Source organism: Dermacentor andersoni, chromosome 2 (assembly GCF_023375885.2).
Source record: "Dermacentor andersoni chromosome 2, qqDerAnde1_hic_scaffold, whole genome shotgun sequence".
In the NCBI taxonomy this organism is placed as follows: Eukaryota; Metazoa; Arthropoda; class Arachnida; order Ixodida; family Ixodidae; genus Dermacentor; species Dermacentor andersoni.
Window position 1 is genome coordinate 149,135,912 of NC_092815.1, and position 72,089 is coordinate 149,208,000.

The 72,089-nt window shown below is 45.8% G+C and overlaps 1 protein-coding gene and 1 pseudogene across 2 annotated transcripts; both read left to right on the plus strand.

Moving 5' to 3' along the window:
* Positions 1-1,996: 1,996 nt before the first annotated feature.
* Positions 1,997-59,541, plus strand: LOC126540944 (uncharacterized). Of its 2 annotated transcripts, XM_055076147.2 has the most exons (7): positions 1,997-4,650; positions 26,445-26,547; positions 28,779-28,881; positions 34,466-34,551; positions 37,666-37,773; positions 54,377-54,430; positions 59,128-59,541. In XM_055076147.2, exons 2-7 carry the CDS (start codon positions 26,476-26,478, stop codon positions 59,368-59,370), a joined length of 666 nt encoding a protein of 221 aa, XP_054932122.1. In that variant the 5' UTR covers positions 1,997-4,650; positions 26,445-26,475; the 3' UTR covers positions 59,371-59,541. The 2 variants fall into 2 exon arrangements, with proteins under 2 accessions (XP_054932122.1, XP_072142378.1); XM_072286277.1 differs by lacking the exon at positions 37,666-37,773.
* LOC126540606 (uncharacterized) lies at positions 17,355-18,114 on the plus strand (annotated as a pseudogene).
* Positions 59,542-72,089: the final 12,548 nt, after the last annotated feature.

The following is a 72,089-nucleotide window of genomic DNA, read 5'->3' on the forward strand; positions in this document are numbered from 1 at the left end:
GGTCTGAGTGCTCTTGCACGCATTTATATGTAATTTATATGCATATGCATTTGCATATGTAATTATATGCATATGCATATGCATTTATATGCATATTTTTATATTTAATGGCTGAAGTCCGACCACATTTGTTTTAAGGTGTCATTTTATTAGAGAACAACGCCGAAGCTGTGAGTCAGTTCTATAGGAACAAAAGTGGCTGGCATACACAACCAGAATGAACATTTTCTGCAAGCGCTGAAGTGTAGCTTTTGTATTCTTTTTTCTTTTTTAATGTTTCTGATGCATTTGAGCAGTTCTTATGAGATCTGCATGCCTAAAGTCTAGTGATACCTTGTAGTCGAAACACTGCATGATATCTGGAATGTTTCAGTTTCGAAATATTCACCAACAAGCATTCCACTACACTTAATCAGTACCACTTAATAAATCTAATGTTGAAAGACCTACGCTTGTACTTCCTAAACATAAAGTGGTACTATTGTTATGTCTTGCTTTAACATAAGACTATCTCCTGTGACAGTTTTGTGCTTGGAATGTTCTTAGCTTGTAACTCTGTTTTCATTTCATTTGTTTTTAAACTTCATCTCATCTTAACTGTTTTTCTTAATCGAATGTATGTCTAAGCATAGTGCAAAGCTGTGTACGTAGCGGTCAGTGTATTTGCTGTTTGTATTTAGGTAGTTATTTATAATCATGTTTGTCATCTTGCCATCTGCTTTGTAAAGGGTGTTTTGGCCCAGTGAAGCTGACTTTAGCGAGCAATCCCTTCCAGAAAGTTTCTTAAAGCTGAGTTTTCTATGCCTCCTTGGACTTTCCCGCCGCCGCTGCTGCTGCTGCTGTCTCGCCAATTAGCTGTTACTGAATGCCTCATACTGATATTAATGTAGGCGTCGAACCATTGTCATCGCAGGTGACTACTGTCTTGCTCAAGTGACCAGTACCGGGCATAGTGCAAATACCAGATATATAATAATGTAACTAAATCGTGGTTTTGGCCTGTAAAATTCTAGTCATCATTTTATGCACAGTGGAAATGTGTCTAACTGGATCGTCTATTCTTTCCTTGGAAATTCTGCTAAGCAGGAACAGCGTTCTCCACAAGCATCGTGAAAGCTTCGCTTAAACCAGTAACCACAGCGCTTGGTATCTGCAGAATAACCGCAAGCAGATAATTAGGTAAGGACACTGCTGAGGAGACAAGAAAACAAGCATTATCAATTACACAGCTGATGTTAGTACTATGGTGCGTCTATTCCTGCAGCATGAGGGGACTGAATGAATCCTTGAGCAAGCGAGGTAAAATTGGAGGGTCTGTGACGCAGCACATATTTGCACACCACTGGCGAGCAACAAAATGACAAAATTAAAGCTGTTAATTGCAGTGCCCAAGACACACGTGAATATAGTAACATTCAATACTCGGCTAAATACTGCCAATTGACTTGCATGCTGCCTTCAAGGATAAGTGCACAGAATCAAAGAAAATTACTTGCATCATTTGTATTTTGTTTTTGTGTGTGCATCATACAAGTCCTTTTCTTTTATTGATCCTGCTAGTTTGTATGTGATATTCTCTGTACTTCTGTCTTGTGCTTTATTACGTTAGGTTTTTATGTGATATTATACTTGTTATTTGTACTTGTATTTCTGGTTTCTCTACTCCCCACAAGCCAAACTGGCTTTGTGGGTACCTAAATAAATAAACATACAAAGTTATCCTTGTAATGCTTACATGTCCCCTGACCGGATCACATTTAACGAAATATGCGATAATCGGAGCAGCGATGCCTCAGAAATCTTTTATCGCCAATGAGACAAAGCTGAATATAATGCATACTGCGCGTCGATTTACTCGTGTAAGCACAACTTTGAGTCGATCCCAATAAATGCGGCGCATTGCCAGCTATAATACAAACATACGGCATCGCCGGTCGACGTGGTAAAGGGAGAGCACTAGGGTCCCGTGTACATTTTTAACACGCCGGCGAAGATAGAAAAATCAAAATCACTTACGTTCTACACTTTATTGTGTAGCGCAGGAACATCATCTGGTCGAAAAACAGCCATATGACGTCGTCCTGAACGTTGTCTGGCACGGCGCGGCTCTTTTCTTTTTGAATCGTCTTCAAAAGGCGCCGAAACTTATACCACAAGCACTTTCATCACTTCTGTAGCGCTGTGGTAACGTCACCTACACAGATGAAACGCGTTTTCGACATCTGCGAGTCGGCTCATAAGAGAGGCAGCTCATACCAGTTGCACACGCTTTCGATCGCGATCGAGCGTGATCAAATTTCTCATTCACGATCGGTTCTACGCAGATTGCACACTACAGGCAATCGTGATCACAAGAACCGATCCCGATCGGGCTCGATCGCGGCTGAAACTGCTCCGGTACGACGCCCGTATAAAATTCCGAGGACTGGCCTATTACGGCAGCGTCGGGCATGATGATTCACGAGCACCTCATCGTGTGCTTGGTCTTGTGGCGCTGGTGTTTCGCCTGCCACCAAAGCACAGGTCGAGCCTCAATGCAGGCGATCAGCGCTTCGTTGTTCATCGCCTCCATAGCCTCTGTGCTCTAGCGACACGAAACCAGCAGCGACTCCCGGCGTCTCCGTACGATTCTGAAACTTAAACAACCTTTCCGAACCGCTGGAAGTGTACATGCGGGCCACGTGACGTCGGCGCACAAGCTCCCACTTTCGTCGCGTACGCTCAAAATGACTCCCGAGCTCAAGACCTCCATGCCGCACGCGAAGCCTGCGCGTCTCCCCTCTCTAGATGCACTGGACAGGCGCGCACGATTAGCCGCGTGTGGTTGGGCCTTAAGTGAAGTTTCGAGTTGTAACCTGGCCAGCGCCTCCTTTGTTTGGATGCCAGCCAGATGCGGCCGATCTGACCGTTTACTACCCTCTCCTATCGTTCTTTCCTACTGTACCCCCTCGGCTAGCATTCGCGCCTGCTTTATGATCGTGGGGGAGAGTACCATCTGTGTGGCGCCTCACGACGGAAGTCAGAAGAAGACTGACAGTTGCGCGATAACCTGACAGACGGAAGAACTACGCGTCTTCCGCTTCTCCACCGGAACAGCAGTGGCACGCGCTCAGACGCATGTATGACGCAACCAGTCGTCCCTAGATGTACCAGAGGCTTTAGTCGTATCATCTTGGTAGCGTCGCATCACGGCAACTCACTGAACTAAGGCGCACCAATGGCTCCCATTGGGGAGGAGCGATTGCACTGGCATTGAAAAAATTGGCTGCGGCTTAGCTCGGCTAACCCTGGATATGCAAAGCGAAACCTTGATTTAGCTTGCTTAACCTTTGATTTAGCTGTAATTATTATACTTAGGTACACATCATTGTTAAGCCAGGTATGACGGCTGTGCCTAGGTCGGTGGCTAGACATGACTGCGATTAGGCTTGGATAAACACGCGTCGTTCAACGGGGCAACGCCTGTTGCGGTATCCGAGGGGTGGTCGGACGGCACTTGGCGACGGTGGCTCAAAGCCTCCCACTCCCTCGCACTGCTCAGAAAAAACGACCCGGCCTCGCTCTCATCTTGTCCAGGCTCGCGAGCGCGGCGATCCTCTTAGCAAGGCGCGCGGCGAGTCACTTGGTCAGGTGGCGACCCAGCTGCGGAGAGCGCATGCGCCAAGCCGGCGGCAAGCTCGGCGCGAGTGACGTGATGCGTTCCGAAGGCTAGGGCGAGCTGTGGTCAAATGAACGTCAAGTTGGTGGCGACGGCGAAACACGCCTCGACGCGGTTAGTAAAGCTGTAGGTTTAAAAATATAGGCGATGACCGGGCCTACTTTCATCTGTCGAGCCTTCTTCACTCTTGTACAGCATCCACCAACCTTCACTTCTGTGCGCCTAATGAGCAATCATATAACATTATTGCAGTAAATAGGGTGCGTCCCTTTAGTACAGAAAGCAGCCGCTTCTTTGCCACCTTTCAACATGGCTGTTTTACGTGCCACAAACGCATCGCCCGCTGTCAAAAGCAGGAACACTGCACAGCCGTCACTGACATGCAAGGTGTTTATAGTGCATAATCTGAAGCACAGCGGTTTCAGTCTGTGATGACGCATTAGCATGAATCCACCGAAGACGCGAAAAATAGCCCCACGTCGTCATTCGTCCGTAGCATCGTGTAGGGCGTTGCATGCACGCTCATTTCACACTTTTTACTTTTTCCAGTCCCACCTGACCACAACAGCTGCGAGAGCAAAACCTTGATAACACAATGGAACAAAACACGGAGGCTAACGCAATCTTGTACACATGAAGCCTTTGTCACGGCGCTAAACCCACGGTTCAACACGTGTGAGAGCACACAACCATAACGAAGCCGCTACTGTGGCCCGAGAACATTGCCGCTACAGCGAAAGTAAGAAAACGAAAAACACGTGACTTACTCCATACTTGTCGTAGCGCGCACAGGCGGTGAGGCCTCTCCTTAGTTCTTTTCCTTCATCCGTGCCTATTCTCCTCTTGCCGCGTACCGCCAAAAATTGTCTAGAACGCGATCACACTCTTTAATGCAGTCTTGCCCAGGCAGCATTCGAGCACCCACTAAAAATATGTATGCGGCACTGATGCGGTGATGTTCAGAGTTCTTCACATCTGCTCAACGTAGAAAGGTCAGGTGTAGCTCGTCAGTAAAATGCCCAATGAAACCATTACACAAAAGCATATTTCGTGGCCCACTGTACATTTGTTGCTCAGCGAACTACATCATTTACTGACTTGCGAGGTACTCGCGACATGCCGCTTTGAGAGCGTTCTTTGAAACACGAAGTTGTAAGCGGCCCTAAGCAACAGACCACATTGTAACAAGGGGATACGCATGTAACAGTGAGGTACTCACGATATGAACCGACGTGGCTCAAAGCACTGCTGCAGTACTCTCCGAACACACAATATGTACTTTGTGATCAACCGGAACGCTTCACCACCACCCACAAAGTCGCAACACATTGGCAACCACGAGGACGCGGGCAGCGTTTCCAGAATAGTCCGTGGAACGAGCGCCTGAACAGTTGAAATAAATGCGCCGCCCATGATCACAGCTAATTACAGTCACTAGCACGATTAAAGCATTCGCGGACACCGGTTCGCGGACACCGAATAGCAAGGACAGGACGAGGGAGCGACAGATCCAGCACGGCGAAGTAACCGCGCATACGAGCCCAGGGTAGACTGGCCTAACCTCTGAGCTTGCAGAAAACGATACAAGCTGCAAACGCGCAATGTGAAGCTCACTAGCGCCGACTGTGTGGCAAAAGACGCAACTATCGCCCACTCCGTCTCATCTTTCCTGTGCGGTGTAGCCGATACTATAAGCATATTAAGCAGCGGAGCGCGAAGCAGGTGCACACAGCAAAGTAGTTGGTCTTTACTTCACATACGCTTAAAATGCATCATTTCACTGCGCATGTGTTCATATTGTTGCACGTTAAGTAAGTAGAAAACTGTTCCCAACAACCCGCTAAACAACGGTGAGGCGCGATGGCACGCTGCTCTGGTTACTTGGTAAGCTACATACGCACTGTTGGGCAAGCGTTGGCCATTTATGCATGGTCAGAGCGTCTGTGCCGCAGTAGCCTCAGCCACGGTGGAAGAATAGACAGGTTGCAGCTACTGTACATAAATGTGGAAAAAACTGGCTAAGGTTTAACTACTGTAAACCTAGTTCTCACGAGCGAAAGGTCTGTTTGGCTTGGTTTTGTAAAGACTAGGCACGCAGTGTTTCAGTAAAGTTAGACGTTGCACACGCTACCGAACGGGTGGTCCATGAAGTCGCGGTGAAACCTGGCTGTCGCAGTCGAGCTTGCCGCTAGCCGAAGGGTGCGGTTCGTCAAACGTTCGTTTGGGTGTCCTTGCTTGTCCCCACGGCTCCGTCTCCTGCTCCTTGTTGTTCGTGTTGGTTGCTATACGACGGCGGCGGTTGCAGGACCTTCTGTTCTTGGTAAGCTTCTCAATAACGTGCTAACCTGGCCTCCCTTAGCTCCAGTGCTTCAGCAGGCAACTTTGCCTTTGCTTGAGATTTTGCTGCCAGCCGTCTAGCTATATCTACTGGATGATTGGAGTCAGTCTGTCGCTTGCGCTGAAGCGCACGCATAGACGGCCCAGCCTAAGCGTCATCCATAGTAAGACTGAGCGACCGAGCGCCGGCGAAGCAGCTGTTCAAGGCGTACTAAGTCCGACGTTATCGGCGCGTGGGCGAGCGTCGGCCGCGTCCGGTTACGTTGGCTGCGCCAGTTCGTCGAACCATTTTTGGAACTGTAGCGCTATTGTTCTTTCCAACGTTACCTAACGCGTATGCGCGCTCAACTACCCTCAACTACCAACAAGCCTTTTAACACCTGATCCCTCAATAAATACATTCTATCATTATCATCAACCCTCGCCAGGTCAAGTACGAAGTACAGCAGCGGCGACGTTCCGAGTGAGCGCCGCTGCGACGCCTCTCCGCAGCGGATCACACGTCGTGACGTCACAAATTCCACATTAGCGCTCCGGCGGCTGACGGTCATCGCGATACTTGGTGTGGTAGAGCTTTCGCTCTAATAATTCAAAGACAGGTGTCTCAACGGCACCATCTGTCTTCTGTACGATTTGACTATGAGTTCGTTCGGTCCTAGCAAGTTTTAAGAGGTAGCTTTAACTCGTGTGCGCCTATCTATATACATGTAAAAGTAGAAATCGTTTTTGTCGGCAACCACTGCACCAAATCTTATGAGGTTTGTTCCATATAAAAGAAAACTGTTATATCTAGTGACTGTTTGTTTCGCATTTCTTTATTTATTTCGTCAATTTTCTTTAAAATTTGGCGAAAATTCACAAGAGTCATACAACATAACTATCAAGCTTACAACTCTCTAACTGAGCCAAAAAAATGTTATCACAATTCTGTTAATTACGCCTGATAGTACATCTAAAGCGGAAAAAATTGATATGTTACAGTTAAATCTGAAAAAAGATGCAGTAATATGCAAGTACAACTATTGCAGAACCCGTGTACACAACGTAACAACGTCACCTAAGATATAAATTGACATATCGAATTTGTCCGCTTTGAATAATCTAATTGATGCCATTTGCAGAACCGCGATATGTGTTCTTCATGCAGGTCTATTCATTTATAAACTTTGGGCGTCTATATATTTTTTTCGAACTTTCCAATTTTTGGAAATTCTTTTCACAAAATTCAGTGCCTCAAACTAAATTCTGCTTCCAACAGTCACTAGAATTTAGCTGTCTCTCTCAAATGCAAGAATTTTCATTAAATTCGGTCTAGGGGCTTTCTCCGAAAAGCGTTCTTGCGTTTTACATGTATTTGAATAGGCTGCGTCGGAGTTGGGCCCGAGCTAAAGCTTCCTCCTAAAGTTAAAGCTCTTTGATTCGGGCTTAATATTCCGCCGGCAGTAGCGCTATAGGGCTGGGGCCATTATTGCCATCACTTTTCATGTCCGCTAGTCGCGCGAAGGGCCGTGCTCATGTATTTCGCTGCAAATGCCCGCTTATCTTGAAGACATTAAATTAAGTCATCCTTGAATAGCTTGAATATTCAAGCTATTATCCTGGGAAGGCTTAGGAGTGAGGATCAGTGGCGTTTATCTCAGCAACTAGCGGTTTGCAGATCACATTGTCCTTTTCAGCAACAGTGAAGACGAATTGAGGACCAGAACCGAGAAAGTGAAATAGTGGGGTTGAATATTAATATGCCGAAGTCAAAGGTAATGTTCATTAGCGTATCACGGAAAAGAGTATTCGATGATCACCAGTCAGCCTCTACAGTCTGTACAGGAGAACATTTATCTAGATCAGTTACTCACAGGGGACCCGGACCATGAGAAGGAAATTACCAGATGGATAAAAATGGGCCGGAGTTCATACGGCAGTAATTACCAAAAACTGCAGAAATTCTGAGAATTCTCTACCAATGCGTAAGCATTGTTTGGGTCCATTATGACTTCGTTTTTGTTTGGTTTTGCTTACTTGATTTCGCCAGCTTTTGCGCGTCTACCCATGGCCTTTTGGGGTGGCAAAGAATGTTTAGGCTGTAATAGATAATTGTTATATTCCCTCGCCGCACCGAGCCCCTTCAATACAATCCTACCAATTAAGCCGGAACCCCGGACACGAGCCCCCCCCCCCCCCCCCCCCTATGGAGCAGAGCGGTCGAAAGAGAACACCTAAATTCCCTACATATTTTCAAGTAGCGCGTGGGACGTTGGGTGAGGGCAGAGATCATCGCCGCGAAGCCGTGTCGCTCTCACTGTCGCTCTCGCAAGCCTGTGTTCTGCGCGCTTTCTTTGCCCACGCAAGCTCTCGCCTGTATTCTGACTGCGCCTCGGTAAGGCCCAATGAAAACGTGCCAGGCGTCTGAACGCGCTCGCTTGCCCGTGATGAGTTCATATCTCGAAAGACGCTCAGCAGCGTTCCATTTGCGATTGGGCCACCCCAAAATCTCCAGTTAGCCCGCACCCAAATTTACAGTTGGCCCATCCCCAAATTTAAGTTGGACCCCCTTTTCAAGTGCTTCTACCCCCATATTTAGGTTGTTCAACCCCCAGATTTCACCTTGGCCCATCCCTAAATTTTACTTGGCCCACGCCCAGATTTTAAGTTGTCTCACCGCCAAATTTCATTTGGGCGATCCCACGATTTAAATTTTGCCCATTCCCAAATTTAATTTGGCCCACGTCTGAATTTCAAGTTCGCCCATCGGGAAATTTTCACTTGCCCCCCCCCCAATTTAATTTGCTCCACCCCACATTTCAACTCGGCCTACGCACAAATTTCAAATTGGCCCAAACCCAAATTTCAGTTAGCCCACCTCCGATTTCTGGTTGACCCACCCCTACTATAAGCTTCTCCATTCATATTCTAAAGAGCGCTTGTATATCTACGGGGATTCTTTTTACTTTATTTTTGTGCATTAAAATTGTCCTTGTCGCTTAAAAGCTACAATCAACGCTATTCTGACGAATAAATATCTTAACTTTGCAAATTACAAATTTTTGTGCGGATGCAAGGGATTAGACATTTCGCGTGACAGGGCTGGGGAGCTTGCCAAAGAATGCTTATGCATTAATACTGAATGGGAGCATACCGCTGTCGCTGAAAAATTTACAATCGTTGCATTGAAAATTTTTCTCATTGGAAACGAAACCGATACTGACTGTAGAAAAGCTACTATATTAAATTATTCACGGCGCTCTGAGGCTTGCAAATTTTCCCAAGGTTTTCTAAAGCTCCCGGACCTTCATTTAAGGTAAAAAAGGATGAAACTGATTGGTCGAAAATATCATGTCGGTACACCTTCAACACAGGTTCTGTGCACTCTAGATGCAGCAAAATCGCTAGGTTGAAATGGTTTTTAAACTATGTCATGCAACAACGTTGTCGTGTCTGATAAATGTTAGCCCTGAATAGGTGGTGTTGCATAGAATTGTGTACGCTTAAAGCATTCTGTGAAAACGTTTAGTTTTGAAGATATTTCTATACTGTGTCTTTGTGTTGGCCATACTATTTTAAATGCGAAGCATTTCTTGGCGAACATTTGCCACTTTAAGAGGCTCTATCCGTCTATCTATCCAGCCGCCTACGTCTTGGTGCTCTCAGGGTCGTTTCATTAACTAACGATCGGTAATGACATGAAGATCCTGGCATGTATGTCACGTAGGTCATGAAACAGCCGCCTACGTCTTTGGGCTCTCATGGTTGTTCCGTTAACTTGGTAGGTACCAAAATTGGCGTAGTATGGCAAGAGTGTATGACGAACATAAATGATAGGTCATGACATGAATATCATGACGTTTGTCATGTAGGTCATGAAACTGTTGCGTAAGTCTTGGCACTCTCGGGGTCGTTTCGTTAACTCAGTATGTAGTAGAATTGGCGTAGTATGACAAGAGTGTATGCGGACACAAATGATAGATCATGACATGAATGTCATGACATCCGTGTCATGCAGCTCATGAAACAGGCACTCAATTGGCAAGCGTACCTGTTCACGCATTCCCCATGTACTGCAAGGAAGCGGCAGCAGGCGTCACCTACGACGTCGACATAAAGATTTCAGACACTGACCTCGCGAAACTACTATGATCGTCGGCGCCTGTGCTCAGCTATCAGAGTTTTGATAGGTGCCGTTTTGTGAAACTAGTCTTTCAGTCGGAAACTTTGCCAGCACACGTAAAGGTTGGATATGAGTCATTCGGTGCGTCCTTACATGCTGAGGCTTTTAAAGTGCTATTAGTGTATGAAACTTGGGCATGTAAGTGAAGTTTGCAAGGGTGATGTAACGTTCAAACGATGTGGTAGACCTCATGGAGATAGCAAACGCTGCTGCATAGTGTTCAAGTTGTTCTGGTGCCCACGACGCAACGTCAAAAGAATGTCCGAAGAATCGGTATTCTCAAGAAGATGTTTGGAGGTCATTCCACACGTAGGGAAGCGGCAAGGGCTATCCTCTGGCGCAGAAGCCGCTCACGACACCGAAGCCGACGGCGCCGCAGCGCTCCTCGCGCAGAAGAATCGACTGCTCAAGTGCAGCCTCCACCACCTCCACGTTTGAGGAATGAAGAAACACGTGCCTCAAAGCCTTTATATTCAACAAAAGTGCAAGGTGACTCGTCATCAGCCCCAAACACATCGGGGGCCCAGTGGCCCTCGTTACCATCAAGGCCTGCGGGAACGCGCTTATGTGCTGCTCCTACACGTAATGAAAAGAGTGAAAAAAAAAACGGGTATTGACGTCAAGAGTATGCTGAATAATTTGGTGCGCTCAATTTGGTGCGCTAAATACCCCGGCTGCCGAGGCTGCCGTGCAGTTACTTGAAGTGTTGGAACCACATCTAGTGTTTCCTCAGTAAGCAAGTACGGCGATGACGTTCGCAGAACGAATGCGGAAATCGCTTGTTATGCAATTGAATGCTCGAGCTCTACGTGGTCGTTCGTCGGATTTCCAGCTGCTGGTATTTAAGTACCAATTTCCAGTTATTGTTATCTCTTAATACAATATGGATTCATCTTTCAGTATTTCTGGATCCGTCCAGGCATAGTCTCGTAATCCAAACCTCAAGCAATGTATTAGCTTGTATACGACACGGTGTGATGTTCTTCAGACGTGACGTCCCATCGAGTACTAATGATCATGTATGCCTTACCATAAAACACAGATGGCGCATGTTCTCAATGATTGGAGGATACCTCTACCCAAGAACGAAGATTGATTGCTCGCACCTGATGTCTGTTCTGGAAGCATCGCAAGGTCGGCATATTGTGATCGGTGTCTTTATCGCATACCATTCCCTCTGGGGTGCACTGTGACAAACTCTCGTGGCAAAAATTTGGCAGATTTTATGTGTGGTCAGGGACTAAATGTACTCAATGATCGATCTCCAACATTTATTCGTGGCCCATCCTACAGCAGTTGTCTTGACCTAACGTGTGTATCAAGGAGCCTTCTGTCCTCAGCAGGCTTCTCGACGGATGTAGAGACTCATGGTAGTGACCATCTCCCAACTTACTTTCAGTTTAGCTGGTTTTGCCGCTCGGCCTCACGTTGTCCCCGACAAACGGACTGGGCTTGATTTAAGACTTCTGTCGATATCGGCTGTCAGAGTATCTCATCTCCATCCCAAATAGAGGCCACTATTGCAACTACCCTGTGGTACAAAACGAGAGAAGTTAGCGCACCGAGGGTAAGATCATTGGTCGACGCATAATATGAGCCGCTTAGTGCAATTCGTCGCCGCGCAGAACCGATATAGAAGAACAAAGTCAGCGTGAGATCTTTTGAACAGTCGCTGAGCTCAGCAATATATTGTTCAACATCTCCACTAGCTTGGCAGACAGCGTTAGAGGACATTCTGTGGATCCCGAGACCCAGGACAACCTCTATGATCTGACAGGTCATAGAATGTCTGCAGGCAGCTCCACAACAAAAATTGGCTGCGGCTTAGCTCAGCTAACCCTGAATATGCAAAGCGAAAGCTTGGTTTAGCTTGGTAAAGTCTTGGTTTCACTTGGTTAGCCTTTGATTTATCTGTAATTATTATGCTTAGGTATACAGTGATCGTTAACCAGGTATGGCGGCTGTGCCCAGGTCCGTGGCTAGACATGACTGTGATTAGGCTTGGGTAGACACCCATCGTTCGACGGTGCGACGCCTGTTGTGCCACAGGGAAAGCGCAAGTGCTAGATGTGGAAAGAGACGCCGCGAACGCGGTAGCTACATTGACCACTACGGTGCGACGTCTGTTGCATCGGACCCTCTCCAGTGAAGCAGCTCGCCGGGTGATATCCACGGGGTGGTCAGACACCGCTTGGCGGCGACGGCGCAAAGCATCCCGCTACCGCGCAATGCTGAGACAAGACGGCCCGGCCTCGCATTCATCCATGGCCAAGCTCGCACTGACAAGGCGAGCGCGGTGCTCCTCTTGAAGCTTTTTGACATGGCGCGATTGGGGCGAAAAAGATCGCTCTGCCGCGCACGCCGTAGAGCAATTTTCGTTGGCAGCTTTCACATGCGACTGCGACAGCGCGATTTCCGTCGCAGTGACGCCTGAGGATTCCGTCTGCTCGCGAAGTATTCCTGCCTGCATCGTTAAATAAAACAGCATGAAAATTAGTCAAATATTAGAATTTTCTTATTGTTATTTCAAAACAGAATAAGCACAAAATTTTTCAACGTTTGAAAGCGTTGAGAATTTACAATGTACAACACCGCAAGTACGAGCGTGCGGCTAGTGCGCCGTCGGTTGGGTGGTTTCGTTTTCTGCTCTCTAGTTTCGTTGTTGCGGTACTATCGAAGCCACAGCTCTTCTCTTGAAGTAGTATTTGCTTCTGCAAAAAAAAAAGAAAAAAAAATAGGAGCTACTATTGAGTCTGGAAGCATCTGGCACAATTTATAGCGAGGAAGTTGACGACGGTGACCATCGACTGGACACGTGCCGAATCTAAAGACGGCGTCTGCTCCCGACCTGGATAGCGTGAAGCTTCCCTTATAAATGGATTGTGTGAGCTGGAGTAAAAGAAATTGTTCTTGAAGCTCCTAAGCCACTGGCACTGATGGTTACGCCATATTTGGGAGAACCGGGAGCAGGATCCGGAATTCTACACAAGGGTGAGTTCGAACTTGTACAGGAAGCTTTTGCTCCGGGGCTTCTATAGATAAACATGGAAAAGGAGAAATCGTTTGTGTAGTGCAGCTGCCCTTGCTGATGCCAGGAGACAAGGAATACTTCTAAAAGTACTACCGAATGTAAACGGCGACCTTTCAAGCCCTGCACTCGCTTGTCGAAGCAGGTTTGATAAGGCATCTCTTCATGCGTGAACCACTGCCCTCCCGTGCACAGCTCGCTATTGCACTCAGGTAAGTATGCTATACGTAAGCAGCATTGATTTCGGTCAGTGCCTGGCACCACTTGCGAGGTAGTAATCTCACCTTAGAATTTTTTTAACCGTTTTTACGCTGTAACTGGTACTATGGATGTTCAGGAAAGAACACTTAAAGCTGATTCTCGTATATCTGTCTAAATATTCTGTTTCATTTCGCCAAGACCTCTTGAAAAGCCGCATAAAATAAAATTTTGCGCTTATATATCTCTTACAGTGTTGCATTTATAGGCAAAGGAAATGCTATTCCTTTTCTGCATGCTGTTAACTTTACATACACCATTCTTGTCTGGTCAAAATAGAACAATGCAGAACACGAAATGTTGCTCAAACCTTCTATCTTTATGTTCTTGTATTTAGTTAACCGCACGTGCGCACTCAAGAAGCTTTGTCTAGAAGATCGGCGATGCTTAGAAAAAGGAATATGAATCCTCGTGTAGCCGAAATGGAGACTAGAGGCGGCCCTTCCTCGACAGAGGCAACCTTTGCCCTCGGTGATTGCGAAGGGCAGGGCGTCGCTCCCGTTGTGTTTACATCTTGGAGCTCGGGTGGAGTTCCGACGATGAGAGGGAACGGATCGTGCACGTGTGCGTGGGCATGTGTGTGTATGACGGAGAGTGACAGACCATTTAGAGACCAGGCAGAGCGGACGTTGTGGCTTATTACGCTGCGATGTTTTCCTTTGTTCTCCTGTACTGTTAAACAGAACATAAGCTTTCTTTAATTTCTCTCTTTAAACCGAGTTCTGTGTTATCCATCTTAGCACCTTGTTCTTCAGGTACCTCGCATCTGGCACGTACATGCAAGATGTTGCTGTTAGCTTCAGCGTTCGCATCTCAACGGTGGCAACCATTGTGAATCACGTATGCAGGCTGCTATGGAGAACACTGCAACCGTTAAACCTAAAGCTACGCATTTAGCCACTACACGAGGAGGCTGTTTATTACCGGCACATACAGTGTGGTTACAATCTTCGACTCCTTCAGCTATTTTTCTGAAGTACCTGTGTGCATGAACTAGCTTGCTTCAGGTATGCTTCTATCGTAAAAATTTTTCTCACACGCTAAGAGCGACTTTTTTTTTGTTTACTAAGGTGCCGACAACTGATGCCTGGCAAAAGGTAGCCCAAGTATTCGAGGAAAAATGGAATTTCCCTCACTCTATTGGTGCTGCTGACGGCAATCACGTTCAGATACTAGCCCCTCCTAAGTTGAGTTGAGTGGTTGTAGGCTACTGGTGGGAAAGCCCCTCCTAATTCAGGGAGTGCGCTCCTACATCTAGTCATGATGACCAGGAAGTCGAAAGCTTTTATGAAGACGTAGAATCGGCGATGGGTAAAGTCAAAACAAAATACACTATACTGATGGGCGACTTCAATGCCAGGGTAGGCAAGAAGCAGGCTGGAGACAAGTCCGTGGGGGAATATGGCATAGGCTCTAGGAATAGCAGAGGAGAATTATTAGTAGAGTTTGCAGAACAGAATAATATGCGTATAATGAATACCTTTTTCCGCAAGCGGGTTAGCCGAAAGTGGACGTGGAGGAGCCCGAATGGTGAGACTAGAAATGAAATCGACTTCATACTCTGCGCGAACCCTGGCATCATTCAAGATGTAGACGTGCTCGGCAAGGTACGCTGCAGTGACCACAGGATGGTAAGAACTCGAATTAGCCTAGACTTGAGGAGGGAACGAAAGAAACTGGTACACAAGAAGCCAATCAATGAGTTAGCGGTAAGAGGGAAACTAGAGGAATTCCGGATCAAACTACAGAACAGGTATTCGGCTTTAAGTCAGGAAGAGGACCTTAGTGTTGAAGCAATGAACGACAATCTCATGGGCATCATCAAGGAGTGCGCAATAGAAATCGGTGGTAACGCCGTTAGACAGGAAACCAGTAAGCTATCGTAGGAGACGAAAGATCTGATCAAGAAACGCCAATGTATGAAAGCCTCTAATCCTACAGCTAGAATAGAACTGGCAGAACTTTCTAAGTTAATCAACAAGCGTAAGACAGCGGACATCAGGAACTATAATATGGATAGAATTGAACAGGCTCTCAGGAAAGGAGGAAGCCTAAAAACAGTGAAGAAGAAACTAGGAATAGGCAAGAATCAGATGTGTGCGTTAAGAGACAAAGCCGGCAATATCGTTACTAATATGGACGAGATAGTTCAAGTGGCTGAGGAGTTCTATAGAGATTTATACAGTACCAGTGGCACCCACGACGATAGTGGAAGAGAGAATAGCCTAGAGGAATTCGAAATCCCACAGGTAACGCCCGAAGAAGTAAAGAAAGCCTTAGGAGCTATGCAAAGGGGGAAGGCAGCTGGGGAGGATCAGGTAACAGCAGATTTGTTGAAGGATGGTGGTCAGATTGTTCTAGAGAAACTGGCCACCCTGTATACGCAATGCCTCATAACCTCGAGCGTACCGGAATCTTGGAAGAACGCTAACATAATCCTAATCCATAAGAAAGGGGACGCCAAAGAATTGAAAAATTATAGACCGATCAGCTTACTGTCCGTTGCCTACAAAGTATTTACTAAGGTAATCGCAAATAGAATCAGGAACACCTTAGACTTCTGTCAACCAAAGGACCAGGCAGGATTCCGTAAAGGCTACTCAACAATAGACCATATTCACACTATCAATCAAGTGATAGAGAAATGTGCAGAATATAACCAACCCTTATATATAGCTTTCATTGATTACGAGAAAGCGTTTGATTCAGTCGAAACCTCAGCAGTCATGGAGGCATTACGGAATCAGGGTGTAGATGAGCCATATGTAAAAATACTGGAAGATATCTATAGCGGCTCCACAGCCACCGTAGTCCTCCACAAAGAAAGCAACAAAATCCCTATAAAGAAAGGCGTCAGACAGGGAGATACGATATCTCCAATGCTATTCACAGCATGTTTACAGGAGGTATTCAGAGGCCTGGAGTGGGAAGAATTGGGGATAAAAGTTGATGGAGAATACCTTAGCAACTTGCGATTCGCTGATGATATTGCCTTGCTTAGTAACTCAGGAGACCAATTGCAATGCATGCTCACTGACCTGGAGAGGCAAAGCAGAAGAGTGGGTCTGAAAATTAATCTACAGAAAACTAAAGTACTGTTTAACAGTCTCGGAAGAGAACAGCAGTTTACGATAGGTAGCGAAACACTGGAAGTGGTAAGGGAATACATCTACTTAGGGCAGGTAGTGACCACGGATCCGGATCATGAGACTGAAATAACCAGAAGAATAAGAATGGGTTGGGGTGCGTTTGGCAGGCATTCTCAAATCATGAACAGTAGGTTGCCACTATCCCTCAAAAGGAAAGTGTACAACAGCTGTGTGTTACCAGTACTCACATATGGGGCAGAAACCTGGAGGCTTACGAAAAGGGTTCTGCTGAAATTGAGAACGACGCAACGAGCTATGGAAAGAAGAATGATGGGTGTAACGTTAAGGGATAAGAAAAGAGCAGATTGGGTGAGGCAACAAACGCGGGTAAACGACATCTTAGTTGAAATCAAGAAAAAGAAATGGGCATGGGCCGGACATGTAATGAGGAGGGAAGATAACCGATGGTCACTAAGAGCTACGGACTGGATTCCAAGAGAAGGGAAGCGTAGCAGGGGGCGGCAGAAAGTTAGGTGGGCAGATGACATTAAGACGTTTGCAGGGACAACATGGTCACAATTAGTACATGACCGGGGCAGTTGGAGAAGTATGGGAGAGGCCTTTGCCCTGCAGTGGGCGTAACTAGGCTGATGATGATGATGATTGGTGCTGCTGACGGCAATCACGTTCAGATACTAGCCCCTCCTAAGTTGAGTTGAGTGGTTGTAGGCTACTGGTGGGAAAGCCCCTCCTAATTCAGGGAGTGTGTATTACAACTGCAAGATAATTAGTGCAGTAGGCCATATTTTCATAACATGTGTTTATAGACTTATTTTATTACAAGGTACATACTCCGTCGTCCTCATGGCTGCTGTTGACAGCAATCCGAAATTCATATGCGTTGATGTTGGGGCGTATGGACGTCAAAGTGATGGTGACACATTGTCTGCTTCTCGCCTTGGAAAATCACTGGAAGAGGGCTTGCTCGGCCTTCCAGCTCCGAAGCAGCTGCCTGGCACAAACAACGTTGCTCCTCACGTTTTCTTCGGAGATGAACCATTTCAACTTCGTCCGGATTTTCTTAGGCCAAGTTCTGCGAGGTGGCAGGATGAAAACAAGCGCATGTTTAATTACCGTCTAACCAGAGCCAGGTAAACAATAGCACTAAATTTGCCTTTGCTTATGTTGAATATTATTTTACTTAAATTGGCATGAGGTGCGTTGAAGATTCTTTTGGAGTGATGGTCTCCTGATTCAGGATCTTTCGGCGTGCCCTCAATCTGCGACCACCAAATGCGCACTACGTTGTCATGGCATGTTGTGTCGTGCACATCTTCTTGCGTGATGACATGATCTACATGACGGCGAACTATGTCGACACTGAAGATGCATATGGCAATATCACCAGCGGCCAGTGGCGCACCAGAACAGCGGCACCTCAGCAATGTTCCGTCTTCGACCTCCAACTGGGTACAATTATACAAGGACGGCAGCTCAAACAAGATATTTTTTCTGCTCATACTTTGTGAGTAGGGAGGGTTCTGTGCCTTGGCCACGCGCATCTGCTAGTCTGCGGCCGTGAAAGACAAATAAGCACCCACCAGGACTTTGCTGGATGTGCGGGTTGCTAGAACATTTTTGTCTGGTGTACGGCACAACGACACTTCGCAGAAGTAATGTAAATAAGAACAGGTATTTATGTTGTTAGCTGTTGAAATGCGAGCACAAAAGGTGAATTTCGTACTTTTTGTACTCCTCCTCTTTGAAGGAATAATGTCACATATTATGTCCCACTTTGCTATCGAATTAAATGTTTAACAGTGCACACCAGTTGTATGTTTTATTCGGCTTTCATGTTAAACTTTTTGGTTCATTAATCTTTTAATACATTGTGTATCTTTATATGTTACGGCCTGATTGCTGCATTTGCTACTTACTGCACCACTCCGTTCCCCCCCCCCCCCCCCGCTTCCCTTTGCGATATGCTCACTTAACAGGCAAAACTGAAACCATCTCTTTCTTTTTTATAAGCCTAATTTGCTTTGTTTTGTTATATTGTCCCAGGACTGCAAACTGACAAAGTGTATTTTTCAATTTTTTTTATTGCTTCAGTGTGGTTACAAGTTTTGACGGATATGAAATACAAAACGAGGTTCCATAGTCAAAGGCTGTATTGTGACCTCCGGTCAAGGTTAGGTGGTGAGAGGAATTACTACACGGCAGCAAATCATGACATTAACATACAGGTCAAAATCATAACAAATATAAGCGAACAAGTTGAGCGGAAATAAGCAAGAAAAGAAGAAAAAACATCAAGTGAAGAAAAGGCATGTGCGAGTATGTAAGAATGCATATCAAATTTATACTACAGACAAATGACAAGCATAACAAAAAACGTGTATGCATTCCAATACAAAGCCACATCAATTAGAAAATAAAAAAAATATCAGCAATATGCATGAAGGTAAGCTAGGGTGCCAATCTAGAAAAATGTCTCAAAACAATGTGATACACAGTGTGAAAGAATAAAAAATAGAGACTGAGCAGGTAGTGAACAGTTTAACATTCTATGTTGTACTTATCTCCACAGTGGAATAAACGAATGTGATCAGCTGGGAAATCTTTTATTTCACTTATTCTTTATTGCACTTACTTGCATTATTCATTATTTTATTGCACTTATTGATACCCATTCGCGACAAGTCACAGAGGATTACATAGCGCCGCGTGGTGTCGTAGGCCTTTTCCGCGTGAAGAGAAATGGATATGAAATTTTTATGGTCAAAAACATCGCGAATATTGGCCTCAACATGCACTAGGTGGTCAGTTGTTGACCAACCATCTCTAAATCCCCAGTGGTACGGATCAAGCATTTCGTTTGGTTCGACGTAATGTAGAAGGCGATGATTGATCATTTTTTCAAACAACTTGCAGAGGCAACTTGTTAGCGCTATAGGACGATAGCTCGTTACTGAAGCTGGATCTTTGCCCAGTTTTAATACTAGGAATGACAAAAGCTTCTTTTTATGAGGATGGAAGATGCCCAGCTGCCCAGAGTGTGTTAAAAAGCCCCTCACCAGGTCTGGCCATTTTGAGCTGACAAGCGCAGAACACTGAACTTTCGCGTAATCACCATTCGCGTTTTGTGCATTGGGCTATTCGTCCATGTTTCATATAAGGTTATATGAAACTCTATTAGCGGCAAGAATTTGGACTGGCGCCCTCTTGAGAGTGACGTCACGGCCAGGACGCCACTCGCTCCGGCTGTCGCGCGCGCTCGTTCCCTTCGTGTATGCTTGGGGTATGAGTGGCTCGAGCCGTATTTGTTGAAAGACATGTCGGGTTCTTTCTGATGCCATGCCTGGACCAGAGTTCTTTCTTCAAAAGCGCGTGAGTCGAGAAAGTTTGCGGCTTGGATATCGCAAGCTATGTAGCGTTCAAGTAGTCTACTGGTTTTGCAATGCATATTTGCGCCGTGTCTGTCCTTAAATTTTGCATAAAAAGAATGTCTGCAAATTCAACACGCAAAGTTGTGTATGATGCTTCGCAAAGCACTTAACAGTTGTTTGGTACTCAGCTATGGGAGACACTGCATTTTACACAAAAGAAAAATCTTGGTATTAGGTGTCAGCATGTTATCCGTGTTAGAAAGACACTGCCTAGCGAAGTTGTCATCATGATTCTAATTTATCTGGTGAATTATTCTAGTCAAATATGGCCACTTTACTAATGCTTAAAAGGAAGAGCCAGGCGAACATTTCGTATGAAAAAAGTTAGCTGCTACTTTCACCGCAATCTGAAGCAGGCCTCCATAAATCTAATGGCTCATGGTTGCTAACACGGCGGCGCGTCATATGTAGAGTATTTACATATATAGTTAATTCACAAATATCATAGTAGCAATCACCTTGAATGAAAAGTTTCGTGGTTAAGATCGAGGGCCGATCAATTGCAAGCGATGAAATGTTTCGCGGTGGCCCTCAGTGGGCTTTATCGACATTATGGCACACCCCTCACGCAACGCTAGCAACTGCTACAATAGCAGCTTGGGCTTGGGCTTGCTGTTACTAGCAGGCTAGCAACTGACCGTCGTCATGGCTAGGCACACATGGTTCGCGAAACCCATAAGTTAACTACAACTTCGAATTGAAGCCATGAAGCAGTCTTTTACAGCGCCAATTGGAATGCCTAAAGTATACTGAGGTACAATAGCGCAGTTTAGGCTGCCTAGAAAAGAAAAATTCAAGCACCTTGCGCCTCACCCTGTATGTCTCTATCCAGCGTTGTTTAATTATACAAACGGAGAACTATTTGCTTCGCCAGTACATAAAAGAGAACCTCGCGAACCTTCATAAGGAAGACACCACAGGCCTCGCATATTTCACTAAAAAAATTGGGCCGAGCATCCTGCGTCAGCTCGCAAAACAGATTTGTCATGTATATTCCTCAAGCAACAAACACCAGCAAATTGCTCAAATCAGTTGAATGTGTAGCACGGAAAAAGGATTATATATTGGTACATTCCTTTTCGTATTCAGCTGTAAGCCTCATTTAGCTTTACTTCAAATTACCGCCACTTAAATAAACTCGTGAACAACTGCCTAATTTTGAGAAGCATTTAAAGGAGCAAGTGGTGCTCGTAGAATCTAAACTGCAGAGTTAGGCAAGTCGTCGTATTACTGGCGAGCGTTTTCGTGAAGAAATGCAAAAATTCGATATTTTATCATCAACTGCTCGTCGTGAGCAAATCTGTTTTAGCGCAATAAAAGCAAGGTAACGGTTCTAGAAGTCATATATAGCTAGTGTTTGTCACATACTTGTCGCACCGCGGCATTTATGGTATCACAACTGGATTCTTAATGCGATGTTTTTGCGGTTGTCCATCCGCTCATGAAAAACCCCTAATGGGCTGGTTTGCACTCCTGAGGCTGGCACTGTAGCGTTGTCTTTGAGAACTGTTTTATCGTCTAAGAAATAAGCTCTTTGAATAAATTTTCGGGAACGAAGACGTCTTAAAAACATATTTGAGACGACCGCCATAAGCATACGCGTGGAGGGAATGAGAGCGAACAAACGAAAACGCTGCAGAAGGTGCCCGGGCACCGCCTGAACAGCAACAGACGACAGCCGCGAGTCCATACCCTGACGTCAGGCGAGCGGCGCTTGCAGCGCCCCTGCAATTCATTCTCGGGCTAATAGGACTAATTCCTAGCCTTTTCCATTTCGCAGAACTTCCGCCAGAACGCTTCCATGGACAGCCTATACTTACTCACCAAACTGGGCTTTACTTTATCATAATTCTCAGCTTCCTCTTTGGTTCAGCCAGCGACTACGTCCGTTGCCTCGCCCGGTAACAGTGCGAGCAGAGGCTGTGGCCATCATCATCATCAAAAAAATTTCTTGATCTCTGCAAGATCTTTTGTTGTCCGTCAGGGTCTTCTTAGACGCTCTTGACTGGGCTTAGCATGGGTGGGGCCCTTTGTCGAGGACTCCAACGGTTTCAGTTGCCCAGCGTGCTCGCTGCACGACCGCTGCATTTGGTCCTCGCAGCGGTCGCTGGGCAGCAGTGCCTCCCATGGCTCCGCACTTGAATTTATGATTTTACGGGCTGCTGTTATAAGTCGACATTTCCATGTGGTGTGATACAAGGTGGGCTTTTGTCCGCACCCCGGGAATTTAGCTGCGTACATTTTACTCAGTTGGTTTAAGTTGGGGAAAGTTTCTGTTTCGAGCTTTCTCCTGCCGGTAGTCGGCGCCCTCGTGAGTGATTTATGCGGGGGAGGATACTGTATCCGGGTTCTCTTGTAGTGTGCCAATAAAGCCGAGTATTCATTTGTAACAGAGGGTAGAGTTTCGAGTGTGGATTCTTCAGGTTCTCGGATTGCAAACCGTTGGGCTACCCTGTCCGCGTCTTCGTTCCCCGCTATTCCTGCTTGTTCGGGCAACCACAGTATGTTGTGTTGGATCGGCTGTGGTTATGTCGTGTGGTGTGTTACGCCGCCTGCCGTTTGGAGGAATACACGGAGTGCGCGGTAGCTGATTCTACTTTTCAGGAAATGCCGGAAGGCGTCTTGAGAATCAGTTAGAATTATTAGAGAGTTGCCAGATCTGAAGGCCTCCGCCGCTGCTAGAGCGACAGCTAGCTCCTTAGCTCCGGTCACGGTGCTTTGGCTTATTGTGCCGCTTGTGATTTCGCGATGGCTTGCGTTGGTGACGGTGGCCACTATTCGCCGGAGAACACTTGTTTTGGCATCGAAGTTCTCCAAAAACAAACCAATGTCCTCTTCGACCTCAAAGAGGCGCATTAGCTCTGTCATCTTTAATGATACACGCTCTCCTGCACTGTTTATGTCGCTCCCCTGCCGTGCTGCGCGAGCGCATTCCATTTCAAGCTCGAGTCGCTTCAATTGAAGTGCGTGTTCCTCTTCCTCCCGCTCCTTCCGTGCTTTACGCTCACGTTCCCTTTCCTGAGGCTTCTTCTCTTTCTGTTCTTTACATTCTCGTTCTTCATGTTCCCTTTGTTCACGCTCTTCTGCCTGACTTTTCGCAGTCTCCCTTTCTCTAATGATTTCCAGGCGTTCTGTAAGCTCATCATCCGCAGCCTCTAGATCAAGAACAGCCTCATTAATAAATGTGAATTTGGGAGTGCGTCAGTGACTTGAAGTTGCAACTCCTTCGCTAGCTCCAACAACTCCGGTTTACGCAATGACTTGAAATTCAAGGCTCTTTGCAGTGCTGCTCTCTCTACTGTAAACAACTATCTTGCTGCAACCTGAACTAAGTAGGGGATAACAATAGCTCGAATTACCCGTTTTGTTCTAACCCCTCAACAAAACCTGGCGAAACTCGGCAAAGAAAGTGCCGCATGCAAACCCCTTGCAGCCAAGAATCCGACGTAGACCATCATGAACGCTGCATTCAGTTGCGACTTGGTAGACGCGGCTGGAAGATCCATATCCTACTGCGGCCACCAGGGTTTGCGGCTGTCACCGATTGGTACGGGGACGGGGTTTCAGTGACCTTCAATAGCGTCCGTTTGGAGCTCCAAATTGACGATTGGAGAGGGTAAGAAAGGGAAGACGAGATCATTAAAAAAATATAAGAGAAGTTTAATACATCGGTACGGGTGAGCGGTACGCTCCAAGACAAAAATAAATACAGAAATGTTTGGCGTGCTTGCTCCTGCACACCAGGGTAGAGATGTGTTCGTTGGGTCTCGCTTCTCAGTATTCCTGTGTGGGCTGACCAGTGTGCTGAGAAGGCGCTCTACCAGGATAGTGTCGCGTATTCTTATACGCGACACTATCCTGGTAGAGCGCCTTCTCAGCACACTGGTCAGCCCACACAGGAATACTGAGAAGAATCACTCTCTCGCAATTCACACAGAGGAATACGGAGAAAAACCGCTCACAGGTGTAGAGGTGGGGAGCTGCGGTCACGTCGGGTCAACACGCTGGTCAACCCACACGCCGGAATTCGGAGAGACACCCTTCCCTGGCGAAGAGGGGTTGCACTTAGGACAAAGGAAAGTAGGAGTTGCGCTGGTGCACAATTTCGTCGCACACACACCCGATTGACAAGCGTGACGATGAGGCACGTCCAGTCGCAGGCGCTTGACATCCGTTCTATTCATCGCCGCACTTAGCGAACTGAGCACCGGCGACAGTGTGTGGGTCTGTACTCAGATACACCGACGAGGACTTAGCGAGAAACTATTACGGTGCTATTTCATACCCTACAAGATCATCCGGCGTATTGGCGCACTGGTATATGAGGTCGTGCCAGACGGCATTTCGCAATCACAGGGACGCCGCGCACGACCTTAAGTCTCCCACGTGGTGCATCTTAAGCCTTTCCCCGTCCGCTGACGAACTTAGAGACTTTTTTGTTTTATTCTGTGTGGTACTTTCTCGAAACCACGCAGGCACCATCGATTACACTAGAACCTTCGACGAGTGATGTATAAGGCCGACGCGCTTTAGTCGCTCATCAGATTTCGAAGATCGCTGACTGTGTTTGCTGCTGTCGTTGTGCTTTGAGTGTAACTTGCTTTTGTAGGCACAGGTTCGCACCGTAAAAAGTTAGTCAAGCTATTCACAGTTTTGCTGCTGCGTTTTTCACTCTCACTACTACACGACAATATTGATTCTAGGCTTTGTATATGTAAAGGAAAATTATTTTCCGCGCTCTACAGTAAGTTTGCACTTGAGTTTCCATTATTCCGCCTGCTTATAACGCAACAGGAGTGGCAAGCAAGATGGCATGAAGACGTCGTGGTCAATATGCACTGGCTTTTCTACAGTTCGCTAGCCAACTCATTTAGAATTCCATTGTAGCTGGATAAAGGGAAAGTACGAGGCGAATGTGGTCATGCGTTGTGGGCGTCGCTTCCTCACTTGCGGAGCACTTGTCACCCGCCTCTCGCGTTTTTTTTTTTTCGAAGCTGGCGCCACCACATCCGAGAAAGGGAACAGCTAATTTAGCACCACAGGGCAGGCGTTTCGGGAAAACAGCCACAATTAAAAATGTTAGCGAGGGTTCGCAAAGGATGCTTCGCTTTAAAAAATGAGTTTAAAGCGAAAAAGGCAAAAGCCATTGGTTCCCAATTTGTAGTAAAACTGTAATGAAAAGTGGGAGGTTCTCTCAAGACCAAATTTCTTATCATGACAGCCAAGCGCACCTTTATGAAAAGATTCTGAAAAAAAAAATCAAAAGGCTGCAACTTTGTCATCATGATTAGTTGGCTCTTATTCCTAGTGGTCGCACTTTTATCAAGATGTCCTTGCGGGACAAAAACACCGTCCCACACGTAAGCCGTGAGACAGAGGGACCATGGCGGTAAAAGCGGAACGTGCCCCGCCAAAATCGGGACGCCTGTTCAATTTAAATCTGTACTTTTACCTCTGAAAAGTATCTGAAAGCTAGGCATTACGTTCCAGCATTCCGCAAATTGCGAGAAATTACTGTTGTTTGTGCCCGCAAAATAGGGCTTGAGGTTGAGCCTGTGGTATCTTATGGTTGGGAAAGCACTGGCACACGCGAGGTAATCATAAGGGGTAGACGAAAAGTTGAATGATTAGGTGTAGTAGTTTTATATCATGATGGTATTTAAGCTCATAGAATGGCGCTAATGAGAGAAAAAGACTGGGATGCTAATATACGGTATACTGACAGACATACCAAGAACTTTATTTACAAGGTCCTGAGAAGCTTTGCCCTAGGGCAGAGCTGCGGGCCGCTCCCACCTGGGGACTGGTAGGCCGAGCCTAACCCCCGCATTGTGGGCTCTCTAGACAGCCGAAGTTAGCCGTGAAAGTTCCGAGCTCTGGATAACAGAGGTCCATTCTTCTTCCGTGATGCGATTCGGTTGTAACGAGGGGCATCGCCAGAGCATTTGTGTGACATTGCTAATAGCCCCACAGTCTGGGCAAGTGGAGCTAAATGCCTCTGGAGTGATGGTATGGAAAAGGGCCAGGTTTGGATAGGACTTAACCTGAAGCATGCGTAAAGTGGACGCCAGAGGTCTAGCCAGTTTGCTATGAGCGGGATGATAAGTCCTCCTACCCGGGTGGTAGTGTGTAGTGATTTCGTTGAAAGTAGTGAGAGTGTCCAGAAACTCGAGAACCCCGGAGTCTGAGCTCGACCGTGCTCCCGCGTGGTGGTTAAGTGCGCGCGCGCTTGGGTGCGGGCGATGTCATTGAGATTGGAAAAGGACTCTCGGTATAACGCAGCCACCAATTTCTTTCCATGTCGTGAAAACGGAGCCTCGTAGATTTTTCCATAGCTTCAACACCGTGGTCGTCAATTTGATATCACAATAAAAGGAGACAATCTTTTCTTCGTTATGTTGCGTAGTAACTTTGCATATCTCCTTGGCCGATTTTTGGCTGATAATATGTGCCATGTCTTTAGCGGGTCAGAGAAGAAGAGGAAGCTGTTCGCAATGGAGTCGGTGTTCGAGTTCGTGGCTCTCAGAAACCAGCCCGGTATTCAAACGATGGCCACCATCTTTTTCGTGAGTATATAGGCGCATTCCTTCTATACAACGCTGCACGAACGTGATGAGTTTTTTTTATGGAACCCGGAGTACACTTATGCTTCAGATCCCACAGACAATCGGTCATATGAATTGAAACATAAGTTTACTGAATGGTTCACGTGCCCATTTTTGTATTAACACATTTAGAAAAATTGCCTGGTCTTTTCGGTTTTATGAGCTACTATCGCCTCTTGCCGCGTATTCTGTCATAAATAACGCGTGCCATGTGGCTGAATACCCTGAAGAAGCATGTTAAATATACTCAGCGTGCCTAGAATGGCTCGAATGTCTTTGTTCAGGAATAGAACTATGCATGTTCAACGTACCTATTGACACCTTCGTGAAGCGGTTAATCAGATGCTATAAGTCTGCCCATATCATTCTGTGTCTTTGCCGTAAAGGAAACTGGCGCCCACGCGCGTCATCATCTATAATAGCTATTTTGTGTTGCCACGGCAGAAGCATACGTGCGATAGTGGCCTTATGTTAGAACACCAGGCTATGTATGACACGCGATCATCTATAATAGCTAGTTGGTGTTGCCACGCCAGAAGTATACGTGCGACAGTGACCTTATGTTAGAACACCACGCTGGGACACGCGGTCATCTATAATAGCTATTTGGTGTTGTCACGCAGATGTATACGTGCGATAGTGGCCTTATGTCGGAACACGAGGCTGTGACACGCGATCATCTATAATAGCTACTGGGTGTTGTCACGACAGAAGTATACGTGCGATAGTGGCCTTATGTTAGAACACCAGGCTGCTGTGTTGGGGCACCGATGTTTGATCGGGCCATTACTTACATTTTTTTAATGTTTCAGTTATTCGGGAAGACAGCAGCAGCAGCTCGCAGTCACGACTGGGAAAGTTCGACGTTTCGCAAAGAATGCTTCACTGTGAAAAAAATAAATAATGGAACTAATGGCAAAGAGGCAATAGCCAGTGCTTCCAAATGTGTACGAAACTGCAATGAAAAGTGGGAGGTCTCTGTCAAGAACAAAGTTCTTATAAAGACAACCGATTGCAGATTTAAGGAACGATTCTGAAAAAAAAAATGGCTGCAACTTATGTCATCACGATATGTTGCCGATCGTTCATACTGGTTGCAGTTTCTTTAAAAATGTATTTGTAAATCGGCAACCTATGCGTCCTCTAAATATAGAGTGATTTGGACAGGCAGTACTGCTTTCACGTAAGGGGTAAAGAAAAGAGCTCTGCTCGAATGATAAAAGCAGAATATTGGCCAACTATATGGTCACTTTTGCATACAAGGCAAGCCGTGCCCATAAGACACACTTCAAGGAAGAAGAGCGGGTTATGGCGAGTGGGAATTAAAATGTGTCTTTCTTGAGCAAAATATTACCGATGATGTGTAATAATAATTCTGAGATAATCACTTCCTTACGAGCGAATGATCTAATAATTTTATTCATTTACAATTTTCCTTTTCATTGTACTCCTGTATGTCAGTTACAAATAGTGCGACTCTTAAATTACAACTATAGCATCAACATTTCACGTCCCGAAATTTGCAAAGCAGCGCATTAGCACTGCGATTAACAACTTCTCTCAAAGCGTACCACTGCATTTCAAAACCAAGCTGCGTGGGCCAATTCAGACAAATTCTGGAGATAACTATCTCGAATATATTGCTAATCGTAGTGGCCACGCCCTGTGTGCATACTGTAAACACTGTCCAGTTTAATCTCCAAATTTCGAAGCTTATTTTTGTGCGCACAACCTTTAGAGATAATGTTGTATAGTGGTGGTTTGCCGCCAGGCGAGTCGCTCCTGACGTAATGCTTGCGTAACGCTTCAGTGCAGGTGTACGTGTCAACATGTTGAACAATTAGGTGTTGGCTCTGCGACCACGCCCTACAGGGCAAGTTTCGCAGCTATTCCTACGACTTAAAATTTGCACTTCTCGCGATGAGTCAAGCAGTCGCACAGATGAGTGTGTGCGACGAATTAATGAACTTTTTCTCCAGCGCAGGAAGAATGGAATAACCTGCGCTAATGTACGCGTTCGACGTTTATATCAAACCTTCACAGCACACACTGCACACCCTGATTGTCTTCCGTTATTGTTCTTTGATAGGCTCTGCGAAACCATTGTTTGACTAAATGCATATTGAGTGTGTGTGTATACTTATAAGTACAGTCCGTATCTAACGTTGCACTTGGTACTGTTTGCTTTTTAGACTTTCCATAGCCTGTTCCTTATGGGACAGATGTTTGCCATCATGGGCAGTACAGACATCATGATGCACTTGAAGTTGGCCTCCATCGACACGTCAATTCTAGGTACGAACTACTCCAAAGGCAACGAATGGCGAGGCATGTAGGTTCTTGCAACGAACTAATGTGCCTGGTTAATTTGCAAGCCGTTTACTCAGTGATTACACTAGCGTTTGGAGCGAAGCAACCTATGCTCTCGACTCACCTACTGTCATAGTTTACATTTCGGTGCGACGCGAGCCAATATAGCCTACCGAGGAAAATCTGGTTGTGTCAGAGCACGTGGCGGTTCCCATTGAAAGAGAATGGCTTGCTCGCATACAAACTTGCTACCAGTGATAACATCTTCATTACCGGGCAATGGCGTATGCTTTCGCTTATCATCTCCGCCGCATTATATAAGGAACAAAATGCCTCCTTTATTGCTACTGCGTTAAGTACTAGCATTGGAGAAATACTGCTTGCGCCAGTCGAGTCGAAACGCGTCACTATGGAATTGCGACGTCACAACAATTGTGGTGTTCAAAAGAAGGAGGTGCTAGGCTGGAAGCTTCCGCAACTTCTTACCCGAAGAGGTGGAGCCAGCGCTTTACCCTACTTCCCTTCCGATATATATAGGCTTTTAGGATGGCGTCCGCTAATTAACAAATCACAAAGTGATTTTGTTCTGTTATGGTAAACTAATTAGAAAATAAAAGGAGGCTACCGACGAAAGCATTTCTTTTCGGCCGAGTATCGATGACGCTCGCTCTAATAAAATGTTCTAGGAAGTTGAGTAAAATCGGTAACACAACGGTGCTCGTCGAGTAATATCTGTACGGCAAATTAAACCATGATAAACTCCTCGGGACTTTGAAGCAAGGGCCTGTGTTGCTTCACTATAGGCTAACATTTTATTGTTCTCCTCCTACGATGGCGGTGGTGCAGCTTCACTTATCGAACATCATTTCCACTTCAGAAATGTTTTCTTTTAAAACAACGTTGATTAAAATCAGTGAATTAAGATTATGTGGCACGAAACAGCTTGGCGCAGATGTAGTGTCGCAGGTTACGAGCCGAGCTTTAGAGAGAATCCTGACATAAACGGTGACTAGAGAAAGGCGTCAAATTCCTTACGCATATTATTTTGCTTTTCACCTAAACTCTCGTTAAATGAAACAAGTACGAAGCCAGACACGCTGTATTATACAACCGAAATTAAGCTCGATTAAGTAGGCGGATGCAGCGCAAGCTTACCGAACCTTAGATACAAGTTGAGCTACAAGACGGGACTGAATCAGCTTCAGATGCTCTGTTATCGGTGTCCTGTTATAAAATTGCCTTTTGTGTCGCAGTTGCTTTGCGAATACGATAAGGTTGCGTAGCTCGCGTAAGCGGCAGCTAGGCAATATTAATGCGTTTCATATTGCACCCGACGATACCAATCTGGTTTGTCCCAATTTCACCGAGGTTTTTAAAGTTAAGGTCTCAACTTTAGTCGGATCAATCACAACCGCATTGAAAAGTGCGTTCTCAAAAATTATGCGCATAGCAAACATCCGCGTCCTGTGCAAGAAACTATCAATTGGGACAAATTTTTTTAGCGATACGGCAGACTCACGGTAAAGAGGATAGATTCGGAGAACACGCCCGGTTGACCATGGGATGCCGCAACTCTCTGTTCTCTCACCTACGCTTCTGAAAACCATGGTGGCAGCGGTACAGGATGCTCTGCAAATGTTTAGCCGGTACCTCTTGTACATGTGGATATATACAGATTCTACCATTCTGCGTTGCGTCGGGCCTCTCGAAGACAATGTTCGCGTGCGGGATCGCTTGCAGTCGGATGTTGACGCTATCGACGCGCACTTTTGCAGCCTTTAGCTGAGTTGGTATGGCGTCGTGCTACTGAGAGGTTGCGGGTTCAACCCAGGCACGATCAATCACACCCACGATGACTCAGATCGTGCGTTTCGCGTTTGAAATCCCAGAATTTATTTTTCTCTAGGCCTCGGACGGGAGGACAAGTCATCTGGTAGGACTAGTCTGTGGAACTGGTCAGCAAGTCGGTACCTCTCGCCCTGCAAACATCAGTTGAACAGGAGCTTCACAGACTGCAGCAATAAGGTATCACCGAATAGACGCAACCTTAGGAATGGGCTGCACCGCTTATTGTCGTACGGAAGAACGAGGAGGCATTGAGTTTCTACGGGGACTACCGGAGCACCGACGATCAAGCGACACAACTATCATCCGCCGCTGCCGACACCCGAATTCTCGAGCGCGCTTTCTGGGGGGAAAATTATGCAGATCGCACGCACTGTGGGAAATCTACTCACGCGATGGTTTTTTGAGCCAGCAAGGTAAAATAGCGAATTCCAACAAGAGGCGCAGTGCACATTTCGGTGACAGGCGCGGCCCGAAGACACTCTAGTGGGCCTTGCAGAGCAAACGGAACTTTTTACTGCATCAGCATTACAGGTGGACTTCCCCCACTTCGGAGCTATATCGTGTGGCTTAAAAATGTGGGCCGATTGCGAAATAAGTGCAGTCGGAAAAATGCGGGCTGTTACCAAAGGCAGTACAGTCTAACAGAGCGCCAAAAACAAAAAGGAAAGAAGAAATAAAGCTAGCTGAAACGAGGGATATTGACAGATATTGTAAGATTCGTTTCTTCTTGTTGATTTTCTGTTTTTTCTTTGGCGTTTAGATTATTTTTTATTGTATCTAATGTCATCCTATATTATTTACATTCTACACATTCCACTTCCGCTAGACTTTCTCTCCATCCGCCGCCCTCCCCCATGTAATGCCCTCAGGTTACTGGAATAAATAAATAATTAAATAAATTTATAAATAAGTGAAAAAAATGAAGACCCGACAGCTACCGTGCCTCAATTGTAATAAACTTTCGCAGTCATTTGGTTGGACAAGCGCTATAATTTTTAAAATTTTTTTGCGAGTGAAAATAGAATGTTGACGCATAATACCGTACCTACAATCTGAAATACATGTGATAAATAGAAAACTTCATTTCGGGGCCTGCGCTCCCCTTAGGACGTGTTGAACGACAAGACGCGACGTGCTGTAAGTTGTAGAAACGCGCCACAGGGCCAAGGTGCGACGGGAGTTGCACTGCGAACGTCATATACGAACGCGTCCCGTTGCTTCTATCCTCATCGTCGGCTACAAGATGCACCCGCTTGTATGCATAAGTGAAATTGTCGTCAGACGATGAGGCTAAACGCAACAAGTGCCTTTATGCTCTGGCTTGCTTTAGGGAAACTAGTGTTTTATTCCGCCTTTTTATGCATCCATCCGGGGCATATGCCTTGTTCTTTTTTGCCAGAATTATGTAGAGAATCGGGCTTCTGTGCTGGGAAAACCGGGTTCGAAAATACCTGTCAGATATTTTTATTTTGCAACAGCTTCCACTGGGGGTCAACGTGCACACGAGGATTGGGCTCGCGGCTAGTCGACAGCGGTTACAAGCGAATTCGAAAGTGAGGGCAAGAGGCTAAGAATGTTTTGCTTTAGAAATCTTAAGCCTCCTCGGCTTGGCGCTCACCTTCCAGTTGTTGAAGGTGAGCGAACAATTTTCCTAATTGCCGCCATGAGCACCATAAATGGCCTCTGCAACGTCAACAGACTGCCATTTGGCATAAAAGCAGTGCCAAGCAATGTTCCAGAAACTCATGGAGTCAACACTTATTCTCGAAGTTTGCGTCTACCTTGATGCTATCATCAGCGATGTCTCCAGGGGAGAAAACTCAGCGCACTCAGATTTCGTTCTTGAGAATATAGCGAGCTCTTACTTGCGCGCGCGCAAAAGAAAAAAAAATGAGCCACAGGTGAAGCTTCTACGACACAGAATTGAAACTAAGGTTTTCGGTCCTACAAGAATGAAGGTGCAAGCATTGACCGTGGCCTGAGGGCCAACTAAGACGCAGGAAATTCCGTAGTTTTCAGCGCTATCTTAGCGTTCCATGACCGGCTCCTAAAAGTATCGGGCTATTGTGGCCAACAACCTATACCGAAGCCTTCAAAAGGATTGGAGAACAGACCTCAATTTGCGTCTGCTCAAATCCACAAGTTTTCCAGCGACATGAGAACCCTGTCCTCTACAGCAGCTCTTTACCACCCGCCGATGAACAGAGATGTCATGCGCTACGTGCCTTAGCTAAAACGGCCGCTTTTAAAGGATTAGACGGACCTTCCCTGTTTTCTGCGGGCAACAGAGAATTTGCTTTTCATTCGTGCAGGACTTGTGCTTCCGCCTCTGGTGGTTCTCGAAGTAATAAGCAAAGTTGAACGGAACATTCTTGCGGGCCTAGTCAGTTTATTATACAGGACTAACATTAATTGCGCCAGCCGGGCAACGGACAAAGAAGGAACAGGCGGCAGCTGTCTTCGCGTTCCTTATCCGTGTGTTCTTCGTTCTCTGTCTCGCGCAGTTGGTAGTACCAGACCCGTAACAAAAAAACTATCACGCGTTCCCGGCTGTCTATGACTTTCGGACTACCGCGAACACGCATACGTCTCTGCCCCAACGACACTCGCGAACGTAACGTGCCTTTAAAGTTTCAGAGCGAAATGCCATCACAGGGAAACTCTGGTACTAACGTTTAAACATCGGAAAAATATAAATTAAGCTCTGGGACTTTACGTGCCATGTATACAGTCTCATTTCGAGGCACGGCACAGTGGAGGGTTCTGGATTAATTTTGACCAGCTGGGGTTCTTTGACGTTCAATGAACGGCACAATGGTGTCGGCATTCAGGTCCTATTGGAATGCATGCGGCGGGCATCGAACCATCGACATCGGGCTCAGTACCGCAACGCCATTGCTAACGGCGGGTGTTAACAGCGTAGCTATCTGCATAGTTTTTCTCTACGCAGGATAATACTGCATAAGCGACCTACTGTTAGCGACAAGTCGTGAATAAAGTCCTTTATCAAAGAAATAGGGTGAATATGTGAACTTAAGCATCACTGGCTCCTTTCAAGTTGACTCTTTGAAATTTATTTTCCTTGTTTTTCTCTCGTTATAGCGTACACACTGCGCCTCTAGCGATAAACTTTTACTTAGTCGCCAGCACCACGTGCCGCATATTCAAAATCTTCCTGTTTAAAGGGACACTAAAGCGAAACAATAAATCAGTTTAGACTAATGAAGCATTGTTTGAGAACCATGCAGGCAGTCATTTAAAAAAATTATTTCATTAGATGAGAAAATGAAGGTCCAAGTATCAGTATTTGAATTTCGCGCCGATACCCCAGCGCCGGTAGGTCAGCGTGACGTCAGAGATTCCAAAGTATGTTTTCGCATTTGTGCCGCGTTGGCTGAATAAAGCTTCCCGCAACTTGCCATGCCTAATATTTGGTTCCTTTAGGACACAATGTAGTCAATCTGTACCGCTACATATAATTAGTAGGCCCTAGAAGATGCCATCAAAATCCGAGACGTCACAGCCCCCAGGTGCGGGAACTTAAGTAGGCTTCGCCACCCGTATTTCATTCTTGCGCTTTTTCTCGCTTACCAAACGTCTTATCGTTGTAATAGGGGTGTTTTTGGTGTTGTAGAACGGCAATTTACTGTTGTAGAAGAAATCATTTTTCACTTTAGGGTCACTTTAAGTGGTGACAGTGCACATACAACTTCAATTGCAGAGATTTGCTTGGTGCTCGTGCCGCGAATGCTGATGCTGTTCGCCACCATCGTCGTGGACCTGGTGCTCGTTATCGGCATTGAAGACGTACGTGTGCACAGCATCTCTCATTTGTGAATATCTGTTGCTGAAGGTGAAATGCACAGACTAATTAGCCTATTCCTCTCGGTGGGCGTCCGATCGGCGCTACGTAACTAGGTTTTCACCACAGTTAAGAAATCGAACCACCCCGAAAATAGCAGTTATCAGTTAGGGATTCCGAAACGTTACTAGAAATTAAAACAAATCGTCGTTCGCTCTTCATTATTGCCATTAGGGGTTGACGAGCTAGCATTAATCCTGGCACCATAGTGCTGGGCCACGAACTTTGTCTTCCCGACGCAAGTAAGAAGCGTCCGCTTCTCTTGATGCCCGCTTCTTCAAGCGGGTCACGTACACTCTGAGAATCCCGATAGTCTGGAGGTGGGCGGCAGCTTCCATATATGCTTGGATCGCGCGAAAGCCGGACAAAGCCACATTAGATTTTCAGTGTCAAACGGCGTCGGGCAGTGACATCTTATGCATCACCCGGTAGGCTGTTTCAGTTAGAATTTGATTGATATGTGAAAAAGACTAATTGGGGAATATCTGCAAAATCTTTCAGTTGTGTGGTAACAAAGCTTTTGGTTCCCGAGCCGTTTGATCATTTCAATGAGGCACCTTTAGAATGATCAAACTACCCATACAGAGAATGTAGAGGTGTTTACCACAGTTCTAAAACATTCTGAACACGTTTCCAAATGGGTCTTATTTAAATATCTGTAGAGTCTTAATAGATAACTTCGTTTTCTTGGACATATTTTTCTCTAACAGTGGTTTTCATTCAGTTACGCAGCGACAAGCAGACGTCCACCAAGCGAAGGCGCTATTCGTCTCGGGCTACAAGTGGACCACATTCTGGCCACGCAGCAGAAAGTTTGTGTGCGGCGTGGCGATGTATTTGCTCAAGTCAGAAATGACTCGCAATAGTTGTAATATTCAGCGAATTAGGCAAATATACGGTAGTATATAATTACTACTTTATACTACGAGTACGACACTAAAGGACGTTTGATTACGCACCAGATTTTGCTGCTAGAGTGATGTCAGTTGAAGTATGCTGAATCTCATGAATATACGAGCCTCACGAGACCTAGAAATTTCTTTACTAATAAGTTCGTGAAATCTTCTTGGAGTTTCTTTTCGTTTCGCTTGCCTATGACACCTGGCAGCCGTTTGTTTGAGTGGTGAACGAGTTTATGCATGTGCAGCGCAATTTGTTACGTACCAGCTCACAGCACAAAGAGATTTCTATGATAACGTTCAACCTCGCGTGAAACACAATCTCTGCCCACATCATATCACTTAGCCTATTGCAAGCAAATTGAAGAAGCGGTGTTAGAGAATCAGAGGAAACATTTCGTGGAAAAACCTTTTCTGAAGGCTTTATGACTAAAGGGCGATTTAGAAGGCGACATTACCATTTATTCCTTGCTGCGTCGATGGACGGCAAGTAACAGGGCGATTTAGGATCGAAGCGGGCAGCCTTGGCTATGCCACGTTAATCAGTCGCGGCCACCGATGGCAGCCAGTCCGATAAACTTACCGGAGCCCAGTATTGTCCGCGCATGCGCAGCCACGGCAACCAGTATCGGTAAGGGTAAGATGGCAACGGTATGTAAAACGAACACTAAAGCGAAACAATAAATCAATTGAGACTAATCAAACATTGCTGGAGAACCCTGCAGGCAGTAATTTCTAAATAATAATTTGATTATTAGATGAGAAAATGAAGGTCAAAATATCACTATTTGAATTTCGCGCCGAAACCGCGACGCCGGTACGTGAGTGCGACTTCAGGGATTCCAAAGTATGTTTTCGCATTTGGGCCCCGTTGGCTGAGTAAAGGTTACCGAAGCTTGCCATGTTTAATATTTCGTTGCTTTAGAACACAATGTCGTCAATCTGTACCGGTATATGATTAAGTAGGCGCTAGAAGATGCCATTAAAATCCATGACGTCACAGCGAGCATGCGCGAGAAGTTCAAGGAGGCGTCGCTATCTGTCTTTCGTTCTTGCGCTTTTTCTGGCTTACCAATCGCCTTATCGTGGTAAGGGAGAAGTTTTTGGTGTTGTAGAAAGGTAATTTACTGATGCAGAAAAATATCATTTTTCTCTTTAGTCTCCCTTTAAGGCTCTGTAATAGGAAAGAAAGAACTGCCCAAACCCTGTTTCATGTAGCTTAGTTTGTTTTTAAATATGCTTCGCGTCCTTTCCGCCACAATATCACGCTTGAGTGACTAAGCGATGCATCACAATGGCGATTACTGGGCGAAAAAATCAGGAACAAGAGAAGCAAACCGAAACGCGTCGCTGGCAAGGCTCGTAGTCTTATACACTCTGATGATTTTTCTTTACTGAAGATGTCGAATGTGTCGTAGACAGGAATGCAATCGCGTGCATTTCTTTAGTGCTTGATGAAAAAAAAAAGTCAATTTAAACGAAGCATAAGCTTTCACGCGTATTCGTACACAGTCTGTAGCAGGCTCATTCATGTTTCTTGCGTAGGAACTTTTGTGATCATTGAAGGAAAAGGTGATTATCAGGCTTACCTTCGTGAAGATCGCTGAGCGCATACAAAAGAATCAGCCGATGCACTTGGTGAGAATTCGTCTAGAAAATCAATTGCAGGAAGAAGAATGCAATGAAATCATGGAACTATCTCCTAGAAAAGTCGTTCTAAGAATTGTTACCAAGTTTACTTTTAGTTGCTGTCTGTCTACTTGTTGTAGAGATTCAACTGAATATCGTGCATGATACTTGCAAGCCTACGGAAGACTGAGTACCCGCATAATCTCCGAAAGGCAACGTCTCATGAAGCGTGCTTTTCTTTTTGCGAAACATCCATAATTTCCCCCCTCGCAATATTAGAGGATGCGCAGCAATAACAGTACCGATGCGTGCTGAAATTCTTGTGCAGGACATCAGTTACAGCATTCCGAGAAATCAGAGTTTCTCTGAGCTTAATACGTAGTTGTACATATACTAAGTCGGTGCGAATGTTTCTGGACAACCATCGTGAAATGCCTAAATGAGCTGTTCACCATGGCTCGCCGTATTGGGCCGCCTAATTACGCTTTTTTACTACATGGCAGATAACAGAGCTGTTTCCGTCGCGTGCAGGATTCGCAATGGGCGATGAAGCTCTTTGTCAGATGGACAGCCTTAGATGTACTCGTCGACTCCCTCATCTGCATAAGTGTCGTTGTGCTCAAGAGCAATCGACTCAACGTAAGCCGCTTTATGATGCATTTAAACATGTAAATGGTAGGTACTGTGGGAGCGGTGCTTTGAATATGAGAAAAACAGACAGCACGCACCCAAAAACCACATGTAATCCGAGCTGTCGAGTCAATAATCTCGTTTGGAATGCTGTCATAGAGAAATGCCGGCATGGACCCCTAGTTCTATTTTTTTTTTTTTTTTTTGCATTGTTTGTATGAGAAAAATTCTAAATGAATTGTGCGCATCTGTTCCATAAAAATTGGACAGAAATGCCCTGTGTATTTAGAATTAGTTGCACGTCAAGGGACTCCTGGTGATCCAAATTATTCCGTAGTGCCCCACTACGGCGTGCCTCATAATCAAATCGTGGTTTTGGCACGTAAAACACCCAAATGTCTTTTGGACAAAAATGTAGAAAAAGTAAATTCTGTGGTTTTACGCAACCGAAACATAATGATGAGGCACGCAGTACTAATTGGACTCCGTACTAATTTTGACCACCTGGTTTTCTTAGCGTGCGTGCGCCCATGCACGGTACACGAGCGTTTTGGCATTTCACTCCCATCGAAATGCGGCCTCCGTAACCAGGATGCGATCCCGCGACCTCAGGCTTCGTATCGCAACGCCAAGGCCACTGCACCACCACGGCGCGTCAACAAATATATCCCAAATTTATACAAGTTCTTCGTACACACAGAGAGCGAATGGAAATCTGAATTCCGTGCCACATCCTGCGGATTAAGTGCACCGTGCTGTCATCTTACGTTATCAGATCTGCCTAGTCAAGTAAAGTGGGGTGGGTAAGCAATATTCACCGTCTATTACGACACTCGCTGATACGCAATTTGAGCGCAGCTCTATACGTGTACTTTTTTCCTTTCACAATATATTGGCTGGTGCGGATAATTTGGGTCGTGTGGCACGTAGCAAAGGGAGCAAAGTGTGGCGCGACTGCCACGCTAATTGGGAGATCGCGACACGTAGCGCGTGGGTGACGCGTGAGCGCGATTCACAGCAACCGCCTCAGACAGACCTACGCTCATGCAGCGCTTATTTTCCATATATGGTGTCCGTGGCGTCATCGGTCAACAGAGGACGTGCGCTACCCTGGCGCCATCTCGTAGTCATCGTCGCCGCAGAGCCCGTCTTGCGCGTCACTACGCTTTTATTCTCACGCTTTCGTCATACCCTTCTCTGTTTTCTGCCTCATGGTTCTGCTGCAACCTCCTCCTCGCGCTCTCTTCATTATCACTGTCTTTCATCCCCCGCTGCGCCCCGCATTCGCTCTTTCATTCTACGCTGTGCTCGTTCGCTCAGTTACGAGGAATGCGGACCCCGATGCTCGCCGCAGGAACGGGCTACTAAAGCCTGTTTCACGTGCAAGCGATGTTGGGTCAGAAATGGCGCGGCCGCCGTCGTCTGAGGAATTCTCGGTTCATACTGGGGAATCCGGCGTCTGCAGCGACTACTACTTGCCCACTGCTCCGCCAGGACGCCATAGTGCGCCATTCACCCTTTAAAGCGCAAGCCTCTAAGCAAGCGCCGAATATCCCGGATGTTCCCGCGGCTCGAAACTGCGCAGTTATTTACGCTTGCCTAGAGTTCGCGTGTTTTATCTTGCGCCCCTTCATCACTGCTTGCAACTACTATGATAAACCGCGAGCAAGAGGCAGTACTGCTAGGCCTGCTGGCAAGCACCTTTCTGGCGATGCATGGCGCGCACAAGAAGCATAGGACGCCAGCGACAGGGGATGGTTGGTCCTGCTCTGCAAGAGCACGGGAAGCTCGGTCACGCCACGAAACTGCCACCCCTTCTGGCACTTGTCGTGGTGCTTGAGGCGGCGGTTGTCGAGAACGACATGGTGGTTATACCACAACTCGATCAGTATTTCCGATGTCACGACGCGCTTTGAAGACTGTGACATGACGAATGCGTCGGATTTGGCCGCCATCTTTTGAATTTCTGACTCGCGCTTCGATTGGCCCGCGGTGAGGGAATCCGGCGACAGCTGCCGCAAAAATCGGTCCGGGGACGCGTTTTTACAATTGCTGATAGGTACAGCGTGGCGTGACGCTTTTCACGGCGCTCGAAGTTTCTGCGCAGGTGCGAGTAAGAGCGGGTGCGAGAGAAAAAATCTGGGGGCCTTTGCTCCTTGAATATGAGTCTGCCTAGGCACAACGCAGGAGGTTTCTTGACGCGTGCTGTATGCCTTTGTCCCCTAGGCATGCCGGCATTGCGGAGTGCGGTTCAGTTTGTTTACGCTACGCCGCTGGCTGCCAGCTCGATGAGGCAGTGGGCACGGACACCCCATTTGGTGATCGCTGTGTCTGAAGGGGCAAGGTTCTGACTGGTGTTGCACAAGTCGCGGGTCCCTTTTTTAGTCGCGATGATAGAGTGCATTTTTTACAAGCACTGCTCCCGGAGGGCACATGTAACCGGCAAACGGACGCCTGAGGAGAGCACCTGAGTTTACATGAAGCAGGCAGCGCAGGATCTCCGGGGCACCAAGCGGTAGCGGGGGGACCAAAGCTGGAAGCAGGGCGGCCCGTTGGTTGGGGCCGCGGAGACCGAAGCGTGCCAGGGAGTACTCGCATAAAAAATTGTCTGTCCGCTATTGCGGACAGCCGATACACCCCTGGCACGCGCAGGCCTCGGCGAGCCCCAACCCACGGACCAGTTCGGGTTGTAGCTTTGATGTTCCCGTTGCCGCTTTGGTATCCTGGAGGCGCCGCCAATAATGCTAAATAATCACACGTTGTTTTAATTCGTAAAAAACACGATTGAATAAATATAATGTAGTCCAGCCGCCAACTTGCGATGCTAAGTTCAGCGCAACCGCGCCTCGCGACTTCTGCTGGCACGCCTAGGGACAAACGCATACAACACGCGCTAAGAAACTCCTACGTAGTGCCTAGGAAGAGTCGTATATTCAAGGAGCAAAAGTCCCCACATTTCCTCTCTCGCACCCACTCTTACTCGCGCATGCGCGCATACGTCCGTCGTAGCCGCATGTGCCACGCCCCACTGTACGTACTAGGAATAGGAAATACGCGTCTGAGACTGATCGACGCGAAAGGGGCTATTCGAATCTCGCCGCCGGACTCCTCACACTGAGGAATCCGGCGTCTACAGTGAATGAAACCTGCCGCCGAAGATAGCGTCGCTTACACTGCTTGCGCACTGCGCCGCCGGAAGAAGATACAGCGCCATCTGCCCTATAAAGTGCTAACCTCCAAAGAAGCGCGGTGTATGCCGGATGTTCGCGCTGCTCGAAACTGCGCAGCTATCTCCGTTCTCGTCGAGCTTGGGTATAAACTTGGCGCGTGTTCACTACTGCTTGGAAAGGCAATGATGAACTCTGAGCGAGAAGAGGCAGTACTGCTAGGCCTGTTGGCAAGCACCTTTCTGGCGATGCATCACGCGCAGCGGCATTCGATGAAGAAACGGCGGCAGCGGCGTTCGTGGGTTCGTCCAGCTCTGCAAGAGCGCGAACAGCTTGGTCACGCCACGAAACTGCTACCCTTCCTGTGAGATTGCGACATGGAGTTCTACAGAGTGTAAGTTGAGATGTATTGTTATTCGTTACAACATTCCATAACGTGCAGTTGAATGTTTCGATGTCGTGTAGTGCAAGACGCCGCTTTAGGCAGGTGCGGAGCACCTGACAAAGGCGGCGGTCAGACCTGTACCGCAGCAGAAAGTGCTAAGAATCTCTGGGTCCGGACAGGCGCCAATGGAAACTGACCCTTGCAACGTTTAACACCCGAACTCTCTCGAGTGAGGCTAATTTACAAGGACTCTTGAGGAAATATCAGACATTGTTTGGGATGTAATCAGCCTTTTTGAGATTAGAACTAGTGAAGCTTACACATTGATAAATAACGGCCATGTCGTCTGCTATAGAGGTCTCCCTGATAAGAAGCAATACGGGGTAGGATTCCTAATCCATAAGGACATAGCGGGCAACATTGACGAATTCAAAATCATTAACGATAGGGTAGCAGTAGTTGTAATCAAACTTAATAAGAGGTATAGATTAAAGGTACTACAAGCCTACGCTCCAACATCCAGTCAGGACGATGAGAAATTAGCCATGAGAAAACTGTAAACTACGTATACTGTAGTAATGAGCGACTTCAATGCAAAAGTGGGGGAAAAGCAGGTGTGTGAAAAGGCAATTGGCAAACACTGCGTTGATTCTATAAGCGCTAGAGGACAGTTGCTGGTAGAATTCCGAGAGAGCAATAAACGGAGAATAATGAACACCTCTTTCAGGAAACGTAGCAACAGAACAGTACAATACATTGGCGGGGTAGTTGATGCGAATCCATGAATACTTTGCTTAGCGCAAAACAACAAGAAAGACCACAGGACAAGGCGCTTGTCCTGTCGTCTTTCTTGTGTCTGTTGTTTTGCGCTAAACAAAGTATTCATGGTAGCAACAGAAAGTGTAACTGAAAAAGTCCTAATGGTGAAAGAAGAAATTAAATTGATTTCATACTTTCTGCCCATCCCAGCATAGTGCAGAATGTAGAAGTGATACGTAGGATAAAGTGCAACGATCATAGCTTAGTGAGGGCTAGGATTCATCTCAATATGAACAGAGAAAGATTAAAATTGGTCAAATAAAAACAGGTAAACTTAGAGGCAGTAAGGGTAAAAGCAGACAAATTTAGGCTGGTACTTGCAAACAAATATGCAACCTTAGAACAGAGAGATGATGATGATGACATAGAGGTAATGAATGAAACCATAGCGAGGCTGGCTTCAGAGGCAGCAATTGAAGTGGGAGGCAAGGCACCAAGGCAACCAGTAGGGAAGCTCTCACATTTAACGAAGGACTTCATAAAGAAACGACAAAGAATGAAAGTGTCCGACTCGAGAGATAAGATAGAATTCGCGGAACTGTCAAAACTGATCAACAAAGCAGAAGTAAGTGATGTTAGAAATTATCCCGTGGGAAAGACTGAAGCCTTAAAAAATGGACGCAGCCTGAAATCAGTCAGAAGGAAACTTCGCATAGGACAAACCAACATGTATGCACTGAAAGCTACGCAGGGTAATATCATCAGCAATCTCGAATATATAGTAAAAGCAGCGGAAGAATTCTATAGTGGCCTGTACAGTACCAAGAAGAGTCAGGATACTTCAATTAGAAATAGTAATGAACGGTATAGAGAGCCTCCTCCTATAACTAGCGATGAGATCAGAAGGGCCTTGCAAGACATGAAACGAGGAACAGCGGCAGGAGATGGAATAACAGCCGATTTAACCAAAGATGGAGGACACGTAATGCTTGAAAAACTGGCTGCTCTTTATACAATGTGTCTATGGACTGCAAAGGTCCCAGAAAAGTGGGAGAATACAAACATTATACTGATCCACAAAGGGGAGACGTTAAAGAACTAAAACATTTTAGGCCCATTAGCTTACTCCCAGTATTATATAAAATATTTACCAAAGTAATCTCCAATGGAATAAGGGCAACACTGGACTTTATTCAACCAAGATAACAGGCTGGCTTCAGGAAGGGATACTCTACAATGGATCACATCCATTTCATTAATCAGGTTATCGACAAATGCGCAGAATATCATAAGCCTGTCTAAATGGCTTTCATAGACTACGAAAACACATTTGATTAGTAGAGATACCAATAGTCATAGCGGCATTACGTAATCAATGAGTATAGAGTGCTTACGCAAATGCCTTGGAAAATATCTACAGAGGTACTACAGCTACCTTAATTCTACACAAGAAAAACAGGAAGATAACTATAAAGAAAAGGGTTAGACAGGCAGACACAATCTCTCCAATGCGATTATTTCCGTGCTTGGAAGAAGTATTCAAGCTATTAAACTGGGAAGGCTTAGGAGCAAATATCGACGGCGAATATCTCAGCAACCTTCGGTTTGCCCATGACATTGTTCTATTCAGCAACACTGCGGACCAGTTACAACAAATGATTGAGGACCTTAACTGGGAGAGTGTAAGAGTCGGACGGAAGATTAAGATGCAGAAGTCAAAGGTAATGATAAATAACCGGCAAAGGGAACAAGAGTTCAAGATCGCAAGTCAGCCTCTACAGTATGTGAAGGAGTACGTTTACTTAGGTCAACTAAACACAGGGAACCCTGACGATGAGAAGAAAATTCAAAGAAGAATAAAAATGGGTTTGATCGCATATGGCAGACATCGTGACCTCCTGACTGGGAGCTTACCGTTATCATTGAAAGGTATACAATCAGTGCATTTTACCGGTGCTGACATATGGGGCAGCGATATCGAGCCTCATAAAGAAGCTTGAGAACAAGTTAACGACCGCGCAAAGAGCGATGGAACGAAGAATGCTAGGCATAACTTTAAGCGACAGAAAGAAAGCGGTTTGGATCAGAGAGCAAACGGGTATAGACGATATTCCAATAGACAACAAGAGAGAGAGAGAATAAGCATTTTTCTTAGGTAAATGCAGCTTTGGAGAAGCGTCCTCATTCCAGAGTGCCTTGTTCTCGGGCCGCATATTGGGTCCTCGCAATCAGCTGTTGCTGATCCTCGAGGTCGGATCTGGCCAAGGCTTTCTCCCAAAGAGCAAAAAAATGGCGCTGGGCAGGTCATGTAATGCGCAGATTAGGTAACCGTTGGACGATTAGGGTGGCAGACTGGGTACCAAGAGAAGGGAAGCGCAGTAGAGGACGGCAGAATACTAGGTAGTGCGACGAAATTAGGAAATTTGCTGGTGCTAGCTGGAATCGGTTGGCGCAGAACATGAGTTATTGGAGATGGCAGGGAGAGGCCTTCGTCCTGCAGTGTACATAAATAGGCTGATGATGATGATGATGATGATGATGATGATGATGATGATGATGTACATAAGGATGCCTCCACGTACTTACGACAGGCTAGTGCAGCTTGTCGGACCCATATTCGGATGAAAGATAAATTTCGGAAAGGCGCTCAGTCGCGAGCACCGCCTTGCGCAAACTGTGAGGTAAGATGTCGAAAATACATGTACATGCAACTGTTGAGGACGTTTTGGCTCACTGTGAAATGAGAAACAGAAAGCATGCATTCTAGATTTTTCGAGTGCTTTCAATGAGCCTACCTCAGTGTCTGCTTGGAATTGCGGTAAATAAATATGATTCATTTGGTGCAGTGGACGCCTTTTAGTTATGTAAATATTTTTAGCAAATATTGTTAAAGGCAAGCTTGTCATAAGCAGCGTTTCTTTAGCATAGGCGCCACTTGTTGTTTCATGGCGTCTGAGCATAAATGTTTATCTCGCCACGTTAATATTAATTTTAACGTTGAAAAAGTGGTCCCACATATCGCCGTAAATAACATATTCGTACGTCCAACCGCATCTCATTTCGCTTATTTGGCTTTGAGCAAAAGGTAACCGATATCGTAGCCACATCACAGGCGAGACAATGTGCAATACAATGTCCTTGTAAAGGTGCGAGTGGCTTCCCTTAAACATGCACATTCTCCCATTTAATTAACCTTGCACCCTTATGGAATTGTACACGCTCTCTGAATTTAATTATTTATATTTTTTCAGATTCTTGGCTGCAGGGAAACGCTCTGGTCATCTTGGTTCAGTTTCCTAAACGGGTGCTGGACAGCCTGTGGCATTGTTTCGTCGGTGCCAGGTGCTGTGGGACGTCCTTGCGTCTTTATACGATACATTTCCATCAAGTGCAGATGAGTGGCTACGGGTAAATAACACGTTATTACATGGTGTTCAATGCATGTGCTTTAATTTTGATAGCACGTGAATGACTGATATGTCATCTCTGCAATGGCTCTTTTCATTGATGTGGCCTTGCTTACAGAACAGACTTCGTGAAGCTTATAGCGCCTGAAAAGACAAGGCCGAAAGGAAGACGTGACACACACAAGCGATTTGTCACGTATGGAAACGGCACCTGGCAAAAATGTATAGCATTGTATCATCAAAATATCCTCAACATGTTGCCAATTCAGGACCCGTTTCTTGTAAAGAACTCTGATGTGGTACTGGATTACTTCAGGTCGTCAACACATAAGAATATTAAGGCCTTCTCTGTAGACTTAACAGACCTGTTTTATTCCTTACCACATTCAGGTCTGCTCTCCAGTGTTCAGTGTTCTATTGACGCCTTTGGAAACGTTTTCTTCACGAACGCCACCGGGATGTCGAATGCCGGTTTCTTAGAACTTAGTTTTTATCTTCGGTCTATTTTCATTTTGTGGGAAGGAGAGCCTTTTATGCAGAAGGAGGGAATTTGCATCGGATCGTGTATAGATCCCATTCCTAGTAATATATTCAGCAGAACTAGACAAGAACATCAGTGGTTGGCTTCCAGATATTAAGATTCTCAAAAGCTTTTAGATACGTCGATGAATTTTTAGTTCTACTTGACTGCAGCTCTATTTTGATTATTTAATCACTACTGCACTTTCTTTTATACGCGAGGGTTTATCTCCTCTAAAAGTTACGCGTGAACTGCCGATTGACTGAAGTATTCGATTTCTTGACATTAAGTTTTTATTTGGCAACGACCATGTACGCTTGAAGTACGAGCCTCGCGCGAACAAGCCACTGCTCCCATATAAGTCGGCGCACCGTAAGTTTGTTAAGAGGGGAACCTCAAAGACATGCTTGTCAAATGCTATATGTAAGTCATGTCCAGAGCTGATGACCGAAAGCTTCAACGATCAGATCATCCGTCTTCGATTGGCAGTTTACTCTACACATGTGCTTATTGGCGTTGCTGAGGGGTCTGCTCAAGCAGCAGCTATCAAAGAATTCCGCCAGCATGCCTTATGTACATCAGAAGAGCGTTGCTGTCATCCCATATATCCACGGCCTATCGCACCGTTTAACGAAATTAGGTCAGCTTCTACAAAATTGCAATGTCTGTGCATACTAGCCAGACCAGGCCTGTCTGATAAGCGCACGTGCAAAAAGAAACACCAGGAACCGTTTGTTCAATGTGCGGGAGCAGTTGTTTACAACCTTCCTATAAAGTGTGGGGCAAAATTACGTGGGGCAAAGCGGAAGGTGCCTCAACGAGCGTTTAAAGGAATACGGGTATAATGTAGCAGAAAAGCGGGGTTGGTTCCTTGATGCTCACTGCAGGCATTGCAAGTGCGCTGTTGCCAGGGTGGATGATGGTGACCACTCGACGTGTGCTGCAGCATACAGAGACTGCTCCATTGTGGGAAGAGTCCGAGGAAGATAAACACGCGAAATTATCGAAGCAGAAATGATTGATAGGCTTGGGGATAACTGTGTGTCAAAACCATCAATTGCCCTTTCCCTCAAAGAGTTAGCTTACCTGCGAAATGGTGTGTAAGAGATTTTCGCAAACAGCGCATGTATGATGATGCACGCGAAAAAGTTGCACATATGTATGGGTCCCTTGCTCGAAAGAAGGATTGTTTCAAGTTCGCGCCATTGTGCGTCACGTCTTCCTTTCGTCCTTGTCTTTTCACGCTCTATAAGCCTCACGATGTTTTACCAACAAGCCGAAATCACTGCATTACAGGACAGAGTTATGCATTAATTCTCATCTCATGTACCCTCATTCTTCAGATTGCAAGGGATTTAGAGGCGCGGTGGAACATGCCCCACTGTCTGGGCGCGATCGATGGAAGACATGTTGCCATCTATTGTCCTTCCAAATCAGGAAGTGAGGAAAGCAGCTACAAAACTGTTTTCAGTAAATCACTGCTTGCCATCAGCGACGCCTGCTAAGTGTACTTACGCATAATTGATGCGTTACTGGTACTAACATTAATCATGGTCAGCACCACCTGACACAGTTGTGCTCAATGAGAGGTACAGTTCAACAGCATACTGAGAAGTGCATTTGAGTTAAAGGTGTGTGCTTAGGTTTAGGTGGACATTAAAGAGCACCAGCTGGTCAAAGTTCAGCCGCGGTCGCTTACCCCGGCGTGTTTTGCAATGATGTTGAAGTGTTTGCACGTAAAATGACAGAAATTATGTTTCAGATAAGGTAGTAAGGTTTCGTATATGTGTATGTGCAATTATTTCGAAAAGTGTAAAAATAAAGAAAGAAAAGGACACCTTACTTTGATGTAGGCTGCGAAGCTTCATTTCCTTAGCCACTGCTTTGTAGCAAACCTAACAGGTAAAAAAAATGCGTTTACAGAGAACTGTTTCTGTTATCTTTATATTTTTGTACCTAAAGATAGGCCATCAATGAATTGACTGAGATGGCGGCGTCTTGAGCCGAAGTAGGCTAGAAGCGCCTATCATTTCAAACAAGCAAGAATTCCCCCTTATGCACCACCGAGCAATGTTGGCAGTAGTCCTTTCTACGTGGTGGGAGATGAAGCATTTCCCCTGAAGACGTACATGATGCGGCCGTATCCCAGGAAAAGCAATTTTAACCTTTTTATTTCTCTACATGCTTGGCAGCATTCTTTTAATGATACGTACTTAAATCTGTTTAACTAATTCACAGAATGAACTGCTAAGAACACATTGTGATTACATTGCATGCAAACACCTGGATGAACATGTCCATTGATAGTGCCTATTGAATGTGGGTACTTCAAAAAAGGAATTGAGCTCAGACACTCTGATGCAATGTCCACATGTGACACCGACTGTGCAGATCTGAAAAAAAAGAAGCAACATAAAAGCAACGTAATCATAAAATCAACATAATCCTTACAATATGGGTGCCCTTACTTTACCTAAAATCGGTGGTTGACATTCTGGGGATCTTCAGTGGCCTGTTCATCCCGAAGAGAAAATTGAAATTTACATTGTCAATAACAGGCTGTGCTACAAAGTAGCATAATATTTGTGGATAGGACATCACGCGTGCATGCGAACTTTTTAATTGATCCTAATGCGACTGCTTGCCTTTCAGCATGACACGCTGTATCTAGGTCACTATCCTCACTGTCGCTTGACCTGCAGGAGAAATTGCTGTCACCACGTATGGATTGGACTTAACCTCAACATATAGAATGAAATATCAAGCATATCTTCGGGAATATTGAGGTCAACATTGGTCGAAAGGTTGCTCTCACCTATCTGGTTCAATGACTGCAGGTGCCACGCAGAGTGGCGATGCACCTGTTCCAGAAATATCGTCCGCAGAACTTGAATCATAAGTGGGATCCTCCAGCTGGCTTGTCTCTGGAACCTCCGTGCAGCTTTCCGTGCTCTTGCTTGGTTGATGCACGACTGGTGTTATGTGTCATTCACCAAAAATCAAGAGAAACACTTTTGATCTTCGAATCCTCCTCACTGCTTTGTACAATATTGTTTGCATAAAATGAGCACTATCTGTTGCTTTAAACGAATGCAAAATTACGTAGGGCAACTTCAAAAATAAGACCTTTTAGTGGAATTTTCCAAATGTGCGCCATACAGTGATGAAAATACGGACAGAAGCCACAATACATTGAGCTCAGTGCAATTTCAGTGCAGTTATTTAGTTATGTTGACATACGAGTCCATTTACCCTTTAGGGAGGGAAAATGTGCTGAGCTCGTGGAGCGCATAATTGGAAAGAAAGATAAGTCACGAGACTAGCACTTCATTGTAAATCATCCAGCGCTTCTTTGTTCATGCAGACTGCAGATTATTTGAGCTCCTGTAATGGTCTGCGCTTCTTCCAGAACGTACGCATGCGTTTGATGCTTCTATTTAACAGCACTTATTGCGAGGACCTGCTGAACAGTAATGTTCACAGTGCAGACTGCGTTTTGCTGCTTTCCGTCTCCATGAATATGGGATCCTATATTGTACAAGTGCGAGCTTCAAGTCGTGATGAGAAGCAAATAAAATATGAGGAATGTTTGAGTGCAGCCTCTTCAAGTCAGAGAGATATTTAATTGGCGTCGGACAACAGTCGTCAGCTTACTTCTGTACAGTGAAGGTCAACTGTAAAAAGTGATCTTTTTATAGTAGCCTACACCCTGCTGACAAACCTTCTGTGCTGAACAGTAAACGTGGTGATTGCTAGACGTAGTCCTCTTCAGGTGCAGGCAATTTGGAACTGGCATCAGACAACACGGGTTCGCAGTAAAATCGGCCTTCCGGTTCAATGGATAATTTTTTTTTTGTTTCAAGTAAGCTAAACCCTTCTGAGCAAAAGTTCCTGCACATCATTGCTTTTTATGATCACTATAATTGTTTGCCTGAATAGAAAAAAATTCTTGTTTATATGCAGGATTTCTCTATTCATTTTTCGTTCAAGTGCTGTGAAAAGTGCCTTCCAACTCACCCTTCAGGACATCGGAAATCAATGCGCAGATGCTGAAAAAAATAAGAAAAAACATTATGATACTTATGTTTATCGTGCCATGGGTTGCCCAAATCGTTTCATGGCCAACTTCGAAAATATGCTACACTTATTATACATCACGCAAACATCATGTAGAAGTACTCTGCTATTCATTAGTGATTGTTCATGTCTGTGTAGGTAATCAGAGCAGTTACTCATTAAGAGCTATGTTTACATTATGCAAAAAGGTTATGATGTGGCGAACATATCAATAATTAGGAAATATTTAGCTTTGCCAGCGCATCATGAGTACATGTTGCTCTGGAGCTCTAAATGTGTAACTCCATGACTATTGACATATGTTCACATATATAAAGGTTATTCATCCATGTTTTGCACATTTATTTACAATTCTTTCCTTTAAATGGTCACAAGGTTCATTCTCTGTGCATACTGCACTACCACTTGTATACTACTGTTGTATTTTGATGCCAAGTCATTCATTTTCCCTACGTTGCTGTGCATTCAATATACATTTTGCTTGCAAATTAGTTTCCCAACTCCGTGTATGTAATAAAAGGGAGCATTTTGTGTATAAATGATGTATGCATGTGTTTTTTCTTTGTAATTCTTTTTTTCATATCCTGCATGTAAATGAGTGAAATTGAAGTAATAGAAGTAGCTCAAAACAATCGTGCTGAGCTTACATCGGTTCTTGTATCACCGGGCCCATTAGAGACATCATTGCCTAGAAGTGTACCCACTTCAATGTTGGCACGTCAGCTGCACCTGCTCCGCTTCTCATCGAGTCTTTCCTTTTATTCCGATGCTTTGGAAGGTATCCTTCAAGTTCTCGAATTTAGTTTGAGCTGCCATTACTGCAAAGATTTCATTTTTTATGGACACATGTGCGCAGAGCTGTAGCTGCGGTCGGGGATATAATTAGCCAGTCACAGGTGAAAATATAACACTTCCTTATAGTGGTATAATAAACATCTACTGCACTGTTATCATACGCATTTTTCAGTGCCAATAAAATAATGTAGCTCTGGAATACTACTTCTGCAATGTTAGGCTATACATTAACTGAAAAGTATTTTCCTTGTGGAATATATAGAAAATGAAATAGACAGTGAAACATAATGCCATTACGCACAATCTGTTTATTTTGCCCTATGACTCGCCTGCAGTGTGTATTTGTAGTGCGTCGCTCCACATCAAGTTGCGTTCTCAAACTGTGCCGCTTACCACCAAGAGCATACAGCGCAACACACGGGACACTCACGATAGTGACGGGGCATGCATCATCAACCTCGTCCTAGGCTAGTTCGCCGTGCGGCTAATTATGCGCTCCATGCAGAGACGCAAAGTATAGCTGCACATATTCACGGCTTCACCGGTAGTCGGTTCACCGGTGTTCGAAAGGGCATTCTGCGTGCTGGTTTCGCTCCCGTCCCACCTGGGCCGCAATATTGTAGCGCAGGATTTTCCCAGAAACTAACGTATTTCAACGCATTTCGCGTTCGTGAGCGGCCTCGTTCGACGCTCCGCCCGGTTCGGAGCATCTCTTGACCATTCGCGAACGCGAAAAGCGCCGAAAAGGATTAGCATCGGGAAAAGGCATCGCTGCAATATCGTGACCCTGCACTGTTTACATTCAGTGAACGCAGCACCTACTTGTGCACTCGGCTGGCAGGCCGTCCAACAAAAACAAACTCGTTCGCTAGCCGGGCAACAAGCGTTGTGACTTTTTTATGGACGACTTCAGAACTCTTGATACCCAAGCGTAAAGCTCTAGTATCGCAAGGCTGCACTATCGCAAAGCTGCAGCATCGCAATGCTCAGCTGGGACTTGCGATATAGTAAAGAAGCAAAGATGGCAGAACACGCACTTACCGCTCAATCCAAGCTCGGGACCGATCTTGTGCCATTTATTTTTATTTTTATTTACAGAATACTGCAGGCCAACTTGTGACCCAGGCAGGAGGGAATACGGTCATACAGTAATGTAATTAAATACGTTCAAAGAAAAGAAGTGCATATGAAATATGAAATACATGGAATCATATGAGGTGCATTGAAGGATGATATAAGTACATAAAAAAACACATTCTACAAGCATACAATGCAAGGGATTGAATTGAAAGGAGAGAAATATTTACAGTACCAGTTTACACAGGTTGTTTTTTTTTTTTCATGCTAACACGCATGAAAGTACTCATGTGGTCACACGTTTACTTGAAATGCAGTTTTTCAGTGGCATTTAATATGTTATTGAACAGGAATACATCGGTCGGCAGAGAGTTCCAATCATTTAATGTTCTAGGAAAGAAGGAATATTTAAAGCAATTTGTACGCGCGAAAATAGGGGTTATTTTGTAGGGATGATAATTTCTGGTAGCTCTAGCAGGTAGCGGCTGGAGACAGGGTGAATGACCAAGTTGTAGTTCCCTTTTCCAAAGGCGGAAAAGCAATGTTAGGCGTGCTACCTTCCTTCGGGATTCTAGGGTGGCAATATTATTTTCATTAATCAATTGAGAGGGGGAGTCATAACGTTCATAAAAATTATATATGTAGCGGACGGCAATCCTGTTTATGTTTTCCACTTTTTTAATATCTTTTTTCGTGAATGGGTCCCAGACGACGCAAGCATATTCTAATCGCGACCTTACGAGTGTGTTGAATGCCAATTGTTTTACGGATGGAGGAGAATGTTTAAGCTTGTCTCAGTAGGCCGAGTTTACGTCGAGCAGACGCACAAACATTATCAATGTGTTGCGACCAGGTTAGACGATTGTTGATGGTTACATCCAAATATTTAAAGGAGACTGTTTCAGAGACCGCGGATTGATTAATAGTGTATTGATATTGTGACGCTCTTAGGTGCATAGTGGGTTCACGAATGTGACGCGCTTAGGTGCATAGTGGGTTCACGCCTCAACAAACAGTATGTGGGGGCACCGAAGGGTAGTGAACGAGGACGACGACGTGTGGCTGGCTGGCTGAGTCTCGACAGGCGCTCAGTTGACCAAGGCCATCGCTTCTAACTCTACCCGGCTTCAAAGTAACGCCTTTTGTGGGCGTAACAATATGTTAGAGGGTGTTTTTTGTTGGTAATGCGCATAAAAACCGTTTTTTCTTCATTAAGTTTCATTTCCCAGGTGTCGCACCAGTCATAAGTCATCCTTTAGCACGTTGTCCTTGTGCATCACGTGGTGGCGCTTGTCAAAAAGGAAGGGGTGGTTACGCACCAATTCGATGAGCATTTCGGATGTCGCAACGGATTTTGACGACTGCGACATGACGAGCGTGTGAGACACCGTCGCCATCTTTGGAAGTTCTGATTCGCGCTCAGATTGGTCGGCGGCGAATCACGACATCATCAAATGATGATGTCGTGCACTACGCACATAGTTTTACGCCAACCACCAAATCGACTTTTTCGACGTCGAATAAGGACCGTTTTGTATAAAGGAAAGGAAATTAATATTTTTTCCACGCGATGTGCTAAACCTCTCATACTTCATTTTTCAGCTGCGCTACGTTGAATGGGCTACTATTACATTTGTGCCTGCTGGATTTTTGTGGGTGTCGTGAAAGAGGACCAAATCTTGCAATTTCACTCGCTTTAGCTGAGACCAGAATCAATTGAACATAGAAATATTTAAAATATTGACAGTTTTGGCAGTCAGATCGCATCATCGACTTTCCGTGCGCCCAATCTGAACGACTGGCTCACAAAACATACCTTCGCGAAATAATATTCATTGGCGCGCTGTAGCTCAGCTGGACAAGAACAATAAAATCTCATGAAAACACGAGACATTTTTGCCACTAAAAATAAACGGGGAGAACAAGTTTTGAACTTCAACAGACATGTGGGAATTATTTCAGACATACCTAGGATGGTCGAAATAACTTCAGCTGATTTAACGTGGAATTACCAATCAGTAACGCTGGTACGTTCATTGAACATTTAAAATAATTAAAGAAAATACTTCACACCAATAAATATTTTGCAATGATCCAGACATTACATAAAACTGAATACGAATACAATGTAGTTGTGGTAATTACGACGTGCAACATACCCAAATGTCACATACACGCACAACTATTCAACACACACAAATTTCTTAAATAAAATGTGCAATATACGGTCAACAATGCAATCGGCTGACATTGATAATCATACGGTCATGTAAATTTCGCAAAATGTACGAGAAGAAACTGTGGGTGTCAAAATGCGTTGCATGATAATGGCAGGAGGATTGTACGATTAAGTCACATTCAATAGCGAAATTGGCTTCATTCCTAAGGATATTTATATTAGCCTCGTGTGCTCTGTGCTTTTCAGGTTAAAATACTTCTGGGCCTTCTTGGAGCCTATACCACTTTCCTGGTTGCAAAGGTGAGAACATGCTGAAGCGAGATAATGCCTACGATGAGTGAAAAATTAGAGTTTAAAAATATCTTCGACATATATGATTATTCATTTCTGGCCATTTCCTTGGACGACTTGCTGGAGAAAAAAAATAAATGCCGGGACCTGGCGCTGGCTTTTTCCCTATTGTCTAATTTCTTAGGTGCTGGAGGTGTGCCTGCGTATTGGCAAGGTATCGCGGTGAAACATTCCTGCAAAATGCGTAAAAGAAGCCGATGTTCGGCTTTGCTGCATTTGTACATACGTGCATAAACAAGTTATGCAAGGCTGAGAATAAATATACGGCGTTTTTGGTATAATAATAATAAGGAAACAGACGCGTAGAAAAATGCTGTCTTCGTCTGCAAGTTAATCTGCAATTCTCACATTGTGCGAGTAGTCGGTCAACGAGTTCAGAAGCAGCGATTTTACAACGAAACAAGTTATGAGCTCGACAAAGGGTTAAACTTCCTCATTCGTCTTTGCTGTAATGCGGCCGTGCTTGCCATTATAACGTGATCCAAGCATGATTGGTTTATTGTAGGTAGGAATAACAACGTTCGACCATTTACTGCGACAGGCCACCTATGTCTCTTCACCGAACGCCGCCTTCGTCCTAGTGATATCACTTCATAGACGCCCCATGCTGTACATCGACACGAAATGTTGTTTGTATGTCGGCATAGCTTGTGAAAGGTGTAGTGTGCGGATGTAAATATTGCTGACATTAAGGTTCTAATCTGCATAATGCACCCGGAAGATCATTGCATTAAATTACACTTCAAGTAATACGACAATAATGACAATAGCGCGCATCCCATTCAGCTGTATAGTACCTTACCAACCGCTTTACGTAGAATGCAACGTGTTCATTAGATCTGCATCATCTTCTTTGCTACCAGCACCTTATATAGCTCACCAGCGATGTAAATTAACTGCGTTGGTTCAACGGAGCTTAGCTGCCAAAGAGCGCGCTACACGGCACTCCTCAGTTTGAAGAAATTATCGAGATCTATACTGCAGCATGTTTCTCTTGTTAAAGAGCCCGCTGGTTTAAAAAAAGGTGCTAGTTCTAAAAGGAAAAGAAACAAGTCCCAGCAAGTTTGCCGTGGTTCAGCTCGTAAAACAGTTAAGCCGGAGACGCGTTTTCAAAGCTTGGACTGCGCGACGAAGGAAGACAGCAGGAACGATGTCAGCAGTTCGCATGTTGACACTTTAATTACGATTGTAACTCGAGGTCCGCCACCGTGATCAGGTCAAAGTATGTGTGTGGGAAAGCCAGCTTACGGAATTTTGCATGTCCTCTATTGATATGTAAATTATTACCACAGTATGTGAACACTGTATAATTCATTTCGAGTTGCTTTTTTTTGTGCGATGCATGCCCTGATACACATGACCGTAAAATCAACTGCGTTCACCTGCTCCATGAGAGCGGCAAGGAAATTGTTAGCATGGCACTCAAACATACTTCACGTGCCGTGCATATCAGGATAAAATGCAGCGATGACTAAATGGGGTAGATACGCAAACTATCCGCGCTTTCGAATTAGAATAGCATGTGTAAATGCTCTCAATGGAACGTAGCTGCCAAAACTTTTTAATATGATGTACTGAAGGAAGTAATCTGTGCTCTTCAGCGTCAGACTTACGCAAGTGAAAGCGAGATCGGTCGGAGGAAAGGAAAAGTATGGTTGTAATTGGTAGTTCTTTATATTTGTCACACTACGTACCAAATATAATAAAAGTTTACAGTCACATTATCATACGATAAAGAGCATGAAGGCTAAAGCCTTCCCGCTCACGAAGCATTCGTAATATTACTTGATATTTTCATTATCATGCGTTGTTACCTCTTGTTACTTGTTTTCTCCCACCAAAGTTCCTGGGTTCGAATGCCTTGATTAAGTTTGATTTAATTAACCGTACATTTAATAACTTCGCCTTAATTAATACCAAAGGTAGTGGGCTCGAGTCTCGTTCTTTCTCGAAGTCGATTGGAAGCCAACTTGGAGATATGGCTGATTCGCCCATATCTCCATGCTGGGTCGTGGGTTCGAATGCCTTAATCAAATTCGCCTTAGTTAACACCAAAAGCCCTGAGTTCGACTCCCGCCAGAGGTCGAGGGTTTGGCTGTCGACCTTGGCCATATCAATTGGAATCCAACTTGGAGATATCGTCGGTGCGCCTATATCTCCAAGTGGGTTCTATTCCCACCAAAGTTGGATCGTTTGGCCCCACCAAGTGTACTGGGCTCGAGTGCCTTAATTTACTCGATCTTAATTAGGCGTGCCTTAATTCATTTCGCTTTAATTAACACCAAATGTAGTAGGTTCAACTCCACCTTCGCGTTGTGGATTCGAATCCAACTTGGAGGTATGGCCGGTGCGAACATAACTCCCACAGGGTTCGATTCCCATAACAGGTCGTGGGTACCAGTGCCTTAATTAGGCCTATCGTAGTTAACTTTGCTTTAACCCCAAGAGGCCGTGGTTTTCCCTTTGTCGAGTGCGACCTTTGGTTCGCACTCGACAAAGGGGTACGAGTGCTTTAATTAAATTCGCTTGAATTGACACCAATGGTCATGACTTCGACTCCCACAAGAGGTCGTGAGTTCGAGTGGCTTAATTCCCTCAATCCTAATTAAATCCACCTTAATTAACTCCGCCTTAACACAACAGGTCGTGCTGACAGTTTTCTTCGCCTCGGCTTCGCTCTTTCGTACAAAGAAATTGATTACCTAATTCGCCCTAATAACACCAATGGTCATGTGTTCTACTCCCACCAAAAGTCGATGGTCTTAATCAAGCTCGCCTTAATTAACACCACATGTACTGCGTTCGACTCCCTATGAATTCTGGTGCCGTAACGCTGGACATCGGATTTTTTCATTCCATGAGCCGTAGAAGGCTTTCCCCTTAAGAAGAAGCTTTAGCTCGGGACCAACTCCGATGTCGCCCATTCAAATACATGTACAACGCAGAACAGCTTTTGCGAGATAACCACTGGGCCAATTTTAATGAAAGTTGTTGCATTTGATAAAAAAAACGTTCAATTCTAGTGATTGTTCAATTCGGACAAAATTAGGGCCCCTAGATAAAAAACTGCCTGGTTGATATTCACGGTTATGCTAGGCAGTTACTGACAAAGAAGTTTCCAGTTTATTTTTGTGTAGTATATGTTTTTACGCACCGGAAGGCCAAGAAGGATGCGCAAACGCACGCACTATTTGTGTGCGCTTGCTCGTGATGCCAATGTATTCAGGTGACGCTGTCATTGCGTGCAGTGTGCGTCGGTGCACCTCATTTCATACCTGTTTACTCACTTTGAAGCAGATGCAATCACGTATTCGTATGCCGTATTAACGGAAGACATACGTGCTACAACATATTTACATGTGCACCTTTTGGGACGTTGCGCTGAACTATGATGGCTTAAATTGTTTTTGTGTTGCAGAACTTACGCCTGCTAGAATGAATACCGGCAGCACGTTTGTAACAAATTGGTCCCTGTTGACAAAGCTGTGCCGCCGAGGTTGCTGTCGACAGTTTGGCGCTGTTTTACATTTTGCGCTATTACGGTGGGCAAAATGGCTCAAAATGTCTTCGCGAGCGCTCTTGGTTCTATAGTCGTTTCTCGATATTGCGTGACATGATGCTATACTGTTGTGCTCGGTCAACACCGTGCAGTATGAAGAACCTACGCTAATGCTTGCCGTGTCATGAGTATTCATACGCCTACCTACACCTTGCTTTAAGGTGGAGTGAGCCTTTCAAAACACATAAGCTTCCTGCTAAATTTAGCGATGTCAGAATCAGAATGGTTGCCCGCCAAGGGGCAAGCCACACCGTGACTCAGACAAGTGACACTGCCCACAGTTTATGGTGCAGCGCAATATTAACATTTCTTTCATAATGTCTGCTAACCGCAACAAATACCAGTACTACTACTACTAATAATAATATTAATAATAACAATAAAGACGAGATGATTGTGAAAAGTATCGACATTTCTTTATTTTAGGGAAAACTATAAAGGGCGGGTTGGCCACAGTGCGCTTAGACAGGGAGGGTTATTTCCGTGTTCATTCTGCAAGTGACAGGAGTTATCCAGCGATATACCCAGCGACCCAAGTTGGCATGAAAGAAAACGGTTACATCCGGACATAAATACGACACATACCGGAGAGTGGGTGACGTATTCTAAGAATGCTAACGGTAGTAAAATATGGGTGGCCTTTGCGGCTGTAAGTTCGGGACAGCTGTGTTTATCTTCGTTATTAAACAGTATAACATATGACGTACTCTGGAAACATATTATTGCAGTGATTAATAACCACATGTTCAGAAAAAGTCTTGGAAACGAATGTGTAGTCTCCGGCTAAAAGTGGCAGTAGGTGAAAAAGTACGCGGATGTGGGAGCGAAGTTTCGCAGTGCTGTACAGTCAGTCTCTATCTATTATACCAACGTTTTCAAAAACTCATCTAGGGGCACCCACTGCTTATTTTATGTCTCATTAATTGCTCATGCGTTGTTTCCAGACTTGAAGCTTCGTGATACAATGTCCTTCGGAGTCTCTGGCAAGCGCAGGTCCCAGATGAATTATTTTCGTGCAGTGTCGCTGTCGTGGCACTCCACTCTGCTTCAGATCTAACGCAGGGAATTTGATTGTTTTTCAACGCAGGGAGTCTGCGCCTACCGGGTCCGCAAGTACGCTCGAACAAGATTAGCGGGATCGTCGCCGAAGGTAGAAGAAGAGCACGAGGAACACCAAGGCGACGAGATGGAAGCGACGACCAGCTTCATCAAAAGCGTCCCTGCATCCGACTCCACGGCCACGTCGCCGTCAGAGCCACTGCACCGTCGGTCTGTCAAGGGACGCGAACACGAGCTTGAAGGCTCCGTAGATTTCGACGACGTGCACTGAGCGCTACTGGCACGCTCACTGCTCTAGGCACAGTAAATACTGTTCGAAGTTGATGTGAATGCAATGAAATGGATTATGAATGCAATGAAAAAATCAGCTTGAGGTCAAAGTAATTTCTACTGCCGTGGTTCAGGAAGTTCCGAACCACGTTTGTGAGCAATAAACGGTGACTTTGAAGGCAACGTTGGCCGTATTTGTTCCCTTCGAAAAACTTTTTGAATTTTTGGCGCCTTGTGTGAGTATACGTTGCTCATGAGTGTTATCACGTGAAGCTACGCGCCAATGTTTGAAAAGAGGAAGAAACAAAGCAAGGTAGGAAAGACAGCCTCAGGCGCAGGATGATACTCTTGCCTTTGTTTTAAGGGTGATGTTGTGGTCGTCTTTCGTCGGTTTGGTCTTTCCTAAGCTATGCAGCGTAATTTCACTCCCACAATAAATGCTGAAATAGCCTCACGGCAGCTTCATTCATTGGCTGTTTTCAAAAATCAGCTCATGGGTACCAGTGCGCGGCTAAGTTTACTTCAGATAAAATACGAACAAATAGGATACGCACTTTGCTTTTTTCGTGTATGTAAACACTGCGAGAAGGTGCGTAACATTGAGGCAGATTTTCTCATGTTTTGCGCGTTCTATTTGTAACGCACTAGCGCCAAATGTAATTTACTCACTAGTTAAAAACATTCGAATCAATGCACTGAACCTGTGTGTACACTGAAGTAGATTCGCAATACAACCATGTGGGTACAAATGCAGGACACGATAACTTTGCTTTTGCCATATGTCACTCCAACGGCCGTAATAGTTGTCGAAAATGATGTCGGCATAAGGTATGAAAGTGAACTTTACTATTTGGCTCGACAAAGCAACTAAGGCGGCTAGTCGTTTTGTCAAAGCGTAGAATACTTATGTTCAGGAATAGTTCTTACATTGGCGCACTAAGCTGCTAAATTATTGAAAATTAAATTTACGACTTTAAGTTTCCGACACTTAGGAATGGGATATGAAGGTGGTAGTTCCGGATACTAATGAGCACCCAGCGTTATTTAACGGGCACCTTATGCGCAGTACAACTGCGTTTTTAGATTCCGAATTCAACGCGGGGGCCGCTGTCGGGATCGAACCAGCGACGTCGTGCCCAGCAGCACAACGCCGTAAGCGCTAAGCATTAACCTTGTAAGCCGTTTTTTTCCGCAGCTCACACCAGATTATCCTTCAGAGCGGGTACTATTCAAGACTAACCGACCGATTAGTTCACGTTTAGCTAACAGTGCTCAATGACCACGTGGAGCGCGACAGCTGGCAGGAACGCAAGTTTTTAACACGATGCTGTTCAGCGCCCCGTGTCGCCAAAAATCTTATTTCGGCGCCTGACGTGGCTTGACGTAAAATAATTCTGAACCACAACCACGCAGGCCATCGACGTGGCGCAGACTCGTTACAGAACTAACTGAATTCATCAAAGTAAAATACGTCAGAAAAATCCTAAATTAAGACTTAAGCAGAACCTCCAGACATGATAGCATCAGAGTTTAATTTGAATGTACGAGAAAACATACCTCCGCTAAGTGGAACGTCAAATAGAAACCCGTTCACAAACCCACAAATACAAAAGCTCGGTTCCCCTCAACAACAACGTCGCGCTCTGCTTCACGCATCTGCAACAAAACTGCGCATGCCGGGAAGCGTGAGAAGCACTCAGGGGTCTTTGAAATCTATCGCGTTTTACTCTCAAAGGCGAAGGTTAGGCGTCCTCCAAATTTTTGTTTAAGTATGTATGAAGATAAAGCGAGTTTGTACAGGACGTACGGGTGGCAGGGAAAACCAATTCTATGCGCACCCTGCAAAAGACGTGTTCATGCTTGGGTGCTAAAAGGTTTAGAGCTGGGAAGAACTGGCGAAGCCATTCAGTGTTCGACTCTACGCGACTAGAACTAAATTCATTCCATTAGGTACGGAGTGCGTGAACACTCAAACGATGAAAGGATTATAAATACAGGCACGAAATAAAACAGGTGCGCACGTGCACATTGCAGCTTTTATTAGACCACTGTTATTGGAAAAAATGCAAACTGGTCACTACATGGCCGTACCGTTAGCATGTGTTTAACATCCGGTCTACCGAATATCAGACAGTTTCAATATTTCGTAAACGGCGCCATGCTACAATAACAGACATTGCGGATCCATACTGCGCACGAGCAACGAGCTAAGGCGACTTAAAGCGTTGCTTACCTCCGTTAATTTCACAATTTAGCGTGAGACGCTAAGACTCGAAAAGGCGGCTTCACGCGAAAAGCATGCGGCGCCTTCCACGCGACAGCTTCCCCCCTGGCGCCAGTCTTTTTCTGCTGCCTTGCAGAACCCGTACATCTGCACTAAAGGGTGGTACTGGCATTGGATTCGTTTCACCTTGCTTTCTCAGTGGACAACGGACGATAACTCAACGCTACTGATATTTATTCTCGGTTCAGCACAATCATGCGACTAACAAAAGCATCCACACTGTGATGGCATTGGATTCAGAATCGCTCCAGAAAGAGATAGAGGCAGCACGCAGAACTACAAACACACGTAAGACTTGTATTAGACATACTTAAGACATAGAAACAGCGCGCACACGTGATGGTTCCTAAAGTACATTCGTGAGGACGAGCCGGTATATGTTAATAAGTCAAAGGTAAGCGTACATCGAACCGTTCATGTAGAAGCAGATGTCGCCGTGTCGGAGAGGTCACGGAACTGGTGTCGGACAACAGGGTCGTACGGCAGGTGTTGTCTGCCCGCGCAGAGCTCAGGTGGCCCTGCGCCACGGTCGATGAATGGGAGCTTCTGCGTGCCCGGTTTTCTGACGGCGTGGTTGCGCTAAGGAGCACACAACAGCAGTGCACATCGCTTCACGTCCAACAGCCGGCAAGGCAGACTTCTTTGCGCTCTTCCGAGCGGTCATTAAGCTAGGCTCACGAACGCCAGCCCTTCTGGACCAGTTGTCCAACGGGAGAACCGGCCGACGTTGTCTCTCAGCTGGTGAGAGCATCGGTTCGGGTGTAGGCGTAGTGGAATATGCGGCGATTCCTACTATGGGCCGGACGCCCGGCGAGGAAGCTCTGCCTTCGATTACGCGCAATTGTAGCTGTCCAGCTCTTCAAATTGGCGATGTCTGTCTGAAGCCGCGAAGGAAAAGAGCGAGAAAGGCGCATAGAGGTGAAAACAATTGCACGCCGTATAAAGTACGAAGGAGCGCGAGGATGGATGGTCGGTGGATGCTATAAGCGTCCCCTTTGGAACTGGGCGGTGGGTTGAAGTACCAACTTTCTGTTATAATATAGCCTAATGTCTTACCTATGTTAAACAAGAAAAGGAAAAAACGCCAATACTTCGCATAACCAAACTTTCTGAACCCCTATTGGGAACTTTGTTTTTGTACGCCTCCGTTGTTTGTCGTTTCCCTACTTCTCTTCTACTAGTTTTCCAGTCACCCCTTAGTAATCTATATTGCGGATATGTTTGCTTTCACTCTGCTCTCGCTGAACCCAAGGGCTTGAATGAGGCCAGAGTTGCTAAATAGACTGCTGGGCAAATATCTTCACATTTTAATAAAACGTAGCCCATCGGTTATATTTGATTATATATTCCTCAGTCGTTCTTCAGAAGCAATTTTACTCTGAGCTCCCTCACTTCAAAACTTGTCCAACCCTATCACCCTGGACAGCATTGTTAGTAGTCTTCTCTGAGCGCCCAATGCGAGGCAGCCCACTGACCTTTAGTTCCCATCCAGTTATGATTATACGGCTGACTTAGAGCAAACAACCGCATTTTCAAATGTAAGTCCTGGAACCGTTACACCTTTCCATATACCCCGGAGCACCTCGCACCTATTGTATCCCCATAGGGCTCTGTGTTTCGTTATGGCCGCATTTCCCCTTCCCCAGGGGCGTAGCCAGGGGGGGGGGCTTATGGGGCTGCAGCCCCCCCCCCCCCCCCCCCCAATTTTTTTTCGTGCTGTGATGCACCGCCAACAAAAACAACCCACTGCGCCGGAAATAATTCTCTATTTTCTCTAGAATGTATTTTTCGCGCCCGAAAAAACATTTCGGCGCGAAGATTGTGAACTCGGGCTGGCTGGAGTCACATAACGCAACGCTCCCTATCCACGCACAAAGTTACAAGGGCGGTTTGATGGCGAGCGGGCCCGCCGCGGCATCTCGCAGATGCCGCAGAATCTACGGAGCGCATGGATTTCAATTAAGAAACTTTAGAGGTATAAAGATCACATAATGTTTTGATGCGAAAGGTGCATTGACGTTTCCAAAGTCGTGCTTTACATTTTCATTTCCGGATCTTTGTGGGTTTATTGTTCTTATTACTATTTGATGCCAAAGCTGCATTTACGTTTATAAAGTCGTACATCGGACCATACAACGAAACAAGCCAAATCAATATACTATCAGACAAGTTGGCAAAGCACGCAGCGATGTCCGATGAGACGAAGCTTTGTGAGGGTTCATATTTGCCATCATGTCACAGAAAACAATATCAACATCTTTTTCACCTGCGCCAAAGCATCCATACATGTTAAGACACTAAAGCCAGCAAAGGTAACTGCGTTCTTATTTATTTTTTCGACTTTGAATTTTATTCGCGAGGACACATTGAGCCTCTCCAATTTTTTTGTTCTCGCTACCCGTGGGCTACCAGAGCCAGCCAGAGGTCATGCGTTTTTCATGTGTTGCCCTGACAACCGCACGGCTCACTGCGGTGCGCGTTCGTTTTTCTCTGGCCGAGCGGATTTTGGCCTCGGACAGTTTTGGGCGCTTTCTGGCTAGCAGACGAGAAAAAGAAGCAATGGTCGCTTGCCGTCACCATTGTGTGGACTCGACAGATTGCAACGCGTTCATTTGAGGGCATCACCATCGTTTCGATGCTATCGCAACGTCTACGGAGTCGTATCTCGCCAATGTGAGATACCGAGCAGCATGCCTATGGTTCTCTGTGGATCAAGCAAGCGTCTCACGTTCTCTTGGATATTCCTTAGGTAGCTACATTAGGTGCCCAAAGTAAGCATACGATTGTGGCCAAGATGCTTTCCTTTGCGTTTCTTCATTTCGGTGCCCCCCCCACACACAAAGACATTGTTGCCGCGCAGCGAACTGTCGCATGCTGAAAGTTCGATTGCCGGATACTCTTACTATATTATTGCGATAGCAATTACGTGGACACTCAAGGCGCATTCCTGTCGTCGCTGTCATGTTCTGTATGAAGTCCAAGGGCGATAACATCATCAGCGCGCGCCGCATGCTGTACGTGCGAGTGAAAGCGTAGCCGACGATGGTGGGTCAGTCTTGTGGGCGCGCAACGGAGAAAAGCCTTCCGTCGCGCGCGATGCATCGGGGGAGTGGAGGAAGGGGGTTCGGGCCTTAGGATTCTGTGATCTGTGAATTTGTGATTGCGCAACATGTTTATTTGCCTGGTTTGACGCAATATACAGGGTGTTTTAGCTAGCTTTAGCCAGAGTTTAAATATATGCCGACGCACTCTAAGACGACGCGACCAAATGCATGCTGCTCACTTTTGTATACATTGTGTAGCTATTTCTGTATTTTGTTTAATTAGATAATTTGTCAAGAATAATTAACTATCTTCTGAAGCAACGAAGCTACGAAAAAAATTCCAATTAGAAAGTTTCAGACCGCTTTGCAAAGCGTCCGAATAAACAGTTTTTGTCTTTCTATCTATTAAGTATTAGTGTTTTTCAACTCACTGCGGATTCCCGCGAAATGCAAGAAACACAACGTGACATGCCCGCTTGCGTGTCGTGATCGCACTGCTCCCAAGCTTTTCGCGCACAAACAGACATAGGTGCACTAGCTGCCACTTAAAAAGCGACAGAGCAGCGATGCAAGCGTTGACTGTTCGATTTAAGCTAGCAACCGTTATCTCCTGTGCTCTGTAAAGCGACTGATGGACGTGGTTGTAGTGGTAGGTGGTAATTCCAGACTGCGATAAACAGACAAACGTGCATCGGCCGCTAAAGCGTGAGCAATTTCGTGATGCCTTTTTCCAACGAGGAAACAGCAAATATGATCCTTACTCTAGTAGCTGCAAGCAAACAAAGACGTCAGGCTTTCGAAGCTGGCACCCGGGTACGCGACTGAGCCCGATGACAATATTCAACACCTACGAGTCGCTGAAGCAAACCGGCAGCTTCACAAGAAAGAGGCAGAGAGCTTGAGTCATAAATAATGAGGTTCACTCCAACGTTTTGTCTTTCATGGCAACTAATCCACACGCTAGCACGCGCAGCGTGAGCGCACAGCTCGGTGTGTCCAACTCAACTGCCTGGATGATTTTGAAAATAGCTGGAGTGCACCCTTATCACCTGCAGTTACATCAATGCCTGGAGTGAAGGGATCTTCAAAAGAGACTCAACTTTGCGAATTGGATTTTGATTGAGGAGGAGCAGGATCCTGACTTTCTCACCAAGGTATCCGGACTGACGAGATGAACTTTTCCTGAAATTGCCAAGTAAATATCCACAACGCACGCTATAGAAGTGAGCAAAATCCCCACTGGCTAGTAATATCGCGCCACCTATATCAGTGGTATTTTAACGTTTGGTGCGGAATATATGATAGCACAGTCATTGGCCCAATGTTTCTAACAATACTCTGACCGGCAAGAGGTATGTCAGTTCCTCAAAGGGCAGGTTGAAGACTTCTGCTGCAACATGCCACTGGCCCAGCTTGACGCAATGTGGTGTCAGCACTACGGGGCCAGTCAAGCACGACAGTCAAGCACGAGCAAGCCTTCATGTTACTTTCCCAGGGCAATGGATAGGTAGAAGCGGGCCTGTGCTGTGGCCGGCAATGAATGAATGAATGTGTGTGGTTTAGTGGCGCAAGGGCCAGATATGGCCATAGAGCGCCAAGACAGTGTTAGTGATTTTGCGGTGGAATGATGAGTTCTGTGAAGAAGATGTGACTTGGCTGCAAAGGGGCCTAAAATAGTAGCTGTAAAGTGCGCAAAATCTACGTGCTATAAAATTATGGCGATGACTAATGACGAATACTATGAACATTAAAATCCATCGTAGAAGAATGATGCAAAATAGAAATTATATGAGATGGTAAAATTACTTGGAGCACTGCTGCCTCTCCAGAGCCCTTGAAACACAAGGGCCTAGAGGCATGTGCTATACGAAAGAGCTATCACAGCGGCATCCTCTGAAGAGAGGACCCGCTACGAACATGTGGGGCTAACAACATGCAAGACATCTTTCAGAAAACTTAGGACTGCGTTGTTGTCAAATAAAGGTTCTGGGCCGAGTAGCATTACGGGATGTAGGGGGATGTGCTACCGGTATGATAGGGAAAAATGTTTCCTTCTTTCGGATTCGGCTGCCCGACATTCCAGGAGGACGTGGAGGACGGTCAGCCTCTCCTCGCATCTACCCCAGGTTGGAGGATAATTTTCAGTGAGTAAAAAGTTATGCGTGCCAAATGTGTGTCCTCTTCTGAGGCGACAGAATAGGACATCTGTTCGCCGTGATTTTGTTACGGAGGGCCACGAACCTAACTGTGGCTTTATCACGTGCAGTTTGTTATTTACTTCTGCGTCCCACATACGTTGCCAGTGGTTTCGCAGTTTCCTTCTTAGGACAGGCTTCAGGTCTGTGACAGGGACCGAAGCAGTAGGATTAACTGCATGCAGTGAAATTGATGTGGCCATCTGGTCCGCTAGAACATTTCCCTCGATGCCCCTATGTCCAGGCACCCAGAATATAATCACATGTTGGTTAGATATATATGCTTTACACAGTACGGAGTAGAGTTCATTAATTACTCGATTTTTGTGGTTACAGAAAGACATCAAGGCCTTCACAACACTGAGGGAGTCCGTATATATAACTGATTTCCGGAGTTTTTATTTATTTATATGCTTTACGGCTGACAGCAGTGCGTAGGCCTCAGCCGTAAAGATACTAGTTTCCGGATGCAGTACGTCGGATTCGGAGAAGGATGGACCGACGGCTGCATAGGACACCCCGTCGTGTGTCTTCGATGCGTCTGTGTAGAACTCCGTGCAGGAGTGTTTGGGCTGGAGTTCCCGGAAATGCATTTGGATTTCAATCTCTGAAGCGTGTTTTGTAACTTGCATGAAAGATATATCGCATTGTATCAGCTGCCACTCCTAAGGAGGTAGCAGCTTGGCTGGATGCATTAGGCGAAGCTCGAGGAGTGGGACATGCATTTCATGACTAAGCTCCCTCACACGCAGCGAGAAAGGCTGTCTTACAGAGGGACGATTACGAAAGAGTGTAGCATATGTCATCTCGTTAACGGTATTAAAACACGGATGATGAGGATTAGAGTGGACTTTCAGAAAATATGTTTGGCTGATGTATGTTCTCTGCAGATGAAGTGACCACTCATTAGATTCTACATATAAACTTTGTATGGGACTCGTTCTGAAAGCGCCAGTGGCCAGTGGGATTCCTAGATGGTGGACTGGGTCTAGCATCTTTAGTGCGCTCGGGGCGGCAGAGTGATAAATCACGGTGCCATAGTCTAGTTGTGATCGAATGAGGCTTTTATAAAGATTCATTAAACACTTCCTGTGACTACCCCATGTAGTCTGGGATAGAAGTTTCATTATGTTCATTGTTTTTAGACATTTTTTTTAAATGTTTAATGTGGGTGACGAAAGTGAGTCTGTAGTCAAGTACAACACCTAGAAATTTGTGTTCTTTTTTCACAGGTATCTGTTGTCCACCCACTTCTATGGAAGGATCTGGGATAACTCCTCTCTTTCTTGTAAAAAGAACACAAGAGCTTTTGTTAGGATTGATCTTAAATCCATTCTTGTCTGCCCACATTGACACTTTGTTCAGGCCATGCTGTACCTGTCTCTCGCACATTGCGAGGTTACAGGATTTCAAAGCTATTTGTATGTCGTCCACGTAGACAGAATAAAAGATGGCCGGTGGTAATGAAGCACGAAGTGTGTTCATCTTCACGATGAAGAGCGTGCACCTGAGCACGCCTCCTTGGGGAACACCCGCTTCTTGCGTAAAAGGACGTGAAAGTACATTTCCGACTTTTACCCGGAAGGTACGATTGGACAGATAGCTTTCTATTAGGTTTAGCATATTCCCATGGATGCCCATTTCTGACATGCCTCCTAAGATTCCGTAACGCCACGTTGTATCGTACGCCTTCTCCATATCGAGGAATATGGATAAGAAAAACTGTTTGTGTACAAATGCGTCCCGGATATTTGCTTCTGCACGTACAAGATAGTTCTGGAGCGCCCTTCTCGGAAGCCGCACTGATAAGGAGCAAGCATTTTGCTCTGTTCAAGGAAATGAATGAGTCGCCGATTTATCATTTTTTCAAACACCTTACAAATGCAACTTGTGAGTGCTATCGGGCGGTAGCTTGCCACTGAGGAAGGGTCTTTGCCTTGTTTCAAAACAGGGACCACAATGGCTTCCTTCCATGCGGTTGGAAGGTACCCTGCATCCCAGATGGGGTTCAAAAGTCTGAGTAGTGTAACTTGCGTGTCATTGTGTAAGTTTTTGAGCATTTGATACATGATTCTATGAGATCCCGGTGCAGAGCTCTTGCATGCGCTCAAGGCAGCTCTCAACTCGGCAGTCCTAAAAGGGCAGTTGTACGGCTCATTCTGCCGACACTTTCTTATGAGTGGCTTACATTCTTCTATTTGTTTATATTTGAGAAAGGGTTTTGAATAATTGGTGGAACTTGACACGCTCTCAAAGTGCTCCCCAAGTGAGTCTTCCTGTTCAAGCAGGGTATCGCCTTCTGTGTTTACCAAAGGAAGCGAATATGTTTGTCGTCCTCTTATTCTATTGACCCCGTTCCAGACTTTCGCCTCATCTGTATACGAGTTGATACCCGACAAGAACCTCTGCCAACTCTCTCTTCTAGCCTGTCGGCGCGTTCTCCTGCCTTGGGATTTTACTTGCTTAAGGTTAATCAGATTCTCCGCAGTGTTAGAGGCGCGTAGCAACCCCCACGCTTTATTTTGTTTCTTACGAGCGATCCTACAGTCGCCGTTCCACCACGGAACACGCCGTTTGCATGCCAAGCCATTTACTTGTGATGCGGCATTTAGATGCGGCATCTATAATGACGGCTGTAAAATAGTGCAGAGCAGTATCAATTCCTAAAGAAGACACGTCATCCCATAAGATACTTGTCAGAGTTCGGAATTTCTCCCAGTCGGCTGTATCAACCTTCCACCTAGGAGCCTGTGGTGGGTATTCGTTTTCTTTAGATGTTCTTTACAGTACGGGGAAATGGTCGCTCCGGTAATTCATGTTTAGTTAAATTGTAATGTGGGGGTATGTAAAGAGAGCTAATGGTGATGAGTTTGTTTTGGAGAACAGCTCGAACCGCCTCTGCTTCAAGAGGCGTTTGTAGCTGTAAAAGTTGACACGCAATGCTCTTATGGATAACAATGGCGACACCGCCCGATGATGTGACAGCATCATCGCGATCTTTGCGAGAAGTCATATACTGTCGGAGAAAGTTTGTGTGTTTGTATTTTAAGTGTGTTTCCTGTAAACACAGCACTTTTGGATTGTGTTTTTGGATGAGTTCCTGCACATCATCATGGTTTCTAAGTCCTCTGACGTTCCATTGAATTATTTGTGTATCCATATTGGAAGTCAATAGGTGCTGTGTGTACAGAAACGGAAGTTATGCCCTAGATTACAGAGCCCTTTCGAGGCCCTGTAATCAGGGTTTTGCCCTTTCTGGAGGCTTCGAAGGAGCCTAGCCGCTCCTTAGGCGGTTGGTGCGCCTTGAGGATGGGTGCAGTGTCCATTGCCTCTTGTGAGGCGCCAGACACGTGCTATTGCGAGCGGGAAGTTACCAGCGAGGGTCCCGCCTTGGAGGGCAATACCCCTGCGCCCACCAGCCCGGAGGTCGATGGGGCTTCCTGAGGGATTTGGCTGCGCCGGCTGTTGCCAGCGCTGGAAGGGGCCGGGGAGGTTGGGGCTGCCTCGGCTGCGCCCACCTTCGGGGTTGCTGGCCCCGTCTGCTGGGTTGACGGAGCAGCGCTAGCTGCAGCCGCCGCGGGGGCAGATGGCGTAACTGCCGACTCACGGCTTGTGGGTCGTACAGCCGCCGGAGGCCGTTGTGACGCTGCCCCCTTACGCGCCACTTCGGCAAAGCTGGCCTTAGGAAGGTATGCAACCCGCCTGCGTGCCTCTTTGAATGATATGTTTTCTTTTACATTGATTGTGACTATTTCTTTTTCTTTCTTCCAAGACGGGCATGACCGCGAGTATGCGGCATGCTCGCCATCACAGTTCACGCAGTGTGGAGCGTTTTCGTATATTTCAGAGGCATAGTCACTGGAACTACATGTTGCACATGTCTGCCGGCCTCGGCAGTTCTGGGAACTGTGGCCGAAACGCTGGCATTTGAAGCAGCGGAGAGGATTTGGAAGATACGGCCTGACCCGTAGCATTACATAGCCGGCCTCGAGTGTCCCAGGCAGAATACTTGAAGAGAAAGTCAGTACAAGATGCTTGGTTTTTATCTCCTTCCCGTCGCGCCTTAGCATGATTCTTTTAACATTGATCACATTTTGCTCACTCCAGCCTTCCAACAGTTGGGCTTCTGTGAGCTCCATCAAATCGTCGGTGTTCATAGTTCGGTGTGGGGTTACTGTTACTGGGATTTCCCCAAACGACTCAAGTTTAGAAAGGTTTTCAAACTGTTTCTGATCGCGTAGTTCCAAAAGGACATCGCCGCTAGCCAGTTTCGATGCTTTATAGCCTGTACCAAGAGTTTCAGTCAGATACTTAGACACAAGGTCAGTGGGCATGAGAACAACGCTACAATGCGGCTGACAAATATCTTCCGCTTCTGCCTGTTTCAGCTCGTGACAGCATCCAGCCCAAGCACCGCTTCGGCGCCTTATCGGTGCTGCAATGGCGCTTTGCCACACGTGTCGCACACTGAAAACCCAGCGCCAAGTGACGCATCCTCCGCCGATCCACGAGTTGCCCCGCCAGCGCCAGTTCCTGTGACTCTCCCTGGACGGTCTACTGCATCACCATCGACATCAACGCCCCCGCTCTACTTAAACTACTGGCACCGTCCGCAGCAATTCAGTGGGCATGGGAACAACGCTACAATGCGGCTGACAAATATCTTCCGCTTCTGCCTGTTTCAGCTCGTGACAGCATCCAGCCCAAGCACCGCTTCGGCGCCTTATCGGTGCTGCAATGGCGCTTTGCCACACGTGTCGCACACTGAAAACCCAGCGCCAAGTGACGCATCCTCCGCCGATCCACGAGTTGCCCCGCCAGCGCCAGTTCCTGTGACTCTCCCTGGACGGTCTACTGCATCACCATCGACATCAACGCCCCCGCTCTACTTAAACTACTGGCACCGTCCGCAGCAATTCAGTGGGCATGGGAACAACGCTACAATGCGGCTGACAAATATCTTCCGCTTCTGCCTGTTTCAGGTTTGTTACACATCTTCTAAACGCTCAGATAACGCGTTCCTTGTCGTGTTCCCATGCCCACAGCTGCTTTTGAACCATGTGCATGAATGTTTCTTCGTGATGAAAACGTTGCTGTCCGGGGATGTCGAGCTGAATCCCGGGCCGAATTCTAATAAATCCGCGAAAGCTTCAGGTGATGACAGTTCTGTTTTAACGCTGCTTCATGATCTTCGGGA

Coding starts and splice junctions, on each gene's coding strand:
- LOC126540944 (XM_055076147.2), top strand. CDS start 26,476: ATGGAGTCGGTGTTCGAGTTCGTGGCTCTCAGAAACCAGCCCGGTATT. Junction 28,882..34,465: donor CATCGACACGTCAATTCTAG/GTACGAACTACT, acceptor CTTCAATTGCAG/AGATTTGCTTGGTGCTCGTG. Junction 54,431..59,127: donor CCACTTTCCTGGTTGCAAAG/GTGAGAACATGC, acceptor TTTTCAACGCAG/GGAGTCTGCGCCTACCGGGT.